Source organism: Dendropsophus ebraccatus, chromosome 11 (genome assembly GCF_027789765.1).
Source record: "Dendropsophus ebraccatus isolate aDenEbr1 chromosome 11, aDenEbr1.pat, whole genome shotgun sequence".
In the NCBI taxonomy this organism is placed as follows: domain Eukaryota; kingdom Metazoa; phylum Chordata; class Amphibia; order Anura; family Hylidae; genus Dendropsophus; species Dendropsophus ebraccatus.
The window spans coordinates 95,734,959-95,807,047 of NC_091464.1; the positions used below are offsets into that span (position 1 = coordinate 95,734,959).

A 72,089-nucleotide genomic window follows, 5' to 3' on the forward strand; every position below is an offset into this window, starting at 1 on the left:
ACAGCAGGCGCATTATTGCTATATAGGAGGCACAGCAGAGGGGACATTATTACTATATGGGGGCACAGCATAGGGAGCATTATTACTATATGTGGGCACAGCATAGGGAGCATTATTACTATATGGAGGGCACAGCATAGGGAGCATTATTACTATATGGAGGGCACACTGGGGGCATTATTACTATTTGGGCGCACAGCAGGGGCTTTTTTACTATACGGAGGACACACTGGGGGCATTATTACTATATGGGCGCACAGCAGAGGCATTGTTGCTATATAAGGGCACAGCATGAAGCATTATTACTATATGGGGGTAATTATTAATATTACAGCAGGGGAAATTACTACTATACAAGGGTGCACAGTAGGGGACATTTTACAATGTGGGTTAATACAGCAGGATGCATTATTACTATGGGGTACAACACTGCAGGAGATCCTATATACATGGGGCATCCCACATACCTACTGACTTTACTGCACATGACACAAAAAAGTAGAAGTTGTAAAAGTGCGGAGACTAAGATGTTTGTCTCGCAGGTTCACAAGAGATGAATTGTAGCTGCAAGAGATCATCATGGAGGCCTGGGCCAGATGGAGAAGAAAAGGAAAGTGTGTCTCTCTTCCTTGCAACCTGCTGTCCGCTGCCTGTTGTTAAGGGAACCTGTCTCTAGAAACAGCTAGATCAGGACAGAACAGAGGAAATGGGGATGTAGCGTATAGTATGAGCAGGAGAGAGCCTGGGTTTACACCTGCTAAAGATCCACACTGTTGCTGAAAGGCAAATCAATGCTTCTCTCTCTCAACTCTCACCACTCATAAATCTCAGAAACACCAATTTGGTGCTTAGTGTAACCCCTTCCTTGCTGTGCTCCCTTTCTGATCACTCATCACCGGTGCACCAGTTAGTGTGTCTTAGGGTGCGTTTACACAGAAAGATTTATCTGACAGATTTTGGAAGCCAAAGCCAGGAATGGATTTGAAAAGAGGATAGATCTCAGTCTTTCCTTTATGATCTGATCCCTGTTTGTAGTCTGTTCCTGGTTTTGGCTTCAAAGATCTGTTAGATAAATCTGTCTGTGTAAATGCACCATTAGACTGATGCCGAGTATATTACATAAGAAGGCTCCAGATTAGTAATGCATGCAGTACCAGCTATCATCACTGGGTGGTGTAGAGTTCTGTGTGTAAATTCTTGGCTAGTTTAAGGTATATAGTATACACAATAATGGCCGCCAGCATCTACCATAAGGGGAGGAAAGGACTGCATATTAGATTTTATTACACGTCACAAGTAAATCATACAAGTAGAGGTTCATGGGTAATAATATAATCAAACTTTCCTTCATAGAAAAAAATTTAACTTGTACTAGCCCGGGGAGAGAACCAACATGGAGACTCCGGGGTCTATAAGACAATAGGAAGGGGACGGCGCTCATCTTATTTTCTGACTAAACGTTTAAGGTTACGTTTCCACAAGTGAAGAGATCAATACATCCAACATGATCAGCATACTGCTCCTCTGACTTCCTCTGTGCTGCTGGTGACCCCGCTTCATCCACCATGTACCCAGAGTGATCCTGTCAAGTGGTCTGGGCTCTGACTCCCTGTGTAGGCAGCGCTCTCATTCATGTGACTGCTCTCATCCATGTAGGCAGCGCTCTCATTCATGTGACTGCTCTCATCCATGTAGGCAGCGCTCTCATTCATGTGACTGCTCTCATCCATGTAGGCAGCGCTCTCATTCATGTGACTGCTCTCATCCATGTAGGCAGCGCTCTCATTCATGTGACTGCTCTCATCCATGTAGGCAGCGCTCTCATTCATGTGACTGCTCTCATCCATGTAGGCAGCGCTCTCATTCATGTGACTGCTCTCATCCATGTAGGCAGCGCTCTCATTCATGTGACTGCTCTCATCCATGTAGGCAGCGCTCTCATTCATGTGACTGCTCTCATCCATGTAGGCAGCGCTCTCAACAATATGGCTGTTCTAATCCATGTAGGCAGCACTCTGAGCCATGTAGGCGCTCTCATCCATATAGGCAGCACTCTCATTCATGTAGGCGCTCTCATTCCGAGTTTTTTATAGTCCTTAGCACACTCGGGGGTCTCCAGGATTTGGGAGCCCGTGTACTGCCAGATGTCTCCAGACAACCCTATGGTGACTCCATAGAATGACATCAGGAGATGATGGAGTTCCGTTGCTGATACCCAGAAGATGCCGGCACCAGACACCTGACCTGCAGAGCTTACAGTCCATGGATTACATCCAGAGCTCAGGAGGAACACTGGTGAGAAGTCAATAAAATGTTTCTGGGAAGATGGAGATCAACGTTTGCCCAGCTATCCGGCAATCATCCAATTTATGAATATTAGGATCCTGAGGGGAAAAAATAGTATTATTATATTGTGAGGACTGTGGCCTGTGTCCAGTGTCACTGACCACTGATTATAGTATTGTTAGGACCGTGGCCTATATACCACTACTCTGAGGACCGCGACCTGCGTCCGCTGTACTGTGAGGACCGCGACCTGCGTCCGCTGTACTGTGAGGACCGCGGCCTGTGTCCGCTGTACTGTGAGGACCGCGGCCTGTGTCCGCTGTACTGTGAGGACCGCGGCCTGTGTCCGCTGTACTGTGAGGACCGCGGCCTGTGTCCAGTGTACTGTGAGGACCGCGGCCTGTGTCCAGTGTACTGTGAGGACCGCGGTCTGTGTCCAGTGTACTGTGAGGACCGCGGCCTGTGTCCAGTGTACTGTGAGGACCGCGGCCTGTGTCCGCTGTACTGTGAGGACCGCGACCTGTGTCCGCTGTACTGTGAGGACCGCGGCCTGTGTCCGCTGTACTGTGAGGACCGCGGCCTGTGTCCGCTGTACTGTGAGGACCGCGGCCTGTGTCCGCTGTACTGTGAGGACCGCGGCCTGTGTCCGCTGTACTGTGAGGACCGCGGCCTGTGTCCAGTGTACTGTGAGGACCGCGGCCTGTGTCCAGTGTACTGTGAGGACCGCGGCCTGTGTCCAGTGTACTGTGAGGACCGCGGCCTGTGTCCAGTGTACTGTGAGGACCGCGGCCTGTGTCCGCTGTACTGTGAGGACCGCGGCCTGTGTCCAGTGTACTGTGAGGACCGCGGCCTGCGTCCGCTGTACTGTGAGGACCGCGGCCTGCGTCCGCTGTACTGTGAGGACCGCGGCCTGCGTCCGCTGTACTGTGAGGACCGCGGCCTGCGTCCAGTGTACTGTGAGGACCGTGGCCTGTGTCCAGTGTACTGTGAGGACCGCGGCCTGTGTCCAGTGTACTGTGAGGACCGTGGCCTGTGTCCAGTGTACTGTGAGGACCGTGGCCTGTGTCCAGTGTACTGTGAGGACCGCGGCCTGTGTCCGCTGTACTGTGAGGACCGCGGCCTGTGTCCAGTGTACTGTGAGGACCGCGGCCTGTGTCCAGTGTACTGTGAGGACCGTGGCCTGTGTCCGCTGTACTGTGAGGACCGCGGCCTGTGTCCAGTGTACTGTGAGGACCGCGGCCTGTGTCCAGTGTACTGTGAGGACCGCGGCCTGTGTCCAGTGTACTGTGAGGACCGTGGCCTGTGTCCAGTGTACTGTGAGGACCGCGGCCTGTGTCCGCTGTACTGTGAGGACCGCGGCCTGTGTCCCTGACAACTGATTATTGGGGGGTGCTGCATTTATTCTACGTACCTGGCAGTTATTGGCAGTGTCTACAAGTCCACAGCTCCAAGACACAAGACCAGGATAAGGAGGGACAGGAGAAGACGAGAAGGTGACGTCATGTGAGCCGAGCCCAATACCGTCAGCTGGGTTTGTGTTTTCAGACCCAGAACTATAAAATAAAATCCACAAATAGGACGAGATGATGGTTGTTGCACCAAGGTGCAATCTGGGTAAATCTATATATATCTCACAGGTCAAAGTCTGTGATGTCATCAACCACAAACTATACTGTGATGTCATCAACCACATATTGCAGTGTCCCACTGCTATTAAAAAATCTCCAGTCTTCCAGTAATTATCAGCTGCTGTATGTCGTGCGAGAAGTCATGTATTCTCTCCAGTCTTCCAGTACTTATCAGCTGCTGTATTTCCTGCGTGAAGTGGTGTATTTTCTCTGTAGACTTCCAGTCCTTATCAGCTGCTGTATGTCCTGCAGGAAGTGGTGTATTCTCTCCAGTCTGACACAGTGCTCTCTGCTGCCACCTCTGTCCATGTCAGGAACTGTCCAGAGCAGGAGAGGTTTTCTATGGGGATTTGCTGCTGCTCTGGACAGTTCCTGACATGGACAGAGGTGGCAGCAGAGAGCACTGTGTCAGACTGGAGAGAATACACCACTTCCTGCAGGACATACAGCAGCTGATAAGTACTGGAAGACTGGAGATTTTTAGAAGTAAAATCTATATAATTTTCTGACACCAGTTGATTTAAAAAAAGCCAATATTACACACAAGTGATATCATCAGCCATTATTACACACCTGTGATGTCATCAGCCATTATTACACACCTGTGATGTCATCAGCCATTATTACACACAAGTGATGTCATCAGCCATTATTACACACCTGTGATGTCATCAGCCATTATTACACACAAGTGATGTCATCAGCCATTATTACACACCTGTGATGTCATCAGCCATTATTACACACCTGTGATGTCATCAGCCATTATTACACACCTGTGATGTCATCAGCCATTATTACATGCCTGTGATGTCATCAGCCATTATTACACACCTGTGATGTCATCAGCCATTATTACACACCTGTGATGTCAGCCACATCATGATGTCATCACTCAGATATCTTGTGACACAATCTTACACACGTGATGTCATCTCTTGGTACACACCTGTGAAGATGGCGTCTCCCTGAGCTTTGGCGAGGTTGTTCTGTATCACACACCTGTATTGCACGTCTTCTTTAGCGTTAGTGAAATCAGAGAGCACCTGCACACTACTGCTGAGGCCGGGCACCAAGGTGGTGGAGACATTGGGGAAGGTGGCCCCCGATGAGACGTTCAGCCAGCTGACTGTGGGAACGGGGTACCAGCTGGGGGAGCTACATCGCAGGGTGGTCTGGGAGATGTTGGTCAAGGTGACATCACTAAAAGCTGGAAACAAAAGTAAGAACCAATGTTATAAACCTGAGATATGACATCATACACTGACACAGGGGGGGCAATATCGTATGACATCATACACTCACACGGGGGGGGCAATATCGTATGACATCATACACTGACACAGGGGGGGGAAATATAGACATCATACACTGACACGGGGGGGGGGATATCATAAGACATCATACACTGACACAGGGGGGGGGGGCAAATATAGACCTCATACACTGACACAGAGGGGGGGGATATCATAAGACATCATACACTGACACGGGGGGGGGGATATCATAAGACATCATACACTGACACAGGGGGGGGATATCATAAGACATCATACACTGACACGGGGGGGGGGAAATATAGACATCATACACTGACACGGGGGGGGGATATCATAAGACATCATACACTGACACAGGGGGATCAAATATAGACATCATACACTGACACAGAGGGGGCAAATATAGACATCATACACTGACACGGTGGGGGGGGGGGAATATAGACATCATACACTGACACGGGGGGGGATATCATATGACATCATACACTGACACAGGGGGATCAAATATAGACATCATACACTGACACAGAGGGGGCAAATATAGACATCATACACTGACACGGGGGGGGGGGGAAATATGGACATCATACACTGACACAGAGGGGGCAAATATAGACATCATACACTGACACGGGGGGGGGGGAAATATAGACATCATACACTGACACAGAGGGGGCAAATATAGACATCATACACTGACACAGAGGGGGCAAATATAGACATCATACACTGACACAGGGGGGGGCAAATATAGACATCTATGACATCATAGACTGACACAGAGGGGGGCAATCAGCAACATGACCCTGCAGCAGTGTGAACAGAGCCCATACAATGGTGCAGATATATATTACACTATATATTCCATATACTATAGAAGCAATGCCTGCTTATATCCCCATAGTACCCTTGTGGTATCCCACAGTTAAGTGTGCAGTGTCCCAGTACAGAAGGTTTTTCTCTATATCCCTGTGTATCTCTGTATATATCTGTATTTCATTTGTCCCTGTACTGGAAAGGGTTAATGGCCACTGCAAAAGAGTTGTGTTATATTGCCCCCCAGTGTTCAAGTCTGGTATTTCTCATATCCCCCTATGTATATTCATTTGCATGTTATTTAGTGGTGTGATGATGCAACTGGCCTGGTGTCATGTGACTTTCTCTGGCTGCCATAGTAACCCCAATCGCTTTCGAGCTTGGCTGGGGTCAGTTAGTCACTTCCCTTTTACCTGAGTAGTCTTCTCTCTACCCTCAAGAGAGGAGGTCGTGTTGTTCTCTCCTCCACCTTCAGGAGGGAGAACGTGCTCTTCTGCTTCCAAGCATCTCAGGGTGATCCGCTCCCCTGTTCCAGAGACAGATTCCGGTCCAGTCCTGACCAGTCTCATCTCCAAGATTCTCCATTATATTCAAAGATCTGGGTGTCGTTCTCAAGTCACTATCTTCTCATCATCCACAGCAAGTATTCTATTCAGTCTATTCCGCCCAGCATCACGGGAACCGCATGGTCAGGTTCCCGTGGGTTAGTCAGCTCCCCTCGTGCCATAACCATGACCTAATATCTGGCAACTGGCTACCCGGGTCCGACCTACCACCGCTGACAACTACTACTCCCAGCGGGTCACCCCATCACAAGTGCCCTAGGCACCTGTTGTAAGGATTCTCTCTTCAGTACAGTGGGGATGAAGGTAGCATTTTGTAGTTCCACCGCTAGGTGTCAGTGATCCTTTTATACCTTGTTATGTGTTGCACAGCTGAAGTAAGCAAAGGGTTTCTGTTATTACTGTATCATGGGGTCTGTGCTGACCTATAGGAGATAATCTTCTTCTACCTATCCCTGCACTACCACACACACACACACACACACACACACAGCCCCTGGGGAGGTAGCTAGTTAGCCCCTGTGGGAGGAAGCTCAGTCTAGTTCAGAGAGTGAGTCAGTTAGGACACGTGTATCAAGCAGCTAGAGACACTCAGTTTATACAGTCGATCTATATCTACTATGCAGTGCTAGATACTCAAGAGAGAAAAGTCGGGGATCATCTCAGCCCACGCCGAGAACCACTCTACAAAGTGCAGGGCAGTATCCTGATATACAGAGGAACTAGGCTGGATAGAACAAAGATACCAGAAGGTCTACGTATTCTACACATACCTCGGACACTTAGCTTCACCCAAGTAACCACGGCTGGGGCTTGTGTCACCCTATTAGGACGGGAAACTTAACACTGTAGGGCAGAAGGTGGCCAGACATCAGTCTAAAACACAGGTACAAGTAAACTTCTCCTCTCAAGTCTCAAGTATTCTCTAAAGCAGTGCTTCTCAATTCCAGTCCTCAGGCCTCACCAACAGGTCATGTTTTGGGGATCTCCTTAGTATCTCACAGGTGATATAATTATACTCAGTGCATCAGGTATTATCACATGTGTTCTCTGTATGGGAAATCCTCAAAACATGACCTGTTGATGATGCCTGAGGACTGGAATTGAGAAGCACTGCTCTAAAGTTCCAGCAGAGCACAGTACTACTTTGGGTTGGGACTCCTTTGACAAACTCCTCTACTCTACGCTGCTCCACTCTACTCTAAACTCTACAAGCACTGCTACAACTACCTCTATTATATATCCTCTCTGCAGCACTAACCCAGTTAAGCACATAAGTCTATACCAAGATTATTTATCTACTACCAAAGTGTTTTGTAAACTCAAGAGACTGTACAGTAAAGTTGTTCTATTTATTCACTGGGACTCAGTCATCTCTTTCTCCGCACCAGCACCCATACACATTCGCTACACACCTTGGGTCACCTTTCTATGGGTGGCGGTACTGATAGTCCGGTTGGGTCAATTGCCACTCAGGACTACCGTGACAAGAGCCCAAGGGACCCATCACAGCCCGGCAGGTCACTGACCATCGGGGAATACAGCCAGCCACAACACAATGCAGGTACTACCACCATACCTGTGTGCTGGACTAGCACTGGCGTCACCACTATAACATCACCGGCTGAACTGTATCACACCACTGATAACATCACTCCCAGTGGTCACCACACCCTGTGTATGAGGTCTGAGGCCTATGGGGGTACAATATGGTGAGCAGGTCCGTGCACCCCACGTAGTGTCACCCACTGTGATGTGCTGATGGCTGAGCCAGTCGATCCATCCCCATACTCCCTAGGATCGTAATGGATCCATATGCTTTTGATTATTTATAGATGCATACACCTTATGCTGTTATTGGATCTATACACCTGACAAATCCATCAACCTCTGAAGGCAAGACCAGCCTCCTCCTCCTCCCTCTCCTTCTTATCCTCCTCCTCCTCCTTATCCCCTCCTTATCCTCCTTACCCTATTCATCCTCCACCTCTTTTTCCTTCTTCTTATCCTCCTCCTCATCCTCCTTACCCTCCTCATCCTCCTTACCCTCCACCTCTTTCTCATCCTCCTCCTTCTCTCTCTTCATCCTCCTCCTTCTCTCTCTTCATCCTCCTCCTCATGCTCCTTCTCCTAATCCTCATCCTCTTTACCCTCCTCCACCTTTACTACTTATCCTTCTCCTTACCCTCTTCCTCCTCACCCTCCTCACCATCTTCCTCCTCCTCGGTAACTCACCTCCTACATCCAGGGTCAGCTTGTTGCTCCCCTGCCCATTAGAGTTGGAGATTGTACACTTATATCCCCCGGCGTCTTTCATCTGCACGTTACTTATCTTCAGGGAAGCGTTCCCCGCAGACAGCTGGTTGACGAAGAGCAACGTCCGACCACTGAAGTTTGGGTTCTGGTCGGTCAGCACAATCTTCCCGTTCTCGTATTTGTACACGACTCCCGTGTCTCCCACCTTCTCCCATAAAACATTACTGGATTTTTTTACATCCGGGGTGAAGGTGCAACTTAGGATGACATCTCCCCCGATCTGCCCTACGGCATTGACGGTGGTCACATCATTGCTGCTGCTGTTACCTGGAGGGTACATGGTGGGCTACATGTTACTATCAGGAAGAACAGTACCGCAACATGTGGGAAAACAATAGGTAAAATCTACATTAGAACTTACCGGCAACGCTGAGGCCAATGATGAGTGCGATGGCGGCAACAAGGAGGATTATAATCCCAATCATACTGCAAAGAGACAGCGGGATTAGTGCACAGCCGGGATTATGGTGATCGCATAACGATCAGAGAGAAAGACTGGTTTATCTGACACTCAAAGGGGAACTCCAGCAAAAATCTTTTTCTTTCAAATTAACTGGTTTCACAAAGTTATATAGATTTGTAAATTACTTCTATTTAAAAATCTCAAGTCTTCCAGTACTTATCAGCTGCTGTATGTCCTGCAGGAAGTGGTGTATTCTTTCCAGTCTGACAGTGCTCTCTGCTGCCACCTCTGGTCCATGTCAGGAACTGTCCAGAGCAGCAGCAAATCCCCATAGAAAACCTCTCCTGCTCTGGACAGTTCCTGACATGGACAGAGGGGGCAGCAGAGAACACTGTGTCAGACTGGAGAGAATACACCCTTCCTGCAGGACATACAGCAGTTGATAAGTACTGGAAGACTGGAGATGGGGGGAGATGGACATACAGCAAGTACTGGAAAACTGGAGATTTTGAAATAGAAGTAAATTATGAATCTGTTTAACTTTCTAACACCAGTTGATTTGAAGGAAAAAGATTTCCGCTGGAGTTCCCCTTTAACCTTCACATGTTATTACAGTGACCTCTGTATTATAAGGTCAGCAGAACGTTTTACAGGTTTAGAATATGAGCTAAAACAAGTTTTTCTTGTTATATGTTGTGAGTACAACAGAGATGTATCCATGCTAATGTGCATCCACGGCGAAGACACTGGAGTTCTGTATATTCAGGATCAGGGCTCAGGATCAGTCTGATCGCTCCGCTTATTGGTAGGATCAGGGCTCTGGATCTGTGTGATCGCTCCGCTCATTGGTAGGATCAGAGCTCTGGATCAGTCTGATCGCTCCGCTCATTGGTAGGATCAGAGCTCTTGATCAGTCTGATCGCTCGGCTCATTGGTAGGATCATGCTGCGTTTACACAGACAGATTTATCTGACAGATTTTGGAAGCCAAAGCCAGGAATGGATTTGAAAAGAGGATAGATCCCTGTCTTTCCTTAAGACCTGTTCCCTGTTTATAGTCTGTTCCTGGTTTGGGCTTTAAAGATCTGTCAGATAAATCTGTCTGTGTAAACGCACCATCAGAGCTCTGGATCTGTGGGATCGCTCCGCTCATTGGTAGGATCAGAGCTCTGGATCAGTCTGATCGCTCTGCTCATTGGTAGGATCAGCGCTCTGGATCAGTCTGATCGCTCCGCTCATTGGTAGGATCAGGGCTCTTCATCAGTCTAATTTCTCCGCTCATTGGTAGGATCAGAGCTCTGGATCAGTCTGATCGCTCCGCTCATTGGTAGGATCAGGGCTCTTCATCAGTCTGATTTCTCCGCTCATTGGTAGGATCAGAGCTTTTGATCAGTCTGGTCGCTCCGCTCATTGGTAGGATCAGAGCTCTGGATCTGTGTGATCGCTCCGCTCATTGGTAGGATCAGAGCTCTGGATCAGTCTGATCACTCCGCTCATTGGTAGGATCAGGGCTCTTCATCAGTCTGATTTCTCCGCTCATTGGTAGGATCAGAGCTCTGGATCAGTCTGATCGCTCCGCTCATTGGTAGGATCAGAGCTCTGGATCAGTCTGATCGCTCCGCTCATTGGTAGGATCAGGGCTCTTCATCAGTCTGATTTCTCCGCTCATTGGTAGGATCAGAGCTCTGGATCAGTCTGATCGCTCCGCTCATTGGTAGGATCAGAGCTCTGGATCAGTCTGATCCCTCCGCTGATTGGTAGGATCAGAGCTCGGGATCAGTCTGATCGCTCCGCTCATTGGTAGGATCAGGGCTCTGGATCTGTGGGATCGCTCCGCTCATTGGTAGGATCAGGGCTCTGGATCTGTGAGATCGCTCCGCACATTGGTAGGATCAGAGCTCTGGATCAGTCTGATCACTCCACTTATTGGTAGGATCAGGGCTCAGGATCTGTGGAAGCGCTCCGCTGATTGGTAGGATCAGAGCTCAGGATCAGTCTGATCGCTCCGCTCATTGGTAGGATCAGAGCTCTGGATCTGTCTGATCGCTCCGCTCATTGGTAGGATCAGAGCTCTGGATCAGTCTGATCGCTCCGCTCATTGGTAGGATCAGGGCTCTTCATCAGTCTGATTTCTCCGCTCATTGGTAGGATCAGAGCTCTGGATCAGTCTGATCGCTCCGCTCATTGGTAGGATCAGACCTCTGGATCAGTCTGATCCCTTCGCTCATTGGTAGGATCAGAGCTCGGGATCAGTCTAAACGCTCCGCTCATTGGTAGGATCAGGGCTCTGGATCTGTGGGATCGCTCCGCTCATTGGTAGGATTAGGGCTCTGGATCTGTGAGATCGCTCCGCTCATTGGTAGGATCAGGGCTCAGGATCAGTCTGATCGCTCCGCTTATTGGTAGGATCAGGGCTCTGGATCTGTGTGATCGCTCCGCTCATTGGTAGGATCAGAGCTCTGGATCTGTCTGATCGCTCCGCTCATTGGTAAGATCAGGGCTCTGGATCTGTGGGATCGCTCCGCTCATTGGTAGGATCAGAGCTCAGGATCAGTCTGATCGCTCCGCTCATTGGTAGGATCAGGGCTCTGGATCTGTGTGATCGCTCCACTCATTGGTAGGATCAGAGCTCTGGATCTGTCTGATCGCTCCGCTCATTGGTAGGATCAGGGCTCTGGATCTGTCTGATCGCTCCGCTTATTGGTAGGATCAGAGCTCTGGATCAGTCTGATCGCTATGCTGATTGGTAGGATCAGAGCTCTGGATCAGTCTGATCGCTCCGCTCATTGGTAGGATCAGAGCTCTGGATCAGTCTGATCGCTCCGCTCATTGGTAGGATCAGGGCTCTTCATCAGTCTGATTTCTCCGCTCATTGGTAGGATCAGAGCTCTGGATCTGTCTGATCGCTCCGCTCATTGGTAGGATCAGAGCTCTGGATCAGTCTGATCGCTCCGCTCATTGGTAGGATCAGGGCTCTTCATCAGTCTGATTTCTCTGCTCATTGGAAGGATCAGAGCTCTGGATCAGTCTGATCGCTCCGCTCATTGGTAGGATCAGAGCTCTGGATCAGTCTGATCGCTCCGCTGATTGGTAGGATCAGAGCTCGGGATCAGTCTGATCGCTCCGCTCATTGGTAGGATCAGGGCTCTGGATCTGTGGGATCGCTCCGCTCATTGGTAGGATCAGGGCTCTGGATCTGTGAGATCGCTCCGCTCATTGGTAGGATCAGAGCTCTGGATCAGTCTGATCACTCCGCTTATTGGTAGGATCAGGGCTCAGGATCAGTCTGATCGCTCCGCTCATTGGTAGGATCAGAGCTCAGGATCAGTCTGATCGCTCCGCTCATTGGTAGGATCAGGGCTCTGGATCTGTCTGATCGCTCCGCTCATTGGTAGGATCAGAGCATAACGATCAGAGAGAAAGACTGGTTTATCTGACACTCAAAGGGGAACTCCAGCAAAAATCTTTTTCTTTCAAATTAACTGGTTTCACAAAGTTATATAGATTTGTAAATTACTTCTATTTAAAAATCTCAAGTCTTCCAGTACTTATCAGCTGCTGTATGTCCTACAGGAAGTGGTGTATTCTTTCCAGTCTGACAGTGCTCTCTGCTGCCACCTCTGTCCATGTCAGGAACTGTCCAGAGCAGCAGTAAATCCCCATAGAAAACCTCTCCTGCTCTGGACAGTTCCTGACAAGGACAGAGGGGGCAGCAGAGAACACTGTGTCAGACTGGAGAAAATACACCCCTTCCTGCAGGACATACAGCAGTTGATAAGTACTGGAAGACTGGAGATGGGGGGAGATGGACATACAGCAAGTACTGGAAAACTGGAGATTTTGAAATAGAAGTAAATTATGAATCTGTTTAACTTTCTAACACCAGTTGATTTGAAGGAAAAAGATTTCCGCTGGAGTTCCCCTTTAACCTTCACATGTTATTACAGTGACCTCTGTATTATAAGGTCAGCAGAACGTTTTACAGGTTTAGAATATGAGCTAAAACAAGTTTTTCTTGTTATATGTTGTGAGTACAACAGAGATGTATCCATGCTAATGTGCATCCACGGCGAAGACACTGGAGTTCTGTATATTCAGGATCAGGGCTCAGGATCAGTCTGATCGCTCCGCTTATTGGTAGGATCAGGGCACTGGATCTGTGTGATCGCTCCGCTCATTGGTAGGATCAGAGCTCTGGATCAGTCTGATCGCTCCGCTCATTGGTAGGATCAGAGCTCTTGATCAGTCTGATCGCTCGGCTCATTGGTAGGATCATGCTGCGTTTACACAGACAGATTTATCTGACAGATTTTGGAAGCCAAAGCCAGGAATGGATTTGAAAAGAGGATAGATCCCTGTCTTTCCTTAAGACCTGTTCCCTGTTTATAGTCTGTTCCTGGTTTGGGCTTCAAAGATCTGTCAGATAAATCTGTCTGTGTAAACGCACCATCAGAGCTCTGGATCTGTGGGATCGCTCCGCTCATTGGTAGGATCAGAGCTCTGGATCAGTCTGATCGCTCTGCTCATTGGTAGGATCAGGGCTCTTCATCAGTCTGATTTCTCCGCTCATTGGTAGGATCAGAGCTTTTGATCAGTCTGGTCGCTCCGCTCATTGGTAGGATCAGAGCTCTGGATCTGTGTGATCGCTCCGCTCATTGGTAGGATCAGAGCTCTGGATCAGTCTGATCACTCCGCTCATTGGTAGGATCAGGGCTCTTCATCAGTCTAATTTCTCCGCTCATTGGTAGGATCAGAGCTCTGGATCAGTCTGATCGCTCCGCTCATTGGTAGGATCAGAGCTCTGGATCAGTCTGATCGCTCCGCTCATTGGTAGGATCAGGGCTCTTCATCAGTCTGATTTCTCCGCTCATTGGTAGGATCAGAGCTCTGGATCAGTCTGATCGCTCCGCTCATTGGTAGGATCAGAGCTCTGGATCAGTCTGATCCCTCCGCTGATTGGTAGGATCAGAGCTCGGGATCAGTCTGATCGCTCCGCTCATTGGTAGGATCAGGGCTCTGGATCTGTGGGATCGCTCCGCTCATTGGTAGGATCAGGGCTCTGGATCTGTGAGATCGCTCCGCTCATTGGTAGGATCAGAGCTCTGGATCAGTCTGATCACTCCACTTATTGGTAGGATCAGGGCTCAGGATCTGTGGAAGCGCTCCGCTGATTGGTAGGATCAGAGCTCAGGATCAGTCTGATCGCTCCGCTCATTGGTAGGATCAGGGCTCTGTATCTGTGTGATCGCTCCACTCATTGGTAGGATCAGAGCTCTGGATCTGTCTGATCGCTCCGCTCATTGGTAGGATCAGAGCTCTGGATCAGTCTGATCGCTCCGCTCATTGGTAGGATCAGGGCTCTTCATCAGTCTGATTTCTCCGCTCATTGGTAGGATCAGAGCTCTGGATCAGTCTGATCGCTCCGCTCATTGGTAGGATCAGACCTCTGGATCAGTCTGATCCCTTCGCTCATTGGTAGGATCAGAGCTCGGGATCAGTCTAAACGCTCCGCTCATTGGTAGGATCAGGGCTCTGGATCTGTGGGATCGCTCCGCTCATTGGTAGGATCAGGGCTCAGGATCAGTCTGATCGCTCCGCTTATTGGTAGGATCAGGGCTCTGGATCTGTGTGATCGCTCCGCTCATTGGTAGGATAAGAGCTCTGGATCTGTCTGATCGCTCCGCTCATTGGTAAGATCAGGGCTCTGGATCTGTGGGATCTCTCCGCTCATTGGTAGGATCAGAGCTCAGGATCAGTCTGATCGCTCCGCTCATTGGTAGGATCAGGGCTCTGTATCTGTGTGATCGCTCCACTCATTGGTAGGATCAGAGCTCTGGATCTGTCTGATCGCTCCGCTCATTGGTAGGATCAGGGCTCTGGATCTGTCTGATCGCTCCGCTTATTGGTAGGATCAGAGCTCTGGATCAGTCTGATCGCTCCGCTCATTGGTAGGATCAGAGCTCTGGATCAGTCTGATCTCTCCGCTCATTGGTAGGATCAGGGCTCTTCATCAGTCTGATTTCTCCGCTCATTGGTAGGATCAGAGCTCTGGATCTGTCTATCGCTCCTCTCATTGGTAGGATCAGAGCTCTGGATCAGTCTGATCGCTCCGCTCATTGGTAGGATCAGGGCTCTTCATCAGTCTGATTTCTCTGCTCATTGGAAGGATCAGAGCTCTGGATCAGTCTGATCGCTCCGCTCATTGGTAGGATCAGAGCTCTGGATCAGTCTGATCGCTCCGCTCATTGGTAGGATCAGAGCTCTGGATCAGTCTGATCCCTCCGCTGATTGGTAGGATCAGAGCTCGGGATCAGTCTGATCGCTCCGCTCATTGGTAGGATCAGGGCTCTGGATCTGTGGGATCGCTCCGCTCATTGGTAGGATCAGGGCTCTGGATCTGTGAGATCGCTCCGCTCATTGGTAGGATCAGAGCTCTGGATCAGTCTGATCACTCCACTTATTGGTAGGATCAGGGCTCAGGATCTGTGGAAGCGCTCCGCTGATTGGTAGGATCAGAGCTCAGGATCAGTCTGATCGCTCCGCTCATTGGTAGGATCAGGGCTCTGTATCTGTGTGATCGCTCCACTCATTGGTAGGATCAGAGCTCTGGATCTGTCTGATCGCTCCGCTCATTGGTAGGATCAGAGCTCTGGATCAGTCTGATCGCTCCGCTCATTGGTAGGATCAGGGCTCTTCATCAGTCTGATTTCTCCGCTCATTGGTAGGATCAGAGCTCTGGATCAGTCTGATCGCTCCGCTCATTGGTAGGATCAGACCTCTGGATCAGTCTGATCCCTTCGCTCATTGGTAGGATCAGAGCTCGGGATCAGTCTAAACGCTCCGCTCATTGGTAGGATCAGGGCTCTGGATCTGTGGGATCGCTCCGCTCATTGGTAGGATTAGGGCTCTGGATCTGTGAGATCGCTCCGCTCATTGGTAGGATCAGGGCTCAGGATCAGTCTGATCGCTCCGCTTATTGGTAGGATCAGGGCTCTGGATCTGTGTGATCGCTCCGCTCATTGGTAGGATCAGAGCTCTGGATCTGTCTGATCGCTCCGCTCATTGGTAAGATCAGGGCTCTGTATCTGTGTGATCGCTCCACTCATTGGTAGGATCAGAGCTCTGGATCTGTCTGATCGCTCCGCTCATTGGTAGGATCAGGGCTCTGGATCTGTCTGATCGCTCCGCTTATTGGTAGGATCAGAGCTCTGGATCAGTCTGATCGCTATGCTGATTGGTAGGATCAGAGCTCTGGATCAGTCTGATCGCTCCGCTCATTGGTAGGATCAGAGCTCTGGATCAGTCTGATCGCTCCGCTCATTGGTAGGATCAGGGCTCTTCATCAGTCTGATTTCTCCGCTCATTGGTAGGATCAGAGCTCTGGATCTGTCTGATCGCTCCGCTCATTGGTAGGATCAGAGCTCTGGATCAGTCTGATCGCTCCGCTCATTGGTAGGATCAGGGCTCTTCATCAGTCTGATTTCTCTGCTCATTGGAAGGATCAGAGCTCTGGATCAGTCTGATCGCTCCGCTCATTGGTAGGATCAGAGCTCTGGATCAGTCTGATCGCTCCGCTGATTGGTAGGATCAGAGCTCGGGATCAGTCTGATCGCTCCGCTCATTGGTAGGATCAGGGCTCTGGATCTGTGGGATCGCTCCGCTCATTGGTAGGATCAGGGCTCTGGATCTGTGGGATCGCTCCGCTCATTGGTAGGATCAGAGCTCTGGATCAGTCTGATCACTCCGCTTATTGGTAGGATCAGGGCTCAGGATCAGTCTGATCGCTCCGCTCATTGGTAGGATCAGGGCTCTGTATCTGTGGGATCGCTCCGCTCATTGGTAGGATCAGAGCTCAGGATCAGTCTGATCGCTCCGCTCATTGGTAGGATCAGGGCTCTGGATCTGTCTGATCGCTCCGCTCATTGGTAGGATCAGAGCATAACGATCAGAGGGAAAGACTGGTTTATCTGACACTCAAAGGGGAACTCCAGCAAAAATCTTTTTCTTTCAAATTAACTGGTTTCACAAAGTTATATAGATTTGTAAATTACTTCTATTTAAAAATCTCAAGTCTTCCAGTACTTATCAGCTGCTGTATGTCCTACAGGAAGTGGTGTATTCTTTCCAGTCTGACAGTGCTCTCTGCTGCCACCTATGTCCATGTCAGGAACTGTCCAGAGCAGCAGTAAATCCCCATAGAAAACCTCTCCTGCTCTGGACAGTTCCTGACAAGGACAGAGGGGGCAGCAGAGAACACTGTGTCAGACTGGAGAAAATACACCCCTTCCTGCAGGACATACAGCAGTTGATAAGTACTGGAAGACTGGAGATGGGGGGAGATGGACATACAGCAAGTACTGGAAAACTGGAGATTTTGAAATAGAAGTAAATTATGAATCTGTTTAACTTTCTAACACCAGTTGATTTGAAGGAAAAAGATTTCCGCTGGAGTTCCCCTTTAACCTTCACATGTTATTACAGTGACCTCTGTATTATAAGGTCAGCAGAACGTTTTACAGGTTTAGAATATGAGCTAAAACAAGTTTTTCTTGTTATATGTTGTGAGTACAACAGAGATGTATCCATGCTAATGTGCATCCACGGCGAAGACACTGGAGTTCTGTATATTCAGGATCAGGGCTCAGGATCAGTCTGATCGCTCCGCTTATTGGTAGGATCAGGGCTCTGGATCTGTGTGATCGCTCCGCTCATTGGTAGGATCAGAGCTCTGGATCAGTCTGATCGCTCCGCTCATTGGTAGGATCAGAGCTCTTGATCAGTCTGATCGCTCGGCTCATTGGTAGGATCATGCTGCGTTTACACAGACAGATTTATCTGACAGATTTTGGAAGCCAAAGCCAGGAATGGATTTGAAAAGAGGATAGATCCCTGTCTTTCCTTAAGACCTGTTCCCTGTTTATAGTCTATTCCTGGTTTGGGCTTTAAAGATCTGTCAGATAAATCTGTCTGTGTAAACGCACCATCAGAGCTCTGGATCTGTGGGATCGCTCCGCTCATTGGTAGGATCAGAGCTCTGGATCAGTCTGATCGCTCTGCTCATTGGTAGGATCAGCGCTCTGGATCAGTCTGATTGCTCCGCTCATTGGTAGGATCAGGGCTCTTCATCAGTCTGATTTCTCCGCTCATTGGTAGGATCAGAGCTTTTGATCAGTCTGGTCGCTCCGCTCATTGGTAGGATCAGAGCTCTGGATCTGTGTGATCGCTCCGCTCATTGGTAGGATCAGAGCTCTGGATCAGTCTGATCACTCCGCTCATTGGTAGGATCAGGGCTCTTCATCAGTCTGATTTTTCCGCTCATTGGTAGGATCAGAGCTCTGGATCAGTCTGATCGCTCCGCTCATTGGTAGGATCAGAGCTCTGGATCAGTCTGATCGCTCCGCTCATTGGTAGGATCAGGGCTCTTCATCAGTCTGATTTCTCCGCTCATTGGTAGGATCAGAGCTCTGGATCGGTCTGATCGCTCCGCTCATTGGTAGGATCAGAGCTCTGGATCAGTCTGATCCCTCCGCTGATTGGTAGGATCAGAGCTCGGGATCAGTCTGATCGCTCCGCTCATTGGTAGGATCAGGGCTCTGGATCTGTGGGATCGCTCCGCTCATTGGTAGGATCAGGGCTCTGGATCTGTGAGATCGCTCCGCTCATTGGTAGGATCAGAGCTCTGGATCAGTCTGATCACTCCACTTATTGGTAGGATCAGGGCTCAGGATCTGTGGAAGCGCTCCGCTGATTGGTAGGATCAGAGCTCAGGATCAGTCTGATCGCTCCGCTCATTGGTAGGATCAGGGCTCTGTATCTGTGTGATCGCTCCACTCATTGGTAGGATCAGAGCTCTGGATCTGTCTGATCGCTCCGCTCATTGGTAGGATCAGAGCTCTGGATCAGTCTGATCGCTCCGCTCATTGGTAGGATCAGGGCTCTTCATCAGTCTGATTTCTCCACTCATTGGTAGGATCAGAGCTCTGGATCAGTCTGATCGCTCCGCTCATTGGTAGGATCAGACCTCTGGATCAGTCTGATCCCTTCGCTCATTGGTAGGATCAGAGCTCGGGATCAGTCTAAACGCTCCGCTCATTGGTAGGATCAGGGCTCTGGATCTGTGGGATCGCTCCGCTCATTGGTAGGATCAGGGCTCTGGATCAGTCTGATCGCTCCGCTCATTGGTAGGATCAGGGCTCTGGATCTGTGTGATCGCTCCGCTCATTGGTAGGATAAGAGCTCTGGATCTGTCTGATCGCTCCGCTCATTGGTAAGATCAGGGCTCTGGATCTGTGGGATCGCTCCGCTCATTGGTAGGATCAGAGCTCAGGATCAGTCTGATCGCTCCGCTCATTGGTAGGATCAGGGCTCTGTATCTGTGTGATCGCTCCACTCATTGGTAGGATCAGAGCTCTGGATCTGTCTGATCGCTCCGCTCATTGGTAGGATCAGGGCTCTGGATCTGTCTGATCGCTCCGCTTATTGGTAGGATCAGAGCTCTGGATCAGTCTGATCGCTCCGCTCATTGGTAGGATCAGAGCTCTGGATCAGTCTGATCGCTCCGCTCATTGGTAGGATCAGGGCTCTTCATCAGTCTGATTTCTCCGCTCATTGGTAGGATCAGAGCTCTGGATCTGTCTGATCGCTCCGCTCATTGGTAGGATCAGAGCTCTGGATCAGTCTGATCGCTCCGCTCATTGGTAGGATCAGTGCTCTTCATCAGTCTGATTTCTCTGCTCATTGGTAGGATCAGAGCTCTGGATCAGTCTGATCGCTCCGCTCATTGGTAGGATCAGAGCTCTGGATCAGTCTGATCGCTCCGCTGATTGGTAGGATCAGAGCTCGGGATCAGTCTGATCGCTCCGCTCATTGGTAGGATCAGGGCTCTGGATCTGTGGGATCGCTCCGCTCATTGGTAGGATCAGGGCTCTGGATCTGTGAGATCGCTCCGCTCATTGGTAGGATCAGAGCTCTGGATCAGTCTGATCACTCCGCTTATTGGTAGGATCAGGGCTCAGGATCAGTCTGATCGCTCCGCTCATTGGTAGGATCAGGGCTCTGGATCTGTGTGATCGCTCCGCTCATTGGTAGGATCAGAGCTCTGGATCTGTCTGATCGCTCCGCTCATTGGTAGGATCAGGGCTCTGTATCTGTGGGATCGCTCCGCTCATTGGTAGGATCAGAGCTCAGGATCAGTCTGATCGCTCCGCTCATTGGTAGGATCAGGGCTCTGGATCTGTCTGATCGCTCCGCTCATTGGTAGGATCAGAGCTCTGGATCAGTCTGATCACTCCGCTCATTGGTAGGATCAGGGCTCTGGATCTGTGTGATCGCTCCGCTTATTGGTAGGATCAGAGCTCTGGATCAGTCTGATCGCTATGCTGATTGGTAGGATCAGAGCTCTGGATCAGTCTGATCGCTCCGCTTATTGGTAGCATCAGGGCTCTGGATCTGTGTGATCGCTCCGCTTATTGGTAGGATCAGAGCTCTGGATCAGTCTGATCGCTATGCTGATTGGTAGGATCAGAGCTCTGGATCAGTCTGATTGCTCCGCTTATTGGTAGGATCAGGGCTCTTGATCTGTCTGATCGCTCCGCTCATTGGTAGGATCAGGGCTCTGGATCAGTCTGATCGCTCGGCTTATTGGTAGGATCAGGGCTCTGGATCTGTGTGATCGCTCCACTTATTGGTAGGATCAGAGCTCTGGATCAGTCTGATCGCTATGCTGATTGGTAGGATCAGAGCTCTGGATCAGTCTGATCGCTCCGCTTATTGGTAGGATCAGAGCTCTTGATCTGTCTGATCGCTCCGCTTATTGGTAGGATCAGGGCTCTGGATCTGTGTGATCGCTCCGCTTATTGGTAGGATCAGAGCTCTGGATCAGTCTGATCGCTATGCTGATTGGTAGGATCAGAGCTCTGGATCAGTCTGATCGCTATGCTGATTGGTAGGATTAGAGCTCTGGATCAGTCTGATCGCTCCGCTCATTGGTAGGATCAGGGCTCTGGATCTGTGTGATCGCTCCGCTCATTGGTAGGATCAGAGCTCTGGAAAGTTATTTCATACGTCAAATCAAAGGGGTGTGTGTGTGTGAGGTCTGTGATGGTGGGGGGGGGAGGTCTGTGATGGTGGGGGGGAGGTCTGTGATGGTGGGGGGAGGTCTGTGATGGTGGGGGAGAGGTCTGTGATGGTGGGGGGGAGGTCTGTGATGGTGGGGGGGGAGGTCTGTGATGGTGGGGGGGAGGTCTGTGATGGTGGGGGGGGAGGTCTGTGATGGTGTGGGGGGGGGGAGGTCTGTGATGGGGGGGGGGGAGGTCTGTGATGGTGGGGGGGGGAGGTCTGTGATGTGGGGGGGAGGTCTGTGATGGTGGGGGGGGTCTGTGATGGTGGGGGGGGGGGGAAGTCTGTGATGGTGGGGGGGGGGGGGGGAAGGTCTGTGATGGTGGGGGGGGGGGGGGGGTCTGTGATGGTGGGTTGTAGAGCCACCCAGGAGGATCATGGGATGTGGGAGGGGTCTGTAGCAGCTCCACCCCCTGAGAGAGGTATATCAGTAACCATGGTGAATAGCATGGGGGTGTTGGGGTAGTTGTCAGTGTGGGGCAGTAGGAGAGTCCCCCGTGGATCAGGACACTGAGTTGAGGTCAGTAGATGCCAGGGAGAAAAGGTGTCCAGAAGATACCGACCTAAGGGAGATACCCCATAAGACACTGACCTAACAGAGATACCCCAGAAGATACCAACCTAAGGGAGATACCCCAGAAGACACCAACCTAACAGGATACCCCAGAAGACACCGACCTAACAGAGATACCCCAGAAGATACCAACCTAAGGGAGATACCCCAGAAGACACTGACCTAACAGAGATACCCCAGAAGACACCGACCTAACAGGATACCCCAGAAGATACCAACCTAAGCGAGATACCCCAGAAGATACCAACCTAAGGGAGATACCCCAGAAGACACCGACCTAACAGGATGCCCCAGAAGAAGATTTCCCTGTTGGACAGATGGCTGAGGGCACCACCTGGCTGGGAAAGACTGCCCCCCTGAATCCAGGAGCCATGTGTGAGCACAGACACAGGGGGCAGGGGGGCACTGACTATAATTTGAGACTGTCCCACAAAATCCATAAGTGAGTACAGACCTTGAGACAGGGATATGACCGGATAAGACAGTTTTCAGGTCAAGAAAGGAATTGAATTCAAAGAATGTATTGAAAATATCCACAGCATCTCAGCTACGCAAACATTACACCCTGCACAACACCCTGCACACCATCTCAGCTATGCAAACATTACTCCCTGCACAACACCCTGCACACTATCTTAGCTACACAAACATTACCCTCTCCACTACACCCCACACACCATCTCAGCTATGCAAACATTACACCCTCCAATACACCCCACACACCATCTCAGCTACAAGAACATTACACCCTACACAACACCCCACACACCATCTCAGCTACACAAACATCACCCCCTCCACTACACCCCACACACCATCTCAGCTACGCAAACTTTACTCCCTACACTACATCCTACACACCATCTCAGCTACAAAAACATCACCCCCTCCACTGCACCCCACACACCATCTCAGCTACACAAATATTACACCCTACACTACACCCCACACACCATCTCAGCTACAAGAACATTACACCCTACACAACACCCCACACACCATCTCAGCTACACAAACATTACCCCCTCCACTACACCCCCCACACCATCTCAGCTAGAAGAACATTATACCCTACACTACACCCCACACACCATCTCAGCTACACAAATATTACACCCTACACTACACCCCGCCCACCATCGCAGCTACAAGAACATTACACCCTACACTACACCCCGCACACCATCTCAGCTACAAAAACATTAAACCCTACACTACACCCCACACACCATCTCAGCAACAAGAACATTACACCCTACACAACACCCCACACACCATCTCAGCTACGCAAACCTTACACCCTACACTACACCCCGCACACCATCTCAGCTACAAAAACATTAAACCCTACACTACACCCCACACACCATCTCAGCTACACAAACCTTACACCCTAGACTACACCCCGCACACCATCTCAGCTACAAAAACCTTACACACCATCTTAGCTACACACATATTACCCCCTGCACTTCACAACCACTCACCATCTCAGCTACACAAACATTACATCCTGCACTATACCACTGCACACCATCTTAGCTACACAAACATTACATCCTGCACTACACCCACACACCATCTCAGCTACACAAACATTACACCCTACACTACACCCCGCACACACTCTCTGATACACATTACACCCTACACTACACCACCGCACACCATCTCAGCTACACATTACACCCTACACTACACCACCGCACACCATCTCAGCTACACATTACACCCTACACTACACCCCGCACACCATCTCAGCTACACATTACACCCTACACTACACCCCGCACACCATCTCAGCTACACATTACACCCTACACTACACCACCGCACACCATCTCAGCTACACATTACACCCTACACTACACCCCGCACACCATCTCAGCTACACGACATTACACCCTACACTACACCACCGCACACCATCTCAGCTACACATTACACCCTACACTACACCCCGCACACCATCTCAGCTACACGACATTACACCCTACACTACACCCCGCACACCATCTCAGCTACACAATCTTTACACCCCACCACACACCATCCCTTCATTGAAGACACCTGTAACCTGGGGGACCCAACAAATACATGGAGAGATTGGAGAGTCAGAAATGACTAGATAGCGGCCGCACCAAAAACACCCACATGAATGAGACACCCACGACCCTATAGGACGTCATGATTTATAATGAAAGGAAACATCCTCCAGTCCTACAGTTCTGGGGCATGACACCCCCTTACAATGCACCTCATGGTTATGGGTGGACGTCCCCCAGTAGGGTGGCCGTTGGGACTACTTGGTTTGTTGGTTGAGCCATTCAATAGCCACCATTGGGTTAAGGGGGTTTGTCTGCCATCCTGGATAATACACAGGATCACATGTCTGGCCTCGCTCCTCCGCACTTCACACCCTGTGTAAACTTTACAGAAGTAAAACAGGTGTTTCCTGAACCCTGTACATGGTGATTCTCAACGGGAAAGGTCAGAGGGTAAAGGAAGCACCAGGGGGCACGGAGGGTGTAAAGGTTGTGTCCTATATATAGGAGATACACTATATATGACTGTATGACTGTATATAGGAGATACACTGTATATGTCTGTATATAGGAGATAAACTGTATATGTCTGTATATAGGAGATACACCGTATATGACTGTATATAGGAGATACACTGTATATGTCTGTATATAGGAGATACACTGTATATGTCTGTATATAGGAGATAAACTGTATATGTCTGTATATAGGAGATACACTGTATATGTCTGTATATAGGAGATACACTGTATATGTCTGTATATAGGAGATACACTGTATATGTCTGTATATAGGAGATACACTGTATATGACTGTATATAGGAGATACACTGTATATGTCTGTATATAGGAGATACACTGTATATGACTGTATATAAGAGATACACTGTATATGTCTGTATATAGGAGATACACTGTATATGACTGTATATAGGAGATACACTGTATATGACTGTATATAAGAGATACACTATATATGACATAGATAGACTTTTACTTCTCTGTGACAGGTTGTATAAGCCAGTAATACAGTAAATCCTGTTGGGTAACAATGTCTCTTCTGGTGTCGGAAGGAGTGCGGCCCCGAACCCAGGAGACAGAGTAAACCTGGTGGAGAAACAATGTAATCGGCATTAGGAGCTCCTGGGGCAGCAAGAGGCGGGATGCTTGACAGCATAGTCATCTCTACAGCCAAATGGAGACAGCTCAACAGGATCTGACAGAGGAGGCAGGAACAGACAGGATGCAGGAGAGGCAGAGGAGGCAGGAACAGACAGGATGCAGGAGAGGCAGAGGAGGCAGGAACAGACAGGATGCAGGAGAGGCAGAGGAGGCAGAAAAAACAGGAGAGGCAGGGGAAGCAGAAAAAAAACGAGAGGCAGAAAAGACAGAGGAGGCAGGAGAGGCAGAAAAGATGAAAAATGGTGGAGGCAGAAAAGATGATGGAGGCAGGAAAGACAGGGAGGGACAGTAGAGACAGAGGTGGTAGAAGAGACAGGGGAAGTAGAAGAGACAGAGAAGTTAGGAAAGGCAGGAGCAGTGGCTTTACTTCATGGCATTATTTGTTGTTCATTCTTTGGCTGCTATTAGTTTTATATTAAAGATTAAAATATGATTTCTATATAAAAATAGAAGGATCTGGAGAGGGATCTAGTTAGTGGCCAGGGCCTGTGTGGGAGAGAACAGCAGGGCAGCAGTGGGGGAGTATTCAGTGTCCCCTTTATCATACTACAAATTAGATTATCATATGCAACCCCGGTCCTGAACAGAATGAAGCTGAGATCAGATGCATGTTTCCCCAGCATGGGGAGAGGTGACTGTAGAACAAGAGAATACAATCTATTACTTTCTGTAATCATCCATGTCAGGCTGGGGAAAGGTGACTATTGCACAGGTATATACAATCTATTACTCTCTGTTATCAGCCAGGCTATGTTCCATTACCTTACCTATTACCAGCCCTATAGCTCACATGCAGATGATATCCCAGATAAATAATATATAGAATTGTTATGGTAATGCCGACAGCTATGAAAACAGAGCAATAAATAACAAATATAATACAAACTATAGGGGCCGAGCCCCTCATATAGAATACCCCCCCGCAGACTATCATATAAAATACGACACCCCAGCCTAGGATATAGAATACAAGTCCCCCAGCCTAGGATATAGAATACAAGTCCCCCAGCCTAGGATATAGAATACAAGCCCCCCCCCAGCCTAGGATATAGAATACAAGCCCCCCCCCCCAGCCTAGGATATAGAATACAAGTCCGCCAGTATATGATATAGAACAGTGTTTCTCAACCTTTTCAGGCCAAGTACCCCCATGCGACAAGATGCTCCAGCCGAGTACCCCCAACGATGCCATCCATTAATAACATTGCCCAGGGTAGATTTACATGTACGTTTCACAGCAAAATCCACTGCGATACTCTGTACTGTTATGGCCTATGGCTCTGCATTCTCACAGAGGATTTTCAATCTGCTGCGAGAATGTAGCCGCTGCCTATTTACCTAATTAGCTGCCGGCCCCTAACAGATCATACTTACCTCCCTGTACTCCCACCTGCTTCTCTGGCTCCCAGCTCACTGACAGCCCGCTCATCCAATCAGTGGCTGCGGTGGGACTGTGCACTGATTGGCTGAGCAGGCTGTCAGTAAACCGGGTGCCAGAGAAGCAGGTGGGATATATCCCACAGAGATGGATATGTCCCCCTGGAGCCAGATACCTCCCCCCATGTAGTCAAGAGGCCTTCTTCTATGTAGCCAGATATCTCCCCTATGTAGCCAGATACCCCTTATATGTAGCAAGATATCTCCCCATGTAGCCAGATACCTCCTCATGTAGTCAGATACCTCCCCCCATGTAGCCAGATATCTCCCCTATGTAGCCAGATACCCCTTATATGTAGCAAGATATCTCCCCATGTAGCCAGATACCTCCTCCCCATGTAGTCAGATACCTCCTCCCCATGTAGTCAGACACCTCCCCCATGTAGCCAGATATCTCCCCCATGTAGTCAGATACCTCCCCATGTAGCCAAATACTTCCTCCCATGTAGCCAGATACCTCCCCCATGTAGTCAGATACCTCCCCCCATGTAGCCAAATACTTCCTCCCATGTAGCCAGATACCTCCCCCATGTAGTCAGATATCTCCCCATGTAGTCAGATACCTCCCCCTATGTAGTCAGATATCTCCCCCTTGCAGCCAGACATCTCCCCATGTAGTTAAGATACCTCCTTCTATAGCCAGATACCTCCCCATGTAGCCATATATCACTTTTCCTTTTCCTCTCCATCTGGCCCAGACCACCATGATGATTTCTTGCAGCTACAATTTACTTCTTGCCAGAGAACCTGCCAAACATCTTAGGCATCACAGTTTTCCTTTAACTTCCCTCCCTTTTTCCTACCTATAGGCTCCCATACAGTAATAACTTCGCTGTTTGGTGTAATGCGCTGTAAAGTGAGTAGGTGTGTGGGTTGTCCCCGTATTTAGGATCCCTCATTTAAAAATAATATCCCCTTCTATGACCCTCCATATAGTAATAATGCCTCCTGCCCTGCCCCCATAGTAATGCCCACCATTCTACTCCCTCCCCCTCCTGCCCCAACAAACAAACAAAAAAAAATCATACTCACGTTATCCGCCCATGGAGGAGGTCTTCCTCTCTTCTCCAGCCTCTGAGCCACAAGGAGATTAAGGGGAGAGTAAGGTCTGAGGGGGGAAAAGAAGGAAAGAGGAGGATAGAGGAGGTAAAGAGGGAGAGGAAGAGAGAGAAGGTGAAGGGGGAGAGGAAGAGAGAGGAGGTGAAGAAGGGAGAGGAAGAGAGAGGAGGTGAAGGGGGGAGAGAAAGAGAGAGGAGGTGAATGGGGAGAGGAAGACAGGGAAGAGAGTAGGTGAAGAAGGGAGAGGAAGAGAGAGGAGGTGAATGGGGAGAGGAAGACAGGGAAGAGAGTAGGTGAAGAAGGGAGAGGAAGAGAGAGGAGGTGAAGGGGGGAGAGGAAGACAGGGGAGAGAGGAGGACAGAGGAGGAGAGCGGTGATGGGGGTGAGAGAAGGTGATGGGTGATGAGAGGTGAGAGGAGGTGGTGGGGGTAGGGAGGAGGTGGAGGGGGTACAGAGGAGATGATGGGGGTAGGGAGGAGATGATGGTGGTAGAGAGGTCATGATGGTGGTAGAGAGAAGGTGGAGGGGTACAGAGGTGATGATGGGGGTAGAGAGGAGGTGGAGGGGGTACAGAGGTGATGATGGGGGAAGAGAGGTGATGATGGGGTACAGAGGTGATGATGGGGGTACAGAGGTGATGATGGGGGTAGAGAGGAGGTGGAGGGGGGAGAGAGCTGATGATGGGGGTAGAGAGGTGATGATGGGGTAGAGAGGAGGTGGAGGGGGGATAGAGGTGATGATGGGGGTACAGAGGTGATGGGGGTACAGAGGAGGTGGAGGGGGGAGAGAGGTGATGATGGGGGTACAGAGGTAATGATGGGGGTAGAGAGGAGGTGGAGGGGGGAGAGAAGTGATGATGGGGGTACAGAGGTGATGATGGGGGTAGAGAGGAGGTGGAGGGGGGAGAGAGGTGATGATGGGGGTACAGAGGTGATGATGGGGGTACAGAGGTGATGATGGGGGTAGAGAGAAGGTGGAGGGGGGAGATAGGAGGTGGAGGGGGGAGAGAGGAGGTGGAGGGGGGAGAGAGGTGATGATGGGGGTACAGAGGAGGTGGAGGGGGGAGAGGTGATGATGGGGTAGAGAGGAGGTGGAGGGGGGAGAGAGGTGATGATGGGGGTAGAGAGGAGGTGGAGGGGGGAGAGAGATGATGATGGGGGGAGAGAGGTGATGATGGGGATAGAGAGGAGGTGGAGGGGGGAGAGAGGTGATGTGGGTACAGAGGAGGTGGAGGGGGGAGAGAGGTCATGATGGGGGTAGAGACGAGGTGGAGGGGGGAGAGAGGTGATAATGGGGGTAGAGAGGAGGTGGAGGGGGGAGAGAGGTGATGATGGGGGAGAGAGGTGATGATGGGGGGAGAGAGGTGATGATGGGGGTACAGAGGAGGTGGAGGGGGGAGAGAGGTGATGATGGGGGGAGAGAGGTGATGATGGGGGGAGAGAGGTGATGATGGGGGGAGAGAGGTGATGATGGGGGGAGAGAGGTGATGATGGGGGTAGAGAGGAGGTGGAGGGGGGAGAGAGGTGATGTGGGTACAGAGGAGGTGGAGGGGGGAGAGAGGTGATGATGGGGGTAGAGACGAGGTGGAGGGGGAGAGAGGTGATGATGGGGGTACAGAGGAGGTGGAGGGGGGAGAGAGGTGATGATGGGGTAGAGAGGAGGTGGAGGGGGGAGAGAGGTGATGATGTGGTGGTGCGCTGGGTTACCCCGCCGAGGGCTTCTGCTGCACTGGATTGTGGACCGGGAGATGGGGCACACCACTTCCACAGGCAGCAGCGTCAGCCGTATGGGAGAAGCGGCGCCAGGTGGACATGGGGGCCGCCCTATATCCTGGTCCACAATCTACTGCAGGAGCCGCGGGCAGGGTAGCACCACTACCCCCTCGCAACTCACTGAGGCCCTGCTGGTCCGGCCGCCTGCGGGGACATCAGCCTGCCGCCGCCGCCGCATCTCCTCTCCGCCGGGTCACCTCAGGCAGCCTGTTCGGGATTCGTCCCCATGTTGCCGTATATCCTCCTGGAGCCCCCGGCTGGACGCTGCAACCCGATCCGGCAGCCGCGGGGGAAGAGCGTGAGGCTGCCGGATCGGGTTGCAGCGTCCAGCCGGGGGCTCCAGGAGGATATACGGCAACATGGGGACGAATCCCGAACAGGCTGCCTGAGGTGACCCGGCGGAGAGGAGAGGAGATGCGGCGGCGGCGGCAGGCTGATGTCCCCGCAGGGCCTCAGAGACAGTGAGATGAGAGGCTGCTGGTTTGTATCCTCGGACTTCATCCTTCCCCCAGCAGCCTCACCATGTCCTGTACCCCACAGAAAGCTGGTAAGGTTGCTGTTGGGGGAAGGATATGAGAGCAGCGGCGGGGATAGGTGCCGCGACACTGCTGGCACCCAAAATAATTTTTTTCCCCACGTCCTGGCGTACCCCCTCAACCTGTGTGGCGTACCCCCTGGGGTACGCGTACCGCAGGTTGAGAAACACTGATATAGAATACAAGCCCCCCAGTATATGATATAGAGTGCAAGCCCCCCCCCAGCCTAGGATATAGAATACAAGCCCCCCCCCCAACCTTACTATATAGAATACAAGCCCCTGAGCCTAGGATATACAATACAAGCCCCCAAGCCTAGGACATAGAATACAAGCCCGCCAGCCTAGGATATAGAATACAAGCCCGCCAGTATATGATATAGAATACAAGCCCCCCCCCAGCCTAGGATATAGAATACAAGCCCCCCCCCCCAACCTTACTATATAGAATACAAGTCCCCCAGCCTAGGATATAGAATACAAGCCCCCCCAGCCTAGGATATAGAATACAAGTCCGCCAGTATATGATATAGAATACAAGCCCCCCAGTATATGATATAGAGTGCAAGCCCCCAGCCTATCATATAGAATACAGCCCCCCCCCCCAGCCTAGGATATAGAATACAACCCCCCCCCCCCCCCCCCCCCAGCCTAGGATATAGAAGTCTGATAGAAGATACAACCAGGGACCACCCCCCAACCTGGATCCACACAAGACAAAGCCCCCTCCATGATCCGGGTACTTACATCCTGAATATCACCTTTCCAACAGTGGCCATGGTAAATCCTGGAGCCGAGTCTACTGAGATATCACCAAACTGGAGGGAGAATCTGTCAGGGCAGCAGAGATGGCGGCAGGCACGGGGGTCTCAGAACTATCAGGGGTACACTGGGGTCTTCTGGATCTCCACCTTCTATATGGAATAATGGAATCGGTCTCCACTGCTGTGTGCTGTCTCCGGCAGACAATACTGGGTCTACATCCCAAGGTACTCACTAATGCTCACTGAGATTTCTTCACTCTAGGAGTGTCCGCACAGTGCTGGGTGTCCAGGTATGAGGACGAGACAAAGGAGGCGCCAAACCCAAAGCCCGACTGCCTGTCTGAGGAATGTGACAGCCTGCCGGGTACACGCACCTAGATAACCTACCTGCAAAGATAATTATAGAACAGGTGTGTAGATTATCACCTGAGGCCGAGAGAGCAGAGCTGCACTCACTATTCTGCTGTTTCAGAGCTATATCCTGTAATTCTTTTATTAGAAAAATATCTGAAAAATAAAATATCTGGTAGGCCATATCTCAGAAGGACAGACCAGAGGTACTTGTGGTTCACCCGATCAAATGCCTTGGCCTGATCCAGGGACAGCAAGCACCCCTTCCAAAGACCCGCACTACTCCGCTTCACTGCCTCCCTGACACTAAGGACAGCACTTAAGGTGCTTCGGCCTGGAACAGAGCAGTGCTGAGACCCCGAAAGGAGCCGGGGTGCAAACTTCACCAGCCGATTAAACAGTATCTTGGCCAGAATCTTCCTGTCCGTATTGAGAAGAGCTATGGGTCTCCAATTCTCAATACGGCTCACAACCCGACATCACATCCCGATCTAGATCCTTCCTCCCCAAGAGGTGTGAGTAAAAGGATCTGACGACCTCCAGGATCCCTGATCTGGACCGGTTCAGAGATCCCGTACTATCAACCAGTCCAGTCACAATCTTACTACTCACTGACATCTTACAGTTTCTGTAGGGGTCGGGCGAGCGGTACCTCCCGAAATCCCTCTCAAAAACTAAAGATGTGTGCCTATCATACTGACACCTCATGAGCAAGGCTTTCACTCTGGAGATCTCCTCTCTACTACCTCCAGTCGAGACGAGATGCTCGAGTTTCCTCCTCAGGCCCTGATACACACGATACCTATTCAGGGACCTGAGGCTTGAGAGCTGGCGGAAGAACCTCGCAACCCGCTTCTTGAATATCTCCCACCACTCTGACTTACTACTACATAGGCCCAGTAGAGGTACCTGACTCTGAAGAAAATCCTCAAAGGACTGTCTTACCTCTGCTTCTTCCAGGAGGGACGAATTCAGCCTCCAGTAGCCTCTACCCATCCGGGGGGGTCTCTGAAACATTCAGGGAAAACAAAATTAGACAGTGATCGGAGAACTCCACCTCAACCACGGACACTGCGGAAGAGACGGCTTCCTCCTTTAAATAAAACCTGTCTAATCTAGACCTGCAGCTACCTCGATGATAGGTGAAACCCGCGTGGCCTGAGGGGGTCCGGATGTGGGCATCCTCTAGGCGAGCTTCCCTAACTATACTAATCAGGGCCATGCTATCATAAGCCAGCTTGTCTTTGGCGCCTCTCCTGTCCTGAGACCTCGTGATAGTGTTGAAGTCTCCACCAAAGACCACCTGCCGACTCGTAAAAAGAAAGAGCTTAATACTCATAAAAAGGCTTTTACGGTCCCACTTAGTTTGTGGGGCATAGATGTTAATGAGCCTGAGCTCTTGCCCCTTCATGAGGACATCCAAGATCAGGCACCTCCCCATTTCTAACTCAACAACACGTCTGCATTCTACAGGAGCGGTAAAAAGGACCGCCACCCCACTATACGGCTCAGCCGCAAGAGACCAGTGTGAAGGCCCATGCCTCCACTCTCGCTTGGCTTTTACTAGCAAGGCTTGATCTGTCAACCTGGTCTCCTGCAAAAACAAAATGTCGGCGTTAATACGACCGAGAAAATCAAAGGCTGCAAATCTAGCCGTATCAGACTTAATGCTGGCACAGTTAATGGATGCCAGCGTCAATGGGGTGAGTGCCGCCATCATGGGTGATTGAGTTGGACGGCCTAACTCACCTATTTCTTTCCCTTCTTCCCTCCCCCTTCTAAATCAGAGGAAGACCCCTTAGCTTCTTCTTTAGACCTCTTTAGTGTAGCAGTCATATCCATACTCTGATCCTCATCTCCAGACCCAGGGGCCACCTGCCCCCTCAAAGAACCAGCCTCAACAGGGGCAGGCTCAACGTCTCCTGGAGGCTCTACCGCCTCCCGTCCCTCCTCTGAAGAAGAAAAGGAGGGGGAACCATCAAGGGACTGATACCTATTAGAGAGAACAATCAGAGGGGGGTTGGCCGGGGTTTCCTTTGACATTTGGCCTGTAACACCGGGTTTAGAGGGTAAAGTTGCCTTAGGCCTCTTCCCACTCTTCCCTTTGCTGCCCTTTTTCTCTTTTGGCCACTTCCTCCCACCTTCATCCAGACTCTCATACTGGGAAGAACTAGAGGAAATGGCATCCTGACCTTCCTCTCGGTGAAGTCTCCTGATCTCCTCATTTAACTCAGTGTCCTCCAGAGCCTCAGCCTGACCATCTGAGCCAGCGCCAGCAGCAGGACCCTAAACTACTACTGCCACCTGGGAACTTCCAGGGTCCCTGCTACTTCTGCGCCTTTCCTCTCGCTTTAGTTGAGAGGGGCTCTTATGCTTTTTCTTCACTGGCCCCGATGCCCCTTCACCTTTGCTGGTCCCCTCCCCCGTGGCAACCTCACGGCTCTCCCCAGCCCGGGCGGCTACAGCATTGGAGAAGGAACGTGGACACCGGCTAAATGGGTGACCTAAGTCACCACACAGGTTACACCTAATCCGGCCACAGGAGGCAGCCAGATGACCCTTCTCACCACACAGTGCACACACCAGCTTGGTACAGTTTGCACTAAAGTGTGTGGAATCGCCGCACCTGTGGCACAGCTTCGGTTGCCCCTGGTAGAAAACCTGGATCCTATCACGGCCAAGAAAGGCAGCTGATGGTATGTGGGCGACCGTGTTCCCTGAACGTTTGAGACGAACGGAAAACGTCCAGGCCCCAGACCAAATGCCATGCTCATCACAGTTTTTTCGGGGGACGTCCGTCACCTCCCCGTACCTGCTCAGCCAGGTCATTATGTCATAACACGAAAGTGACTCGTTACGTGTGAGAACGGTTACTTTCTTCACTGCACTTTGGTGAGATACCGCCTTTACGGCAAAATCTCGCCATCCGGGCGCATCTTTCACCAACTCGTAGTTAGACCAGAACACCTCCAGCCCCTCTGGTCTAATAAAGCTGATGTCAAATTCGGAGGTGCCGTAGGGGTGAATCAGGGCAAAGATGTCACTCGCCCTGAACCCCATCTGGAAGAGAAGCTCCACCACCTTCCCTCTCTGTGGGCATGCATCACTGCCTCTCCATACCAGACGGGCCACATTCCTACGGCCAGTCTCCTGCCCGGGTGTTTGGAGGGACCAGACCACCCCTCCATTATGCTCTCGGAAGGCCCCTAAACCATGTCTCTCTATGTAGAAAGACAGGTCGACCTCCCTTCCCTCTACTTGGAGTGTTCTCTCTCCTCTCCGCAATGCCTCCAGGAGGCGCCGTTGCAAGTGACCTTCCCCATTTGGGCCTGGAGGTGAGGATCTCCCCGATGCCCCAGCTGCCACACTTGCATAACTTCTAGTAGCAGCTGGGGGGGCAGCCGGACCAGTCCCTGCCTCACTAGCAACATTCCCCACAGTATTCCCAACATTACTGCCATTAACCATGGTACCATCAGCATTTACAGAAATACAGGGACTACCATTCTCATCCTGCAAACCATCATTCTGATCATGCACAACACCACCCCTCCCAACTTGCATACTACTACTACCACCACCATGCACACCACTACTACCACCTTCATGCACACCACTACTACCACCACCATGCACACCACTACTACCACCTTCATGCACACCACTACTACCACCTCCATCCACACCACTACTACCACCTCCATCCACACCACTACTACCACCTCCATCCACACCACTACTACCACCTCCATCCACACCACTACTACCACCTCCATCCACACCACTTCTACCACCCTCATCAGCCATCACCACTTCCATAGCTTCTGCAGTATTAGCTGGGCTAGGCTTGTACACCAGGGTGGCTGGTTTTAAAATGTTTTTAGCAGATTTTGATGTATTTACAGTCTTATTGTTTTTACTCTTAGAGGTTGGCACAACAACAGACGCAACTTCTAGTGCCACCTCTTCTCTTATGCCACCTGCAGGATCAGCAGGGGCACAGGCATCCACACCGGACATGTGTCCTGACACAGCAGAGCCCGCTGCCCTGCCACTGCTCGGCCGCCCGAGCCCTTCACCAGCCTCCAATGCCCGGACCTGCCCCACAGAGGAGCGTCCCCCAACACTGGAGCTTCTCGAATCGCCCTGCACCTTCATGTTCGGCCCCTTACTTGCTTTACTATCACCACTCCCACTACAGATACCAGCGGAAGCGGTGCCTGCCACCATCTTGCCATCTATCTCTCCTCTTTGCTGGCCCCGCTCCACATCAGAAACAGGGACTGGCAGGTTAGAGGAGCCAGCAGACTGGACTGACTTCTCAGCCGACCCAGACTGCTGGAAAGGAGAAAATACAAAGCTTACTTGCTCCTCTTTACTTTTCTTCCTCTTCTTCTTCCCTACAGAGGAGTCTTCCCCCAGCTCCTCTCCAAAGGAGAAATTCTCCAGTCTTGTTGGAGACTCCTGCTGGATAATGGCTTTCAGCAGGCCTCCATCCATCTCCTCCTCAGACTCAGCAGACGCAGGTAGGGCCACCTGAGCAGCCTGGATGTAGTCACTCGCCTGGCTCTCTGGAACGCTGCTCTCATGCACAGTCATTTTCCTGGGTGCAGTCTCCTGGCTTTGGGACCTCTCTGTATCTCCCGCCTCAGCCATCTCCTCACCCGCACTCCTGGAAGACATCACTGGGGGATCCTGGGAAGCGCTTTGGGAAACGCACTGCGACATTTCTGCAACTTCTCCCGCTTCAGCTTCTTCCTCTCCCTCACTCTCTTCATCACTTGCCTCATAGTCCAGATTAGCGCTCTTTCTTCTCATCTGCTCAAACCTTTCCTCATTGAGCCTTTTCTCCTGGAAAGGCCCAGCACCTTCCAGAAGGATCTGCCGCTCACCTTCCAGCCTCTGGATCTCAGCTCTCACCCTCCAGCCTCTGGATCTCAGCTCTCACCCTCCAGCCTCTGGGTCTGACGCTCACCCTCCAGCCTCTGGATCTCAGCTCTCACCCTCCAGCCTCTGGATCTCAGCTCTCACCCTCCAGCCTCTGGGTCTGACGCTCACCCTCCAGCCTCTGGATCTCAGCTCTCAGGGCCTGTATACGCTGGGAGAGCACAGGCTTGCTCCTCTTGCTGGCTGTACCTGTATTGCCTCTCAGGAACCTGTGCTCCACCTGCAGCTCTCTCAGCTGTTTCCCCAGGTGCTGGTATTCCTGGAGCTTGGTCACAATCCTGGAGGTGAAGGTGTCCATAGACTCCTTGGGGCCTGAAACCCCCCACTCCACAACACTTGCTTGGGCCCTAGATGGATTAGGGCCACATCGCTCCTCTTTCTTCCTTCCTCCTTTACTTTGTGAAGCCTTTTGGCTTCTGACTGGTGCCGACGGAGCCAGACCCACATTGCTGGGAGTGCGGCTAGATCTTCTTACCGAAGGCACCTCAGGAGCACTGGCTGGTAATGGATGATTCTCCCCACTCTCCGCCAGCCTGGACCGGAGAGTGGGAGTCCGGGACTCCATAGTGAGGGCCCCCTCCCAGGAACCTGCCACCTTCCTGGGAAAGTCAGATGGAATTCACCCTCTCTGCTCTGCTCTGGTTCTCAGGAGCTCACACAGGTACGTCTGCTCACCACGCCCTCCAGAGCTGCACTCACTATTCTGCTGGTGGGGTCACTGTGTACATACATTACATTACTGATCCTGAGTTACATCCTGTATTATACTCCAGAGCTGCACTCACTATTCTGCTGGTGGGATCACTGTGTACATACATTACATTACTGATCCTGATGTACATCCTGTATTATACTCCAGAGCTGCACTCACTATTCTGCTGGTGAGGTCACTGTGTACATACATTACTGATCCTGTACTGATCCTGAGTTACATCCTGTAATTCTTTTTATTAGAAAAATATAAAACTTAACAAGTATAACTGCATAAACATAAACGCGGCTCCATCAGCCAGAACAAAAACAAATACAAAGCTTTCTGCTTATAACAAAAACAACAAATTAATAAATTCTTAAATAATGTCTTTACGGAAAGGAAATCCTCCCTCACACCTGCCTCACCGGCCAGTCCAGCTTCATTATAAGATACTACCAAAATCCCCCCAAACTTACCCCAAACTTACAACTATTACTACCCCCACCACCGCTACTACCTACCCCACACTCACACCTCACAGCACACAGAAATTATATAGTAAAGACACTTTAGACCAAAGGCCAAAAAGCTATAACATGTTTGAGCCATGCTTGACTCTAACTTAATACAGTCCCTGCTTGGACATAACTGAACAAAATAAGAAACCAAAACTACACAAAGCTTTTTTTTTTTTTTTTTTTTTTTTTTTTTTTTTCCCCTTCAACACACACAGCACCCCCCACTCACACACACCCCAGCACAATTCACCAACCAAACCTCCCATCCCCGTATACATAACTCCCACCTAACCCCCCCCCCCACACACACACACACACACACACACACACACACACACACACTAGACAACTTTAACAGTTAAGAAACTATCCTCAACTAAACAAAGTTAGTACAAATAGTAAAAAAATGAAAACATCAAATACTAACTTAAGAAAACCAGGTCCGGCTGCCTTATATACATAAAGATAAAATATAATAATAATAATAATAATAATAATAATAATAATAACAACAACAATAATAATAATAACAACAATAACAATAAAGTATACTAATAAACAATAAATGCAAATAATAATAAAATTATAGCAATCAAATACATAAACCTATCTAATATTCTAACTACAAACCCCATCACCCACACCCCAAATCTGGACATGAGTCTGGGTCCATAAGTTCATAAGTTCAGTTCTTGTCCCTCAGTGACTCATGCCAGAACCCCATCCAAGGAAAAGCATACGATGTAAACCCCCCCATTGTCCCTCCCAACCTATCCTATACCCCATACCATATACAATAACTATAATCGTCCATAGGACTTATCCAGCCCTCAACTTACCAAACTACCTAAAACACCAACACCACAACACATAACAAGGCTCAAGTTCGGTAGCCTGTAAGCCCTTTACTGTTTATAACTGAATAGAAAATTAAAACAAAAACCTAAAGTGTCATGCACAGCCCCCCACCGGGATCGGAGGATGGCAGACCGGGTACCATAATAATTTATAACCTATCCCTGACTATTCTCCCTACCCTCTCCCTACTACTATCCCTAAATATTAATCTAATCCTCATACTCTCCCTACCTCTGTCCCTATCTACTCTGTCCCTAACCAGAATTATGGTCCCTCACCCAGTGGGCTCAGTACCTAGGGCACAGCGAAGGAAAAACCTCTCCACAGGAGAGAAGCCCTACTTGTACCCAGCCTGCCATACTCCAAAGACCTGATCTTCCCAAGGTCACCAGTGATGTTCCTACAGACCTCCACCTCGGAGAGGACTCTACGCTGTGTAGATACTAGACACCGTGCGTTCCACGTGTGGTACCTAACTACTATGCTGACTAAGAATAACGTGCAGCGATCTCGGCCACCCAGGTTCCTGAATACTCCATAAGCCCACTCCGGATAGGTGAGACTGACTAACTGACTCCAACCTATAGAGGCGCCCACCCTGGTGTAAACCCCTATATTGAAGGGACAATGAAGCAGGAAATGATCCATGCTTTCCAGCGTATTTCCACACTCCTCTCGGGGACACCCCCGATCATCGGAGCTCCTGCACTTCAAATTGTCCCTCACATATAGCTTCCCCTGGAAGCAGCGCCAGGCCAAGTCCCAAAACTTCTGGGGGATCCTCTTTGAATTCAAAAGATTTAACCCAACCCTCAGATCCCGACCTGGGCAATCCCTGAGCGCCAGAGGCTTCTGGAAATGGGTCAACAGAACCCTTTGGTCAAGGAATTTCCTTGACTGAGTCCTGATCTCCCACATTCCCAGACCCCACCGACGTATCATCTTCAGAGTCGGGGTAGCGTAAGACGGAAGATATCCATGGGGTGTACGAAGGTCCTTCACTCGCCCTCCTGTCTCCCATTCCTGGAAGAAAGGCCGAAACCATTCCCTACAGGAGAGTACCCACGGAGGAGCCCTCTCTTTCCAGAGGTTTGTGATGTTAGCTTTCAAGAAGGTGTTCACTAAGAACACCACAGGGTTCACCATAGACAAACCCCCAAGTCTCCTCGTGCGGTACGTAACCTCTCTCTTGACCAGGTTCAGCCTATTCCCCCATAACAGCTGGAAGAACAGGCTGTAGATCCTAGTATAGGAAGCCTCTGGCAAGATACATACACTGCCCAGGTAGATAAATAAAGGGAGCAGGTACGATTTGATCAGGTGTACCCTTTCCCTTAAGGTTAAAGACCAACCTTTCCACTGGTCCACCTTCCGAGTGGCATCCTGGAGCCTACCATCCCAGTTTTTAGTGGGGTAATCACCCTGGCCAAATGTGATGCCCAATACTTTTGCTGACTCTTGGGGCTCTGGAAGGGTGTCCGGGAGATCAAACCTGGGATCTCCCCCTCCCAGCCAGAGACTCTCACACTTATCCTGGTTGATCTTGGACCCGGACGCCTCCGAGTAGCGCTCCACTTCAGACATCACCACATCTGCCTCCCCTCTCGAGGATACGAAGATAGTGACATCATCAGCGTACGCTACCACTCTCAGGGTGGCTTCTGATTCCTCCAGGCTCATCCCGACCCCTGCCAATGGTCCACAACCAACCCTCCTAAGGAAAGGGTCGATCGCGAACACATACAACAGTGGGCTCAAAGGACAGCCCTGGCGAACCCCAGACCCAACCTCAAAAGAGCGGCCAGACCAACCATTCACCAGCGGGAAACTCTCTGCCCCTGCATACAAGATCTTAAGCCAATTGACAAAAGTATCTGGTAGGCCATATCTCCGAAGGACAGACCAGAGGTACTCATGGTTCACCCGATCAAATGCTTTGGCCTGATCCAGGGACAGCAAGTACCCCTTCCAAAGACCCGCACTACTCCGCTCCACTGCCTCCCTGACACTAAGGACAGCACTTAAGGTGCTTCGGCCTGGAACAGAGCAGTGCTGAGCCCCCGAAAGGAGTTGGGGTGCAAACTTCACCAGCCTATTAAACAGTATCTTGGCCAGAATCTTCCTGTCCGCATTGAGAAGAGCTATGGGCCTCCAATTCTCAATACGGCTCGAATCTTTACCCTTTGACAAAAGAATCAGGGCTGACCTCCTCATTGACCTCGGCAGAGTGCCCGAGGAAAGACACTCATTGAAGACCTCGGTCAAGAGGGGAACCAAGAGGTCCCTGAAGGTCTTATACCACTCAGATGTTAAGCCATCTGGACCTGGCGACTTCTTCAGGGCAAGCCCTTCAATCGCCAGTCTAACTTCCTCTTCCCTGATCTCTTCTGCCAAAACATCAAGAGAGGGGTCTACCCCTGGCTCAGGAATGGTTTCAGCCAGGAAACCCGACATCACATCCCGATCTAGATCCTTCCTCCCCAAGAGGTGTGAGTAAAAGGATCTGACGACCTCCAGGATCCCTGATCTGGACCGGTTCAGAGATCCCGTACTATCAACCAGTCCAGTCACGATCTTACTATTCACTGACATCTTACAGTTTCTGTAGGGGTCGGGCGAGCGGTACCTCCCGAAATCCCTCTCAAAAACTAAAGATGTGTGCCTATCATACTGACACCTCATGAGCAAGGCTTTCACTCTGGAGATCTCCTCTCTACTACCTCCAGTCGAGACGAGATGCTCGAGTTTCCTCCTCAGGCCCTGATACACACGATACCTATTCAGGGACCTGAGGCTTGAGAGCTGGCGGAAGAACCTCGCAACTCGCTTCTTGAATATCTCCCACCACTCTGACTTACTACTACATAGGCCCAGTAGAGGTACCTGACTCTGAAGAAAATCCTCAAAGGATTGTCTTACCTCTGCTTCTTCCAGGATGGACGAATTCAGCCTCCAGTAGCCTCTACCCATCCGGGGGGTCTCTGAAACATTCAGAGAAAACAAAATTAGACAGTGGTCGGAGAACTCCACCTCAACCACGGACACTGCGGAAGAGGAGGCTTCCTCCTTTAAATAAAACCTGTCTAATCTAGACCTGCAGCTACCTCGATGATAGGTGAAACCCGCGTGGCCCGAGGGTGTCCGGATGTGGGCATCCTCTAGGCGAGCTTCCCTAACTATACTAATCAGGGCCATGCTATCATAAGCCAGCTTGTCTTTGGCGCCTCTCCTGTCCTGAGACCTCGTGATAGTGTTGAAGTCTCCACCAAAGATCACTTGCCGACTCGTAAAAAGAAAAGGCTTAATCCTCATAAAAAGGCTTTTACGGTCCCACTTAGTCTGTGGGGCATAGATGTTAATGAGCCTGAGCTCTTGCCCCTTCATGAGGACATCCAAGATCAGGCACCTCCCCATTTCCAACTCAATAACCCGTCTGCATTCTACAGGAGCGGTAAAAAGGACCGCCACCCCACTATACGGCTCAGCCGCAAGAGACCAGTGTGAAGGCCCATGCCTCCACTCTCGCTTGGCTTTTACTAGCAAGGCTTGATTTGTCAACCTGGTCTCCTGCAAAAACAAAATGTCGGCGTTAATACGACCGAGAAAATCAAAGGCTGCAAATCTAGCCGTATCCGACTTAATGCTGGCACAGTTAATGGATGCCAGAGTCAATGGGGTGAGTGCCGCCATCATGGGTGATTGAGTTGGACAGCCTTGTCTCTATTTCCTACCCTTCTTTTTACCACCTTCCCCATCAGAAGAAGATCCTTTTGCCTTCTCTTTAACCCGCTTTAAAGATGCAGACATATCCATACCCAGATCCTCATCTCCTGACCCAGGGGCCACCTGGCCTCCCAAGGAAACTGCCTCAGAAGGAACAGGCTCGGCACCTCCTGGAGACCTCACCGTCTCCAAAATCAATCCCTCAGCCTCGGCTTTGCCGAGGGCCTGATACCTATTGGACAGAACGATCAGAGGGGGGTCAGTCAGGCTTTCCTTTGGCACTTGGCCCGCAACACCGGAGGACAAAGAACAAGACGCCCTAGGCCCCTTTTGGCCTCTCCTCCTACTGTCGCACTTACGTTTTTCATTTTGCCCTTTCCCACCGTCCTCATCCAAACTTTCATATTGGGAGGAACTGGAGGAAATGGCTCTCTTTGCCTCCTCTTTACGAAGTCTCCTTATCTCTTCATCTAACTCGGTATCCCCCAGAGCCTCAGCTGTTCCCTCTAAGCTGGCATCTGGAGCAGGACCACTGACTACTCCTGGCATCAGGGAACTTCCCAGGTCCCTGCTCCTTCTGCGCTTCTCCTCTCGCCTTAGCTTAGAGGGGGTCTTGTTTTTTACCTTCTTCACTGGCACTAGTGCCCTTTCTCCTCTGCTGGTCCCCTCCCCAGGTGAGGCAACAACAAGGCTCTCCCCATCTTGGGCGGCCGCAGCATTGGAGAATGAGCGTGGACACCTGCTAAATGGGTGACCAAGGTCACCACACAGGTGACAGCGAATCCGGCCACAGGCGGCAGCCAGATGACCCTCCGCACCGCACAATGCACAAATCAGCTTAGTGCAGTTTGCACTAAAGTGGGTGGGATCACCACACCTGTGACACAGCTTCGGCTGCCCCTGATAAAAGACTTGGATCCTATCGCGTCCGAGGAAGGCAGCAGATGGAATGTGTGCGACAGTGTTGCCTGAACGACGGAGGCGAACGGAAAACGTCCAGGCTCCGGACCAAATACCATGCTCATCCAGATTTTTCTTGGGGATGTCCGTCACCTCCCCATACCTGCCTAGCCAGGTCATGATGTCATAGCAAGAAAGCGACTCGTTGCGCGTCAAAACGGTCACTTTCTTGACAGAACTCTGACGGGATACCGCCTTTACAGCGAAATCCCGCCACACGGGCTCATCCTTCACCAGCTCGTGATTAGACCAGAAGAGCTCAAGTCCCTCTGGCTTCACAAAGCTGATGTCGAATTCAGAGGTACCGTAGGGGTGGATCAGAGCAAAGATGTCATTCGCCCTGAAACTCATCTGGAAGAGAAGCTCCACCACCTTTGCTCTGGATGGGCACGCATCACTGCCTCTCCATACCAGACGGGCCACGTTCCTACGGCCAACCTCCTGCCCAGGTGTCGGAAGGGACCAGACCACTTCCCCATTATGCTCTCGGAATGCCCCAAGCCCATGTCTTTCTACATAGAAGGACAGGTCGACCTCCCGGCCCTCTACTTGGAGCGTTCTGTCTCCTCTCCTCAATGCCTCCAGGAGGCGTCGTTGCAAGTTACCTTCTCCTGGATTAAGAGATGAGGATCCCCTAGTTCCCCCAGCAGTGACGTTGGCATAGCTCCTTACTGGAGCGGCCACCACTGGGGGGGCAGCCGGACCATCCCCACTCCCCCCAGCAACCACAGAAGAAACATTAACACCAGCATTAATCATTCCCTGCCTAGCTGGGCTGGACTGGCCTACCTGTAGTCTGGCTGGCTTTATTACATTACTACTGGGTATATTAGTAGTAGCTCTGGCATTAGCAGTGGCATCCTTGGCATCCCTGGGCACATTTGACTGGGCAACCGTCTTCCCCTTAACTTGGGGAGATGCAGCATTGCCACCTGTCCGGCCCTCAGCCTCAGCCAGCACCTCTGCCTCAATCTCCTGCACCGCCTGAAGCATGGCTTCATTAATGTTATGGCTGTCAGAAATGTGTCCCTGTCCATTGGTGTGTACCTGCGGCACCAGACAGGCACCTGACTTAGTGACAGTCTCTTTACTGCTTGCTCTGTCCCCAGCAGTTAGATCATCACTGGCACTTGTGGCTTCTCCTGAAGCCTGGACACTCCTCCCTTTGCCTGCAGAGGAGCGTCCTGCAGCTCCAGATCCAGCCGAACGATCGCCCACAATTTTAATGCCCGACCGCCCGGGCAATGTGCCAGCCGCTGGCACTGGGACACTCCTCCCTTTACCTGCAGAGGAGCGCCCTGCACACGTCACCTCAGCCACCAAACTGTCCGGCCCCCCGGCCGCTCCTACACCATTACCGACCTCACTACCCTGACCAGCGAGGCCGGCGCTCTCCGCCATCTTGGTTGTACTCTCACTGGCTTTCAGGCCCCGCTCCACAGTAGCAGAAGTGGGGACAGTCAGATTACCAGTATCTGCACCCTGAGACGACTTTCCAGCCGCCCCAGACTGCACAAAGGGAACATACACAAGGTTCACCTGCTCTGCTGGCTTCTTCCTCTTTTTTCTGTCTTTTTTCTTCTTTTTAATTAACCTCTCCTTCCCCAGGTCATCTCCAAAGCTAAAGTTCTCCATGTGCACTGGGGATTCAATTTGTTTTATCTGTGCAAGCAGAGCTCCTCCAGAGTCGTTGTCTTCATCATCATCATCATCATCATCATCACCACCATCATCATCCTCTGTAGAGCCTTCTCCTGAAGATGTTGGTAAGGCTACTTGTCCTGCAGGTAGACTTAGCTGGGACTCATCCACCCCTTGTGCACTGGAAGACTTTGTAGCCAAGTCCTCCAGACTCGCTGTCACAGTGGTCTCTCCAGCTTCCATATCCTCTTCCTCACTACTGCTCTCACCATCTGCAGAACAATCACCCCCATCATCCTCCTCCTCCTTCTTTGGGGATTTCATGCTGGCAAATCTGTCCGCATTGAGGAGCTTCTCTCTGAAGATATCGCTGCCCTCCAGGATAACTATTCTCTGCAGCTCCAGGGCTTTAATCTCCTGCTGCAGAGACTTCACCTTAGCTGTAAACCCAGGTTTCTGCTTCTTTGGGGCTGAGCTGGCTCTGTGCTTAGCAAAACTCAGGTCTTCTCTTAGACCTTTCAGTCTCTTTCCCAGCTGCTCATACTCAGTGAGCTTTGCAGCTATCCTGGTGCCATAGGTGGCTGCAGACTCCCTGGGCCCCCTGAGACCCCACTGCTCCACCACCTGACTCTCCTGGGAGCCCCTCCGTGCAGCTGCACCTGCACCCCTTCTTGCGCTCACCTTGCTTGTAGGCTCTGTATCAGCAACCTTGCGGCTTCCACCCGTCGCTGGAAGGGCTGGGTCCACATTGCTGCGAACCCTACTAGATCTTCTTACCCCTCCAGCCGGAGCGCTGGCCGGTAACTTACTCTCTACACCCCCCGCCGGCCTTGACCGGGAGGTGGAGGTCAGGGGATCCATGCTGAAAACTCTCCCAGGAAGCTGCCACCTTCCTGGGGAAGCAGGTGGTAAATCAGCCTCTCTCCTCCTGGAAGTCTGGAAGTGTGGAACTCAGCAGCAAACACAGACACACCCAGTAACCACACCCTCCAGAGCTGCACTCACTATTCTGCTGGTGGGGTCACTGTGTACATACAGTACATTACACTACTGATCCTGTACTGATCCTGAGTTACATCCTGTATTATACTCCAGAGCTGCACTCACTATTCTGCTGGTGGGATCACTGTGTACATACATTACATTACTGATCCTGAGTTACATCCTGTATTGTACTCCAGAGCTGCACTCACTATTCTGCTGGTGGGGTCACTGTGTACATACATTACTGATCCGGAGTTACATCCTGTATTATACCCCAGAGCTGCACTCACTATTCTGCTGGTGGGGTTACTGTGTACATACATTACATTACTGATCCTGAGTTCCATCCTGTATTATACTCCAGAGCTGCACTCACTATTCTGCTGGTGGGATCACTGTGTACATATATTGCATTACTGATTTGAGTTACATCCTGTATTTCTTTTGGGGGAGATTTATCAAACATGGTGTAAAATGAAACTTGCTCAGTTGTACCGTGTCCATATTAGGACATATTCAGAAGTCAAAGTGAAGAATCAGTTTTACACAAGTGTGAGTATTGACAACTAACTTCTGATTACTGACTACTGACTTTGACTACTAACTCTGACTACTGACTTCTGACTTTGACTACAGACTTCTGACTTTGAGAACTGACTTTGACTACTGACTTCTGACTACTTGACCAGGTAAAGCAGATTATGGGGTATGTATACCTTCTTTTGCCCCTCATCCTCCCACCTTACCCATCCACTTCTGTAATAAAGACACCAAACACTGTGTGACGATGGAAAATAATGGCCACAGCAGCCTCTTTATTAATAACAGAAGTATCAAAATATTCCAAACATGTTACATATATTTTCCAAATATATAAAACTTACATCCTTATAAACAATCCTGAAAAAATAACCTGTATCCAGGGGAGGTCACGGATGGCCCAACCATAGCAGTACAGTTACAATAATAATCCCCAGTCGCACCGCGCCGACTCGGGGGTGACAAATATGCCATGCACTGCTATAACTCCACATACTCCGCCTAATACACCGTAAACCCCAACTTCGCTGCCAGATACTACAAGAGGATTCCCCATTCCTCCACAGGGGCCCCCAGAACACCAGCTTATTCTGTGCCATCGGTGACCACCCCTCCACCAGCTGCCTTGACAGAAATCACCATGCTAAAGCCAACCACCCAATAGGGCTGGTTGACTTTTGGCTCCTTACTTCTGACTTCTTATACCTGACTTATGATAAAATAATGTGTGATATATCTGATCTCTGAAATGTCAGTAGTTAGGTATTACAAGTCCCCATTCAGTTTGAGTTTCACTTTCACTTCAATTGCCAGGCAGCCCCTAGCTTGCATCATTCAGGTAACAAAAGTAAAGTGATATCGGATCTCTGACTTGTCAGGAGTGAGAAATCAGACATCCTGTCTCCCTTGTTGATTACATACAGAGTTAGGCTAGGTTCACACTGACGTTTTTCTCTCCGCCACAGTTCTGTTTAGCTGTTCCGTTTTTAAACATAAATAGAATCTGACGTATCAGTCCAACACCCATTCATTTCTATGTATTTTTTTTTGTGCTCCGTTTGTCATATTTGTGCTCCGTTTGCATGTATTCCATCAGTGTTCCATTTTTGTGAACGGAAAAAAAAATCCTGCATGCAGCTTTTTTCCCTCCGTTTAAAAAAACAACACAAACGGAAAGTGCACTTCCATTTTTTTTACATTATAGTCAATGAGGACGGATCTAAACAGAAGGTATTTCTGTTTACATCCGTTTGCAAGTTACCAGTTTTCATCAGTTATAGCACTGAACAGAAGAAGTGATAAACCAAAGAAAAAAAATAACTGATATAAAAACAGATGCTGACTGAAGCTGACTGATGGACAAAAGTCAGTTTTTTAAAGCCAAAATGCAAACAGACAATAAAAAAAGTGAACATTTTGCAATCAGTTTGTATCAGTCTGCTCATCCGTTTTTTGCTTATCTATTCAATTAATGGACGGATCCGTTAGCAAATAAGAAAAACGTTAGTGTGAACCCAGAGCTGGGTGCAAAACTGAAAGAAATACAATGTTTCAAAACTCAAAAATCAACAAGGGAGACAGGATGTCTGACTTCTCACTTCGGACAAGTAAGAGATCAGATATCACTTCACTTTTGTTACCCGAATGATGCAAGCTAGGGGCAGCCTGGCAATTGAAGTGAAAGTGAAACTCAAACTGAATGGGGACTTTTAATACCTAACTAGTGACATTTCAGAAATCAGATATCATACATTATTGTATAAGTAGTCAGAAGTAAGGAATCAAAAGTCAGTTGTCAGATGTCAAAGGTCAGTAGTCAGAAGTCAGTTATCAGTAGTCAGAAGTCAGTAGTCAAAGTCAGTAGTTAAAGTCAGTAGTCAAAGTCAGTAGTCAGTAATCAGTAGTCAAAGTCAGAAGTCAAAGTCAGTGGTCAAGCTACTAATATTTACAATGCCATTTGGAACGTCGCACATTTGGGATGCCTCAGATACCAACACTAGGTTTAAAATTAGGTACTGAGGCCAATGTGCCCCAGATAAGTATCCAGTAATACGTTGTATTCTCCCAACACGTTTCTGCCACTAGTCACTGTGGCGTCATCAGGGGAGTGAAAATAGCAATAAGCCACATACGGTAGATACAATTAATGCTTAAAAATAGTACACACAATTATACCGAAGATAATGGTTATATCGCTCTCTTTACTGTGTATATTGGATGTGTCTATTCAAACAGGGTAAAATAAGAGTAATCAGGGCTTCACAATGTGTCAGGCGGGTCTTGCCGCTATGCGGCTACTCACTGGCCCTTGTTAGTACAATGCGGGGTATAGGTGCACAGAAGACACTGCAACAAGAAAAATAAAAATTTTACCAGCAGGTACACAGTTGTTGTATGATTGTAACGCCTGGAGTCGTGGACCCACTGAACCGTCACTAGCGATTGCACAAACCTCACCAGGGAGCGGAGTCTAAGGGGCCGCTGGTTTTCACCAGAGCCCGCCGCAAGGCGGGACGGGCTTGCTACGGCAGGCGACCCCCAGGTCGCTACCCCTGGCTTGGTTGCTAGTGACGGCAGGCGAGGCATGGCAGGAGCAGTAGGCAGGAGATAGTGCTGGCAGAGGTGTGTAGGCGTAATCGCAGGTGGCAGACAGTACTCAGGAACAATAGGAAGGCAGCGGACAGGAACTAGGGACCGGGTAGCGAACAGGAACAAGGACTGAGGTCAGGAACAACAGGGAGCTGGGCCAAACGCTATGGGAAGCATGTAGAGGCTCCAACACGAGGGACAGGGCATGCTGGGATTTATAGGGAGTGAGTGCAAACCTCCAATTAGGGGCGGACTGGCCCTTTAAGGCTGGGTTCACACTATGTATATTTCAGGCAGTATTTGGTCCTCATGTCAGGTCCTCATAGCAACCAAAACCAGGAGTGGATTGAAAACACAGAAAGGATCTGTTCACACAATGTTGAAATTGAGTGGATGGCCGCCATATAACAGTAAATAACGGCCATTATTTCAATACCACAGCCGTTGTTTTAAAATAACAGCAAATATTTGCCATTAAATGATGGCCATCCACTCAATTACAACATTATGTGAACAGAGCCTTTCTGTGTTTTCAATCCACTTTTGGTTTTGGTTGCTATACAGCCTCACAAATACAGCTTTAAATATACATAGTGTGAACCCAGCCTAAATGTGAGACAGCCAGCGCGCGCCCTAGGAGGTGGGGACGCGCCGGCCGGCACAGGCGGAGACAATAGCGGGGCAAGGTTGCGTCGGTGGCCCGGAGCACGGGACGCCGCCGCGGCCGTGACAGTAACCCCCCCCCCCCTTGGGCCTCCCCCTCTTTCTCGCCTGCAGGAACCTCTTGATGAGATCTTGGTCCAGGATGTTCGTCTCGGGTTCCCAGGACCTCTCCTCAGGACCAAATCCTCTCCAGTCTACCAGAAAGAAACGTCTTCCTCTGACAGTTTTCATGGCCAGAATATCTTTAACAATGTAGACGTTGTCCGAGACGGCTTGTGGAACAGAGAACGAAGATTTATTGGAGAATCGGTTGAGGACCACTGGCTTTAAGAGGGAAACATGAAAGGCGTTCGGGATCCTCATAGTAGGGGGTAGACGGAGTTTGTAGGTGACTGGGTTGATGCGTTTTAGCACCGAGAAAGGACCGAGGAATCGAGGACCCAACTTGTTGCTGGGAATCTTGAGTCGGACATATTTGACCGAGAGCCAGACTTTGTCACCTGGGAGAAAGTTCATGGCAGGTCTCCTTTTCTTATCCGCCTGGTCCTTCATGCGGTCAGATGCCTTGAGCAAAGATTGTCAAGTCTGTTCCCAGATCGACTGCAGGTCAGACAACAGTTCCTCCACGGCTGGGACCTCGGAGGATGGAGAGAGAGGCAGAGGAGGACGAGGGTGACGCCCATAGACCACATAGAAGAGTGACTTGCCTGTGGAACTCGAGTCCAGATGGTTGTAGGAAAACTCTGCCCATGGAAGTAGGCTGGACAAGTTGTCTTGGCGAGCTGAGACAAAATGACGTAGACAGTTGCCCAGGACCTGGTTGACCCTCTCCACTTGCCCGTTGGTCTGGGGGTGATAGGCAGACGAGAAGTCCAACTTCACTTGGAGCTGTGAGCAGAGGACACGCCAAAACTTTGAGACAAATTGTGAGCCTCTGTCGGACACGATGTGAAGGGGAAGACCATGTAATGGACACGATGTGAAGGGGAAGACCATGTAAGCGGAAGATGTGTTGAAAGAACAACTGGGCCAGACGGGGAGCAGATGGAAGTCCAGGAAGAGCCACAAAATGAGACATCTTGGAGAAACGGTCAGTGACCACCCAAATGACTGTGTTTCCCGCAGATGGCAAGTCTGTGACAAAGTCCATGCCTATGTGGCACCAGGGACAGCTGGGAACTGGCAAGGGCTGTAATAGGCTGGCAGGCCTTAGTCGGGAGGACTTGTTTTTGGCACAGATTGTACAGGAAGCCACAAAGTCTTTGACATCTTGGAAAAGGCTGGGCCAACAATAGTGGCGGGAGATCAGTTGCCCGATCTTTTGGACTCCAGGGTGGCCGGCCACCAATGAGGAATGTCCCCACTTCAGAATGCTTCCTCGAAGCGCAGGGCGAACATAAAAACATAGGTCTTTCCGGGGGGCACTCCCTGAAGAGCCAAGATGGCGACTGGCATCAGACGATCGGGAGGTATGATGTGGCGAGGAGAGTCCTCTTGTCCCATGACATCAGATGCTCGGGAGAGAGCATCGGCTTTCACGTTCCTCTCAGCCGGACGAAAATGGATAACAAAGTTGAAACATGAAAAGAAAAGCAACCACCTGGCCTGCCGGGGATTGAGGCGTTGGGCCGATTGGAGGTAGAGAAGGTTCTTGTGGTTCCTGTAGATGTTGACCAGATGCCTAGCCCCCTCTAGGAGATGACTCCTCCAGTGCCAACTTAATCGCCAAGAGTTCTCGGTCGCCAATAGTATAGTTCCTCTCAGCAGGGGAGAAAGTCTTTGAGAAGAATCCACAGGTTCTGATCTTGCCTGATGCGTCCTTTTCCGAGAGGACGGCTCCAGCGCCCATTGAAGATGCGTCGACCTCAAGTGAAAATGGCCTGGTGGCATCCGGGCGGACTAGAGCAGGGGCAGAGGCAAAGGCAGACTTTAGGCTAGTGAAGGCTTGCTCGGCCTCGGGTGGCCAATGCCTGGGATCCGCCCTCTTCTTAGTGAGAGCCACGATGGGTGAGACCAGGGTAGAGAAATGTGGGATGAACTGGCGATAGTAGTTGGCAAATCCTAGGAGGCATTGGATAGCTCTGAGTCCCACGGGACGTGGCCACTGGAGAACAGCTGAGAGTTTGGCTGGATCCATCTGTAGACCTCAATGGGAGACAATATAGCCAAGAAACGGAAGACTGCGCTGATGGAAAACGCACTTCTCCAGCTTGGCGTACAAACGATTGGCCCGTAGTCTTCGTAGGACCTGACGTATTTGGGTCACGTGAGTCTGCTGGTCAGGGGAGAAGACCAGAATGTCGTCGAGATAGACGATGACGCAGACATAGAGGAGGTCATGGAATATGTCATTGACGAATTCCTGGAAGACCGCTGGGGCATTGCATAGGCCGAATGGCATGACCAGGTATTCGTAATGCCCATTTCTGCTGTTAAAAGCGGTCTTCCATTCCTCTCCTTCACGAATACGGATTAAATTGTACACTCCCCTGAGATCCAGCTTGGAGAAGATCCTGGCTCCACGGAGACGGTCGAATAGTTCGGGGATAAGCGGAAGAGGATATCTGTTCTTGACAGTCACCTTATTTAGCCACCGGTAGTCTATGCATGGGCGGAGAGAACCGTCCTTCTTCTGCACAAAGAAGAATCCTGCGCCAGCAGGGGACGTGGATTTGCGGATGAAACCCTTCTGTAAGTTCTCCCGGATGTAGGAGGACATGGCCTCAGTCTCGGGTACGGAGAGAGGGTACACCCGACCTCGTGGAGAAGTTCCAGGAAGGAGGTCTATGGGACAATCATACGTCCGGTGAGGGGGTAGAGAATCTGCCTCTTTGGCAGAAAAGACATCAGCCAAGTCTTGATATTCCGCCCGTAGGCCGGATAGAGGCTTGACGGAGTCAGGTGACGTCATAGAGCACTTGGGCTGAGGAGGTTTCAGACACCGGTTTGGACAATCCAGACCCCAACTGAGAATCTCCCCGGTTCTCCAGTCTAGCTTAATTGCAGCTAAGGGAGGCCCAGCAGGATGTCGGACGAGGAATGGTGCAAGACGTAGAAGGAGATCTTCTACTGATGTAACGCGCCCACCTGGAGGACTAGAGGTGCAGTCTGGTAGTGTACAGCTTCGGTGAGAGTCTCGCCCGTGACCGAGGAGATAGACAGGGATTGGGCTAGCTGGGTCACGGGTAGCCACCATCTTTGGACCAATGTGGCTGCAATGAAACTGCCTGCAGACCCAGAGTCTATGAAGGCAGTAGTCTGGTGAGTTTGTCCTGAGGGTGTCTGGATGGAAACGGGCATAGACAACCTTGGAGAGGTGGCATTCACACCTTGGGAGGCCTCTCCCACCGGACCTAGGTGCGAGCGTTTCCCGGACGCTTGACGTTGGGGACATCTCTGACGAAAGTGATCAGGGTCACCGCAGTAGAGGCAGAGATTCCGCTCCAGACGACGAGTTCTCTCATCAGGCGTCAGGCGAGCTCGTTCCACCTGCATAGGAACCTCAGGAGTCGGCTGGGACACCGAAACGACAGGATTCTGGAAGGCCGGCGCCAGCTGGTGATGGTGACGGGACAGGCTTAATCGCCGTTCTTGCCGGACCTCCTCCTCTCTAGTAGGCGGGGACGCGCGTGCCGGCCGGCACAGACGGAGACAGGAGCGGGGCGAGGTAAGGCGCCCCCCAGGGCCGAACTGGTAGCAGCGCCGGGTCCCTGCACATGGACCCCAGTGGCTGCATGGGGCACTTTACACCATGCTTGATAAATCTCCCCCAATATATGTACTTTTAGCTAACTATAACATATTTATAAACTATATACAACACACCTATATACAATGCACCGCTATATACTACGCCTATATAAATAACTAAAAATGTGAACTCCCTGGCCCAGCTGCATTGTGCAGAGCCTAATTGTAAGAAACCGGGCTGCACGCTCGGCTCCTGGCTCTGCCAGAGCGCACGGCCAGCCTGACAGGAGAGCCGACGGCGTCCCCAATATAAGGTGGTAATTATCTTATCAGTGTGACTGACAGCTGACACCGCCAGTCAGCTGTCAGTATTGGGCTGGACCTGGAGCCTTAGCCCCATTCACGCCTGGGGCTGGGACTCCGGGCTCCATAAGTATCCCCACTTGTCTCATGTTCCTCGCCTGTGATAGAGCCTAGTTTCCTAGTGTATCGTGACCTAGCATTATTTCCTGTATTTCTGGTTATCTGACTTCTGTCTCCTGACTATTTGACTACCCTCTTGGATTCCGTATTGTACTGTGCTGTTCCTGGTTCCTAACACTAATACCACAGGAACAAAATTATTAGAGATGAGTGAGTAGTGAAATATTCAAATTTTCGAATATTAAGTCGAGTAGACCCCGATACTCGACTATTTGATCGAATATCGAATCCCATTGAAGTCTATGGGAGAAAAATGCTAATTTATTGGAAACCAATATTGGATCACTTGGAGGTCACCAAGTCCACAATGACACCTAGGATATGATGCCAACACCTTTCAATGCAACTGGGACAGCAAGGGAAGCATGCCTGGCTGCATCTAACACGTCAAAGTGGCAGTATTACACCACTATCACAGCCTATATCAACTATACACTCCAAACACAATATAACCTCTATGTATACTGGAAAATGCACCCGGAAACCTTCTCTCCTCTACATTACCATGGCCAGAAAGCCAAACTGTAAGCAAAAGAAACATTTTCATGCACCCCTTTAAATCATGTTGCCCATGACAACCACAGATGGCATAGGCAGTTGGGGAAATCAAACAGCACCCACCACTAAATGTCATTGTGTGTGTGTGTGATGTGTGTGTGTGTGTGATGTGGTCAGACACGTTTACACATAAAGGGGTGTGGTTCTCATGGGAACCATGTAAAAACTGAAATTGAGGCCCGTCGGTGAGGTGAGCCCCCTAAAAATCCTGGGAGTTACGGGAGAACTGATAACAATACAGTCTTCTTAAGAGACCCTGGAATTTGAATGTTCACACTTTAAAACCTTTAAAGCGACTCTGTACCCACAATCTGACCCCCCCCCCCCCAAACCAGTTGTACCTTCGGATAGCTGCTTTTAATCAAAGATCTGTCCTGGGGTCCGTTTGGCAGGTGATGCAGTTATTGTCCTAAAGACAACTTTTAAACTTGCAGCCCTGTGCCAAACTGGTGTGGCCTAGTGTGTCTGTGCCCTAATGTGCCCTGGCATAATTTCTCCTATTCCTCACTTGTCTGAACACTGCACCGGTGCCTTAACAATCCAGCACATGTCAATAGGCGAAAACCTGCCTGGAGCATTCCTAATGATGAAAAGAGTGGGGAGGAGGGACGGAGAGGCGGTGCAAGCCTAATGCACAGACACTTTAGGCCACGCCAATTGACAAACAGTTTGGGGAGAGCAGATTGCAGGTACAGAGCTTTAAAGAGTATCTAAGAGAGGGCACATTTAAATTGAATTTGATGGAAAAACCACCCATTACTACCGCCTCTACCGACCTGATTGATCCTGCCTGCTAAACAGTGACTTCTTCCATCTAAAAACATATAGAAAGAAAATTAGCTGGTGTTAGGAACCGGACAGCAGGACAAGACAAGACAGTGAGCCCTAAGCTCAGCCCCGCCCACTGTCCTCTACCTACTTGCCACTATCCGCCCTAAGATGGCGGCGAGCAACTGGGCGGCAGTCCCTGCACTGGCTAGGTGAAACACAAATACAAAACAGACAGACAAACACAATGAAGAATAGTCCACAAGCCGGGTCACAACAGTCGGGCAGCAAAAGTACAAAATCAGGATCCAAAGGCGTAATCAGAAAACAGGCAATATGATCAGGGGCAGGCAGCAAGCGAGGGAGGTCAGAGGCAGTGGCGTAGCTACCAGGGTCGCAGCGGTCGCCGCTGCGACCCGGCCCGCCATGAGGGGGGGCCCGCAAGGCCCCCCCTCGCCACTGCACTCTCTTGTGACCGCAAGCATAATTTTGCTTGCGGTCACAAGAGTTCTATGTTCCCCGACTGATGCGCGGCTGCCGGGGGTGTCCCGTCCTATCCCCGGCTGCGCGGCGAATCAGTAAGCTCCCTATGCCGGCTGGGGCCCTGACTTCCGGCACAGGAAGCGCACGTAAGAGACGCTTCCTGTGCCGAAAGTCCCAGCCCCGACGTACAGGGAGTTCACTGATGCGTGGCGCTGCCGGGGATAGGACGGGACACCCCCGGCAGCCGCGCATCAGTCGGGGACCGGACCAGGAGGCGAGAGGTTGGACGTGGGAACGGATGGCAGGTGAGTTTTTTTTTTTTTTTGTTATCTGCTGTGCACAGGGGGAGGAGAGGAGGGGGGTAATCTATAAGAAGGGAGGAGAGGGAAGCCATCTATAATGGGGGGAGGGGGAAGCCATCTATAATGGGGGGGAGGGAGAGGGAAGCCATCTATAATGGGGGGAGGGGGAGGGAAGCCATCTATAATGGGGGGAGGGAGAAGGAAGCCATCTATAATGGGGGGGAGGGGGAGGGAAGCCATCTATAATGGGGGGAGGGGGAAGCCATCTATAATGGGGGGAGGGGGAAGCCATCTATAATGGGGGGAGGGGGAAGCCATCTATAATGGGGGGGGATGGAAGCCATCTATAAGAAGGGAGGAGAGGGAAGCCATCTATAATGGGGGGAGGGAGAGGGAAGCCATCTATAATGGGGGGAGGGGGAAGACATCTATAATGGGGGGAGGGGGAGGGAAGACATCTATAATGGGGGGAGGGAGAGGGAAGACATCTATAATGGGGGGAGGGAAAGGGAAGCCATCTATAATGGGGGGAGGGAAAGGGAAGCCATCTATAATGGGGGGAGGGGGAGGGAAGCCATCTATAATGGGGGGAGGGAGAGGGAAGCCATCTATAATGGGGGAGAGGGAAGCCATCTATAATGGGGGGGGGGGGGAGAGGGAGGCCATCTATAATGGGGGGAGGGAGAGGGAAGCCATCTATAATGGGGGAGAGGGAAGCCATCTATAATGGGGGATAGGGAAGCCATCTATAATGGGGGGAGGGAGAGGGAAGCCATCTATAATGGGGGGGGAGAGGGAAGCCATCTATAATGGGGGAGAGGGAAGCCATCTATAATGGGGGGAGGGAGAGGGAAGCCATCTATAATGGGGGGAGGGAGAGGGAAGCCATCTATAATGGGGGGGAGGGAGAGGGAAGCCATCTATAATGGGGGAGAGGGAAGCCATCTATAATGGGGGGAGGGAGAGGGAAGCCATCTATAATGGGGGAGAGGGAAGCCATCTATAATGGGGGAGAGGGAAGCCATCTATAATGGGGGGAGGGAGAGGGAAGCCATCTATAATGGGGGGGGGGAGAGGGAAGCCATCTATAATGGGGGGGGGGGAAGGGAAGCCATCTATAATGGGGGGAGGGAGAGGGAAGCCATCTATAATGGGGGGGGGGAGAGGGAAGCCATCTATAATGGGGGGGGGGGAGAGGGAAGCCATCTATAATAGGGGGGGAGAGGGAAACCATCTATAATGGGGGGGGGAGAGGGAGGCCATCTATAATGGGGGGAGGGAGAGGGAAGCCATCTATAATGGGGGAGAGGGAAGCCACCTATAATGGGGGAGAGGGAAGCCATCTATAATGGGGGGAGGGAGAGGGAAGCCATCTATAATGGGGGAGAGGGAGAGGGAAGCCATCTATAATGGGGGAGAGGGAAGCCATCTATAATGGGGGGAGGGAGAGGGAAGCCATCTATAATGGGGGGGGGGGGGAGAGGGAAGCCATCTATAATGGGGGGGGGAGAGGGAAGCCATCTATAATGGGGGGGGGGGAGAGGGAAGCCATCTATAATGGGGGGGGGGGGAGAGGGAAGCCATCTATAATGGGGGGAGAGGGAAGCCATCTATAATGGGGGTGGGGGAGAGGGGAGCCATCTATAATGGGGGGGAGAGGGAAGCCATCTATAATGGGGGGGGGGGAGAGGGAAGCCATCTATAATGGGGGGAGGGGAGGGAAGCCATCTATAATGGGGGGAGGGAGAGGGAAGCCATCTATAATGGGGGGAGGGGGAAGCCATCTATAATGGGGGAGGGAAGCCATCTATAATTGGGGGAGGGGGAAGCCATCTATAATGGGGGGATGGAAGCCATCTATAAGAAGGGAGGAGAGGGAAGCCATCTATAACGGGGGGAGGGAGAGGGAAGCCATCTATAATGGGGGAGAGGGGAGCCATCTATAATGGGGGGGGGGAGAGGGAGGACATCTATAATGGGGGGAGGGAGAGGGAAGCCATCTATAATGGGGGAGAGGGAAGCCATCTATAATGGGGGGAGGGAGAGGGAAGCCATCTATAATGGGGGGAGCAACAGGGAAGCCATCTATAATGGGGGAGAGGAAAGCCATCTATAATGGGGGATAGGGAATCCATCTATAATGGGGGGAGGGAGAGGGAAGCCATCTATAATGGGGGGGGAGAGGGAAGCCATCTATAATGGGGGGGGAGAGGGAAGCCATCTATAATGGGGGGGGGGAGGGAAGCCATCTATAATGGGGGGGAGAGGGGAGCCATCTATAATGGGGGGGAGAGGGAAGCCATCTATAATGGGGGGGGGAGAGGGAAGCCATCTATAATGGGGGGGGGGGGGAGAGGGAAGCCATCTATAATGGGGGGGAGAGGGAAGCCATCTATAATGGGGGGAGGGAGAGGAAAGCCATCTATAATGGGGGGGGAGGGAAGCCATCTATAATGGGGGGAGGGAGAGGGAAGCCATCTATAATGGGGGGGAGGGAAGCCATCTATTAATGGGGGAGGGAGAGGGAAGCCATCTATAATGGGGGGAGGGAGAGGGAAGCCATCTATAATGGGGGGAGGGAGAGGGAAGCCATCTATAATGGGGGGAGGGAGAGAGAAGCCATCTATAATGGGGGGGGAGAGGGAAGCCATCTATAATGGGGGAGGGGGGGGAGAGGGAGGCCATCTATAATGGGGGAGGGGGGGAGAGGGAAGCCATCTATAATGGGGGAGGGGGGGAGAGGAAAGGCATCTATAAAGAAGGGGGAGAGGGGAGAGGGAAGCCATCTATAATGGGGGGAGGGAGAGGGAAGCCATCTATAATGGGGGTGGGGGAAGAGGGAAGCCCTCTATAAGAAGGGGGAGAGGGGAGAGGGAAGCCATCTATAATGGGGGGAGGGAGAGGGAAGCCCTCTATAAGAAGGGGGAGAGGGAAGCCATCTATAATGGGGGAGGGAGAGGGAAGCCATCTATAATGGGGGAGAGGGAGAGGGAAGCCATCTATAAGAAGGGGGAGAGGGAAGCCATCTATAATGGGGGAGGGAGAGGGAAGCCATCTATAATGGGGGAGGGAGAGGGAAGCCATCTATAAGAAGGGGGAGAGGGAAGTCATCTATAATGGGGGAGGGAGAGGGAAGCCATCTATAACGGGGGAGGGGGGAGAGGGAAGCCATCTATAATGGGGGGAGGGAGAGGGAAGCCATCTATAATGGGGGGGGGAGAGGGAAGCCATCTATAAGAAGGGGAGAGGGAAGCCATCTATAATGGGGGGAGGGAGAGGGAAGCCATCTATAATGGGGGAGGGGGAGAGGAAAGCCATCTATAATGGGGGAGAGGGGAGAGGGAAGCCATCTATAATGGGGGGAGGGAGAGGGAAGCCATCTATAATGGGGGGGGGGAGAGGGAAGCCATCTATAAGAAGGGGAGAGGGAAGCCATCTATAATGGGGGGAGGGAGAGGGAAGCCATCTATAATGGGGGAGGGGGGAGAGGAAAGCCATCTATAATGGGGGAGAGGGGAGAGGGAAGCCATCTATAATGGGGGGAGGGAGAGAGAAGCCATCTATCATGGGGGAGAGGGGAGAGGGAAGCCATCTATAATGGGGGGAGGGAGAGGGAAGCCATCTATAATGGGGGAGAGGGAAGCCATCTATAATGGGGGGAGATGGAAGCCATCTAAGAAGAGGGGAGAGGGAAGCCATCTATAAGGGAGGGGGGAGAGGGAAGCCATCTATGGGGGAGTGGGGGGCCATCTGTAAGCAGGGGGGAAAGGGAGCCATCTATAAGGAGGGGGGAGAGGGGAGCCATCTATAAGGGGGTATAAGTAAGGGGGGAGAGGGCCTATAAGGAGGCTACACAGAGGGGGGCATATACTATAAGGGGGATCACATAGTGTCAGCCTACCCACTAAATGAGGGCATATAGGGACCAATACAGATGTGCAGTTAGTAGAGAGATAAGGATGGTGCCTAATGGAGTGAGGAGCCTAATATGTTTGTCTGGCAGATTCTGTGAATTCGTGGCTTGGAGAAGTTCTCATAACGGCCCAGGACGGATGGAGGAGAAAATTAAAACGACTCTGATCAGAGAAGACGCCCCTTGTGAGTCACCTGATATAACTGCACTATACTGTATATGGTGTACAGAGCCTGTGTAGGGCTGGGTCAGCCTCTATATGACTGGATGAGGTGATAGTGATCTGTGTACAGTGGATTATTCAGTAGCAGGGGTGGTGTTAGTCAGTATGTGGTGGTAATATTTGTTACTTTTATCTGGTACTGTGTTTTATTGGTCTCAGTATGGATTTGGTCAGTAACAATATGGTGGTGATGGTAGTGGGTGTGGTGTAGCGGTAATATTTCCTTCCTATATACTGGTAATATTGGTCTCAGTGTACAGGATTTGGTCAATAACAGTATGGCGGTAATATGTATGGTGATAAAATGTTCTCTTCCTATAGGCTGGTGTTATTGTTAATATCGGTCTTGGTCGTGAAAAGGGGGGGGGGGGCCCAAGTTGACCTCTCGCACCAGGGCCCAGGAGACATTAGCTACGCCCCTGGTCAGAGGTACAAAGCAGTAGTCAGGAGATGCAAAGAAACAGAATCCACAAGCAGGCAGAGACTAAGTCAATAACCAGCAATAAGTGCACAGACTGAGGTTGATATATAGGAGACCAGGGCTCTGGTCCAGAACGTAATTGGACCATCCCCCTGATCTCCAAGCACAGACACCTGAGAACAAGACAGATCCACTGGCAGGATGACCTGTCAGTCACAGCAGAACCAGAACACAGATTAACCCTGACATGGCCAGACAGAACTCAGCAGGTGAAGTCGGGTGTGTCTCCCAAAGAGAGCAAATAAATCAGTGTTCAGGCACAGCAAAAGAAAACACAGAACAGAATAAAAGAATATCAGCACCTTCTCGGCCGCACAGCACGAGCAGAAGGATGCATAACGCTCCGCAAAGATATCATCCTGACAGTACCCCCCCCTTTTATGAGGGGCCTCAGGACCCTCACAGGACTCAACTTCACTTAGAAGATTGCCATCTGACTCCCATTCATCAGAAGAAGAGTCCATGGCATGAAGAACAGGCTTACTGACAGGACGAGCAGAAGAACATGTTAAATTCACATCAGATACAGGCAAATCAGGTACAACAGAACTAGAAATATTAATTTTGCCGGAGGGTACCTGTGCGCCCAAGTGACCTTCCTGGGAGTTACCTGGACGCCGATGATCTGGGTGCAGGTTTTCTTGCCGCTTGGGACGCTTGTGGCAGAAACTGATGTAATGGCCACTGTCACCACAGTAATAGCACAGACCGTTGTGTCTCCGGTGTTCTCGCCTGGTCCTAGCGTCCAATAGTCCCAGCTGCATGGGCTCGTCCTCAGGAATAGTAGGGGTAATAAGAGGGTTTTTGAATAGGAGACAGATTGTTTAGAAGAGTCAGAGCCTACTCTCTCCCTATGTCTGTCACGGAGCCTGCGGTCTATACGAATAGCCAAATTCATGGCCTGCTTAAGGGTGGAAGGTTCTGGATGTCCTGTCCAGGCATCCTTAATGCCATCAGACAACCCCTGCTTAAACTTGCACCTAAGCGCAGGATCATTCCATCCGGATGGAACGCACCACTGGCGGAACTCAGCACAATACTCCTCCACCGGTCGCTTGCCCTGTCTCAAAGTAGTCAACTGCCTCTCAGCTGCTGCTGCCCTGTCAGGATCGTCATAGAGTAATTCCAATGCAGACAAAAACTGATCCCCAGAAGATAATTCAGTGGCATCTGGAGGCAAAGAAAAGGCCCACTCCTGCGGAGGTCCTTGTAAGAGTGACATAATAATGCCCACTCTCTGGCTCTCATCCCCAGAGGACCGGGGACAAAGTCTGAAAAACAACTTACATCCCTCTCTGAAGATCCGAAAGGCCCTTCTCTCACCTTTTAACCTATTAGGAAGCTGCACTGGAGGTTCTGGGGGAGCAGCAGCAGATAGCATAGCATTTTGGCCCAGGAAAGACTCTACCTGCTGCACCCGTTGCGTAAGGTCCAGAACAAGCTGGTTGAGACTTTGCATTTGCTCCACAAGAGCTTTCACGGGGTCCATAGTCAGGTGGGGAGAGAGAAAAAAAAAAAAAAAGTAGGGCTGGTTATTCTGTTAGGAACCGGACAGCAGGACAAGACAAGACAGTGAGCCCTAAGCTCAGCCCCGCCCACTGTCCTCTACCTACTTGCCACTATCCACCCTAAGATGGCGGCGAGCAACTGGGCGTCAGTCCCTGCACTGGCTAGGTGAAACACAAATACAAAACAGACAGACGAACACAATGAAGAATAGTCCACAATCCGGGTCACAACAGTCGGGCAGCAAAAGTACAAAATCAGGATCCAAAGGCGTAATCAGAAAACAGGCAATATGATCAGGGGCAGGCAGCAAGCGAGGGAGGTCAGAGATACAAAGCAGTAGTCAGGAGATGCAAAGAATCAGAATCCACAAGCAGGCAGAGACTAAGTCAATAACCAGCAATAACAGACTGAGGTTGTTATATAGGAGACCAGGGCTTTGGTCCAGAACGTAATTGGACCATCCCCCTGATCTCCAAGCACAGGCACCTGAGAACAAGACAGATCCACTGGCAGGAAGACCTGTCAGTCACAGCAGAACCAGTACACAGATTAACCCTGACATGGCCAGACAGAACTCAGCAGGTGAAGTCGGGTGTGTCTCCCAAAGAGAGCAAATAAACCAGTGTTCAGGCACAGCAAAAGAAAACACAGAACAGAATAAGAGAATATCAGCGCCTTCTCGGCCGCACAGCACGAACAGAGGGACGCATAACGCTCCGCAAAGATATCATCCTGACAGCTGGCCCTTGAAGTGAGTCCTCCAAAAATGGATTTTTTGGCCCTTGAGGTGAGCCCTCCTACATTCCCATTCAATTCAATTAAGAAAAAAAAAGTAAATGAAAGACTGAATTGAATTTTAATTAATTTGAAATCGAAGATTACAAAAAACAGCTGCTAAAGTGGCCTTCACTGACCTGCCGGCTTCTGCCTTTGAAACGGCTGCAAAATGAAAGGAAGGCGGAGGTCACCCCCACTAAATTTTTATCCAGAAATAAAATGGTTTGAAATGGACAACACAAGCATCCTACTAAAATAGCAGGATTCTGATTGAAAGTTGAAATGCCAAGCTTTTGCCCCACACAAGCTTTTGCCTAAAAAGGCTTTTAGTCATCTCTCCTGCCTAAAATCACCTAATAGCTAGCTCACTCTGCTACACACTGTCCCCTCTCTAGCTACTAGCTCTAGCTAAGTAGCATCTGATAACAAATCTCAAATCCAGTATTCTATGCATGGTACTTGAGATGAGGCCTCTAAAAATCAGCTTGAAGTACTTGAGGTGAGCTTTTTAAAAGTGGATTTAGAGGTGGGGGGATTATTTCAAATGGCAATAGAAAAGTCTCCATATGCAGTTATTATATTTTATAAGGCAATGGAAATCCAGCCTGGAATTCTTGGGAGCAGTCATCCCACCCAGCACTAAGACTGCTCTAGTGCAAGACCGTCCAGGATCAGCTGTCCAAACAACCATATTATTTTTTTAAAAGTGTCAGTAACATAGGGCTACTGACGAAAGCTATCGGTTCACTTCACCATGGCCAGGCACCTCAGTGACACCTTGTACCTTCTCACAAGGACCTTGAGTTAAACCTTTTAAAAGCAGAGTTAGAGGTCCTTGAGGTAAGCCCTCCAAAAACTTCCTCGACGCGTTTCAAAGGATACGTCCTTCTTTCTCTCCTCTTGAGAAAGGACGTATCCTTTGAAACGCGTCGAGGAAGTTTTTGCCTCACGAAGTGACCCGTAGCATCTGTGACGTCACAGAAGGTTTCTCGCTCAGCATCCTCTTAGCAAGTGCTGTACGCGCCACCGTCCGGGGCGGGCACCTTGTCAATTAATAGGACCTTTCTGCATCAACTTGCAATTAATACTACGGACTCTAATAAAACACCTAAAGCACCTGAAAGGAGGCCTACATCGCAGAGTGCAGGACCGCTTACGTGTAGAACTACAAATCCCAACCAGCCCACGCACAGCATTTGAACATCTACAGCAGCTGTAAGGAAGCTATATTGCGGAGGTGCAGGATTACCAAGGTGTAGGACTACAGATCCAAGCCAGTCCACATTCTGCAATGGGTGAGCTGCTTATTATAGTGTGTTACATTTGTAGTCACGATTTTAATTGACTGTTTAGTACTTAGCGTGGCACAACACACTCTTTGATACATGTGTCACACTTGGAGACCCAGTAAGTGTAGGGCGCCGAGGGATCAGGAAGGACAGGGCTTCGATCGGCCAGGTACTCCCGAAACATCCGCAGATACTTCTCCCTCCTGCTCAATACAGGCAGATGGAAGTTTCGTGATATTGGGCAGATTAAGAGGAAGGAGTGGACTGGGTAGATGATTGGGTGCTGGACAATTGAGTGGATGCATTATTGGCTATCCACTTTACCACCTGTTCCCACTGCTCGGGCCTCAGCAGCGATGTACCCTGGCCCCTGATTACCTGTCCCATGAACCCAGGGATTCTAGATGAATGTAATGCTGGCTGCCCCTCACCAGCACGGATTGCATCTCCACTCTCTTGACCGCAGTGTGTGCCCCCACTGGCATTTCCGCGCCCCCCCCCCCCCCCCCCCCCTTCCCCAGCCCCGTTCCTTTGTGCTAGCCTTAAACATTGGATCTGTTGAACTGTTTTCAATTGTGCACAGATAGCAAAAAAAAAGTACCAAATTACTATATTTTTTGACACACTCTCAGTATACAGCTGTATACCGTATATCTAAGGTTTTCACCAAGTGGATACCCTGCAGCATATTCCTCACACTGCACTCCAGCTGCCTATCGGACACACTGATGGGCTGCTAGCCAGTGTAATAGCTATATATATATATGTCTGATCAAGCTCTGCTATCTATAGCTTTAGCCCTAACAAGGGCTTTTGGTGGTCCCTCCGGTCTAAAATCATCTGATACCTGACTGTCCCTGCTACACACTGTCTCCCTGTCTAACACTTGACTGTCCCTGCTACACACTATCTCCCTGTCTAACACTTCCTGTGTGCTCCTAGTGCCTACCCCCCCCCCCCCCCAGCATAGGGAAATAAAATTTTTACTGCGTTTTTTATTGAATACTTGAGTATTTAGAATAGTATACTACTCGATCAAGCAGTACTCGCTCATCACTAATAATTTTTTTTTTATTATTAAATTCTGTATTATACTCCAGAGTCTCTACTCTACTCTAGTAGTCTGACTAACAGGAACTGATCTAGGAGACATGTGCACTGGGCAGAGGCTAGACTGGTTTAGGTTTAACTCTTCATTGTTAACAGGAGCGGGACTAGAGACGGCTCTCATTGTTTGGGAGACATCATGTGACCAAATCATCTTACTTCCACACCTGTGACACTGGGTGTCTTAAAGACACAGCAACAAGGTTAACCCTTGCATTGACAATATACTTTAGTGTATGCTGTTAAAGAGGATGTTTAACTCAGCGCAGGCGTAGTAGTTGTAGCTTACCCAAGTCCCCCTAGCAATTTCTGCTGTGATCCGCTACGTTTCGGGGCCAATGTGGACGTTTCTCTTTCCACCCATCTTATCTTTTTTTTTTAACAAACACATAATCCTCAACATAACAAGAACCTGCTCATGTATCATCTCCCTTAGCAATATCATAAGAACACTAAGCTGTTTTTATATTACCATCAACGGATCACAACCCTGGGGTAAAAAGGGCAAAATCAAAAATCATCTACAAAAACCTTTATGCCAGAGGACCCATCCCATCGGGCACCTTGAACCCTATCTTATTCCTCTATACAACTATACCCTTAACCACTGCTACTCCACACACCCAACCTCAATTTAGACTTATTATGACTCCATGACCACCCGGTCCCTCTCCGATCGGCACCACACCCTCTTCCTAGATGTTATATCCATTTCCAATCCTATTCGTTTATTTTCTCTCTTTACCTTATATTTATTAAACCATCCACTTAAGAACCAGCACTAGCAATCACATCCATACTAGCAGAGCTTTGGGCTTATAGCTCCCTAACAAGGAACCTCTGCACCATCATCTCTACCATATTCCAGTTTCTCATGATGCCCATGACCCAGCACTTGCGGAGCCATTCACATCACCCTGACTTCCCCGTCCAATCCTCCCAACCATATATAATGGTCGGGCCGGCGGGGCGAGGCAATCAGGCCATAGCACACTTATCTCTGGCTCAAAGAAGGGAGAGAAAAAAAAAACAAAAAAAAAACAAAAAACAAACCCAAAATAACTTTACTCTCTAATATTTAATCTATATTTTATAAACCAGTGTCGGTGCCGACCATTGAAGAACCAGATCATCACAGAATCCCCTCCCTTTTAACTAAACCCCTCTACCTTAATATTTCGGTGCCCGATGGAATGATCCCCCGCTCACAAATGCTTCTCATTCCCCCCTCCCCTTTATTATTAACTTTATTTCAATTTAGCTTATTCCATCACATAATGCCTCTACCGGTTCTATATCCAATTTTATCACACCCCCCACCCTTTCCCCATCGGTGAATCAACAAAAAAGAGAAAAAAAAAAAAAACTAATTTTTTAACCAATATTTAACCCATAAATCATTATACTCTTCTAACTATATTTTTTGACACACTCTCAGTATACAGCTGTATACCGTATATCTAAGGTTTTCACCAAGTGGATACCCTGCAGCATATTCCTCACACTGCACTCCAGCTGCCTATCGGACACACTGATGGGCTGCTAGCCAGTGTAATAGCTATATATATATATGTCTGATCAAGCTCTGCTATCTATAGCTTTAGCCCTTTTGGTGGTCCCTCCGGTCTAAAATCATCTGATACCTGACTGTCCCTGCTACACACTGTCTCCCTGTCTAACACTTGACTGTCCCTGCTACACACTATCTCCCTGTCTAACACTTCCTGTGTGCTCCTAGTGCCTACCCCCCCCCCCCCCCCAGCATAGGGAAATAAAATTTTTACTGCGTTTTTTATTGAATACTTGAGTATTTAGAATAGTATACTACTCGATCAAGCAGTACTCGCTCATCACTAATAATTTTTTTTTTATTATTAAATTCTGTATTATACTCCAGAGTCTCTACTCTAGTAGTCTGACTAACAGGAACTGATCTAGGAGACATGTGCACTGGGCAGAGGCTAGACTGGTTTAGGTTTAACTCTTCATTGTTAACAGGAGCGGGACTAGAGACGGCTCTCATTGTTTGGGAGACATCATGTGACCAAATCATCTTACTTCCACACCTGTGACACTGGGTGTCTTAAAGACACAGCAACAAGGTTAACCCTTGCATTGACAATATACTTTAGTGTATGCTGTTAAAGAGGATGTTTAACTCAGTGCAGGCGTAGTAGTTGTAGCTTACCCAAGTCCCCCTAGCAATTTCTGCTGTGATCCGCTACGTTTCGGGGCCAATGTGGACGTTTCTCTTTCCACCCATCTTATCTTTACTTCCTGGTTTGAATCATTTGAGCAAGGGACCTGCTAAACTACATAGACCAGCATTCTCTGTGTGCCGGAGCCTCGCCCCCTCCAACCACGCCTACTTCTTGTAACTTCTCCCACATTCCCTCCCCACAGTGGCCAGTAGCCAATCTAAAGTAAGAACCACAAAAACACCAGCACCCAGCCATCATTTCCCCCATATGATTCATGTATATGACTGCCACTGAGGCCCAGTGATGTCCTTGCATGTATATAACTGCCAATGAGCTCCAGTGATGTCCCTACATGTATATGACTGCCACTGAGCACCAGTGATGTCCCTGAATGTATATGACTGCCACTGAGGTCCAGTGATGTCCCTGCATGTATATAACAGCCACTGAGCTCCAGTGATGTCCCTGCATGTATTTGACTGCCACTGAGCCCCAGTGATGTCCCTGCATGTATATGACTGCCACTGAGCCCCAGTGATGTCCCTGCATGTTATTCTATTGGCTCTGAGGGACCATGTGATGAAGGTCCTGAAGAGCACTGTCAATGGCTAAAAAGGAACAAGTGACCCTGAGTGTAACAAACTAATAGGACTCTCTCACTGCCAGGGCCGCCCAGTGCTATGACACCTTCTGTGATGTATTGGCACAAAATGGAGGACAGTAACATGTATGTGACAACATTAATAGAAATTTTTAGAACTACAGAACTTCCGGTGCAGCTGGAGAGGGGGTCAAAGTCAGGGAAAATGACCAAACCGGAACTGGAAGCACATGGGGGGTTGGTATAACTTTGGGATAGGAATAGAAAGGAAGAAAAAAGTTTTAAACTGGACAACCCCTTAAGCAATGTGACAATTAAAATAGCAGCATATACAAAGAATCTACAATACCTGAACACAATAAGAAGTGCTAACCAACCACACAACAAACTTTTAGGTAGAGCAACTGGGATGCAGGTACCAGGACACTGCAAACTCCCCCTCTTCAGACTTACCATCCTCAGAGATCTGTTGGAGAGTGGCACCTAGCTAAAACAAAGAAACAAAGGTAATAAAGAAAATCTATATACAAGTGCAGGTCAATGTGGGATATAAACTCGTATTTGGATTAAGGGTTAATATTTTAAATGTGATATAAAGCTAAGAAATGTTTACATAGAGTCTTTGCCATAAAATCTTTGGCACAGATAGATCGTTCATATGTAATGTAACCCATAATGTGTTCATATAGCCCATATATACAGCCCTGAGAAAGGTAAATGTTGCTATCTATCTATATATATATATATATATATATATATATATATGTAGTGCAATATATATGTATAGCCACAATAAAACAAGTAAAGTGTATAGCAATAAAACATTCTAAGAGCCCTTAAGATTAAGGTGCAATATACTAGTGTCCTTGGAGGAAGAAGCCTGAGACAGAACCAGCCAGTCAGGTTATTAAAGGGAATCCTTGGTAGAAGGTCCTGGACTCCTGCTAGGATACATGGAAGCACCTGGTAGTTGTACTGAGGCAGCACTCTCTGCAATGGTGAAGACTGGCCCAAAGTTGTTTGTGTTGTGTTGGGGCTTCACCTCAGTCGCACTTACAGGAGCAGCGGTAGTAGGTAAGGGAGGAAGCAGTGGGAGAATGTTCTCTGGCAGTAGTCCTCCCAATCTTCATCCCAGTTGGTGGATCTGGTGTGCTCGGAGGAGGTAACTATGTAGCTCCACCACCTGTAGTTCACCCCTGAGTAGCCACTTGGTGAGGGTTCATCTTGGGGTGGAAGTCTGGTGACCAGCCCTGTGGGAGAAACAAGATGGTCAGTCCATCTGTGATCACTGGGCGGAGGTTCAGACTGGCGGGGTGGTGGCTGGGCCTCCTCCAGAGGGGTAGTGGTGCCAGACGCTGAGAATGTCTAGCTGTATAGATATTCTGAGATCTGGCCTAATCACCCATGGTGGGGCTCCTGATGATGGTGGAGGCATCACTGTCTGGCAGAGGAGTATATAGATGGAGAAGGGATGTGCAACGACTGATCAGCAACCATAAAGGCTACAACAGCATGGAGCAGGTCGGTACGCCATACTGGAGTGGAATGGTGAGCCGCTACTGGTTTCTGGTACGGAGGAGTTGTCCTCTGCATCAAAGGGAATGAAGAGGGGCTTCAGCAAGATGGCGGCTACTGGACGGCCCTCTGGAAGTTGCAGTCTGGTTTTGTGTCCCCAGCACAACATGGGGGCAGAATCTTAGTTCCTTTTTAGGTGTTGTAATAGAAACATAGTTCCCCCATCCAGGGATGGGAGTAGAGATAACAGAACACTCTCCTGGGGGACAGCCCAAAGTTCTTTGGCTCAGAATAATTCGGTCACCTGCAATAGATGGCGGTTTAAGCACCAAAAGTGTCTTAGCAGAATAGGAGGTAAATGTGACTCCAGGAGCTGCAGCTTGTCCTGTAATGTCCTCCTATATACTTGTCTCTCCTTATATACACTTCTACACAGGATACTGAGAAAACTTACATCTAAATAACTGACTAAAGGGGTGACTAGCAGGGGCTGAGCTAGCAGATACTGGCTACTGGCCAACAGACGGATCAGACTGGTTTAGACCAGTTTGGGTATACCCCTTTCTTGTTAACAAGAGCTGTCTAGAGATTGCACTCATTGGTAGAGAGACATCAAGTGACCAGAGCATCTTACCTCCTTACATGAGAGATGGGGTGTGGTAAAGACATGGGAGATATGGGAAATGATGCAATGACAATATACTGAATATAAGTATACATTTAATATGAGTGTATACCTTTGATATGTTGCTGGTGAAACTAACAATTCCTTCCATACTTGTTATTATCTTTTCAGTCTCCTTCCCCAGTTCTCAGCTGCTGCTTTCTGCTAAAGACACAAAAATCTGTGTGTGAGCTTTTTTCGCTGTCTCCCCTGCTCCTCCCTCTCTTCTGAGACAGCTGATGTAAACAAGTCCCTGGCAGGCTGTATCTGTGTCACGGCCGCGGCGGCTTCCCGCGTTCCGGGTTGCCGCCGCGACCGCCTCCTGTCCCGTGCAGCCGCCGGGGTCCTTGTGTAGGGACCCGGCGCTGCTGCTGCTTCGGCCCCTGGGGCGCCTCACCTCTCCTCCGTGCATGTCGCGGTCTGTGCCGGCCGGCGCGCGCGTCCCCGCCGCCGAGGGCGCGCGCGCGCCGGCTGTCTCAGATTTAAAGGGGCAGTGCGCTCCTAATTGGTAGTTGCACCAATCACTCCCCTATAAATCCCAGCATGCCCTGTCCCCTGGGTTGGAGCCTCTACATGCTTCCCATAGCGTTTGGCCCAGCTCCCTGTTGTTCCTGTGTCCTGTCCGTTACCTGGTCCCAAGTCCCTGTTCCTGAGTCCTGTCCGTTACCTGGTCCCAAGTCCCTGTTCCTGAGTCCTGTCCGTTACCTGGTCCCAAGTCCCTGTTCCTGGTTCCTGTTTCCCTGTCACTCCACCTGTTCCCGTGTCCAGCCTGTCACGTGCGCTCTCACCTGCAGACCATTGCCTGTGCCATCTCCTGCCACGCCTCGCCTGCCGACACCAGCAACCAAGCCAGGGGTAGCGACCTGGGGGTCGCCTGCCGCAGCAAGTCCATCCCGCCTTGCGGCGGGCTCTGGTGAAAACCAGCGGCCCCTTAGACTCCGCTCCCTGGTGAGGTTTGTGCCATCGCTGGTGCCGGTCCAGTGGATCCACTACTCCAGGCGTTACAATCTGCAACACTGCAGCTTCTCTGTAATGCTGGGAAGGATAATCACAGTGAGTTCATCAGCATCTTGACCTCAGAATTACCCTTGCAGCATTACAAAGAAGCTGCAAAGTTGCAGATAAAGCCTGCCAGGAACTTGTGTACATCAGCTGTCTCAGAAGGGAGGGGGAAGGAGGGGAGACAGTGAGAAAGGCTCACACACAGATTTTTGTGTCTTTAGCAGAAAGCAGCAGCTCAGAACTAGGGGAAGGGGACTGAATAGGTAATAACAAGTATAAGTGCATTCACATGTATAGGATCTGCAGCAGATTTGAAGTGGCAGTTTCAAAGCAAATCAAATCTGTGCCATGAAATCTGCTGCTGATCTGCTGCAGATTCAAATCTGCGCCATGAAATCTGCTGCGGATCCTGTACGTGTGAACGCACCCTAAGGAAGGAATTGTTAGTCTTACCATGGGCAGCAACATATCAAAACTTATGTGTGAGTTGAATACCCCTTTAAGCAGTGTGGAGCAGTTTAACAAGTCATACAGCAGCGCATACACAGAACATACAATACCCTATACATACAGTATACAGAGTGCAAATCTAGGTAATCCTCAGCTGCATGACGACAACATAAACCAGCTGGGAAATGGGTACTGGGACACTGCATTACACTCCAGAGCTGCACTCAATATTCTGCTGGTCATTATAACATACTTAGAGGCTATAATCCCAGAGAGAGGGTTTGCTCTGTTGTATCAGTGTAGACCATGAATCATCGTCTGCAGTTATTTCTGTTACCTCCACTGACACATTGTAACAAGCAAATCAGCTGTAGAGCAGAATCCACTGTACAGGTCGGGTATATAGAAACATCCAGATTAACCGGTTTCTGTGATATTTCCTGAGCACAATCAGCTGGACCCGCCAATAACTCACACAGAAGGGAAGGTCCTGCAGGTTAACCCTCTAACCGCCAAAGACTTATCATCCATTCTGTGCTTCTATGTTGGGCTGTTCAGAGCTCTCTCTCTCTCTATATATATATTGCTTTGTATGTGTGTAAATGAGTGTACATATGTATGTAAGTATCTTTGTTGCTGCGTATGTGCTGTGACCCGGGTTGCTGGCACTGATGTTGGATCTGCTGGTGGGTTCTGGTGTTTTGGAGGCTACTTGTCATGGTGGCCAGGAGAAGTAACACCCACCCCGGACACACTGCAACCGAACCTTGCTTAGGACTAAGGTGAGGTGTGAGGTGTAAGTGCAAGTGTGGTGGCAGAGATGGA

The 72,089-nt window shown here is 50.1% G+C and overlaps 1 protein-coding gene across 1 annotated transcript; it reads right to left on the reverse strand.

Moving 5' to 3' along the window:
• Positions 1–3,717: 3,717 nt before the first annotated feature.
• LOC138767444 (V-set domain-containing T-cell activation inhibitor 1-like) lies at positions 3,718–29,842 on the reverse strand. The gene is made up of 5 exons (XM_069944945.1): positions 29,679–29,842; positions 9,254–9,318; positions 8,812–9,159; positions 4,864–5,124; positions 3,718–3,839 (listed from the first exon to the last, which is right to left on the reverse strand). The coding sequence occupies exons 1-5, from the start codon at positions 29,840–29,842 to the stop codon at positions 3,718–3,720; spliced, it is 960 nt and encodes a 319-aa protein (XP_069801046.1).
• Between the last annotated feature and the right edge of the window lie 42,247 nt (positions 29,843–72,089).

Bases quoted from the DNA above. Each gene is read 5' to 3' on its own strand.
- LOC138767444 (XM_069944945.1), bottom strand. From the start codon at position 29,842: ATGTTGCCGTATATCCTCCTGGAGCCCCCGGCTGGACGCTGCAACCCG. The intron at 9,319-29,678 runs GTGACCCGGCGG...GTCTCTTTGCAG, and splicing joins TCCCGAACAGGCTGCCTGAG to TATGATTGGGATTATAATCC. The intron at 3,840-4,863 runs GTGTGTACCAAG...TTTATTTTATAG, and splicing joins GGGAGACGCCATCTTCACAG to TTCTGGGTCTGAAAACACAA.